The sequence below is a fragment of the Diadema antillarum genome, unplaced genomic scaffold (genome assembly GCF_040938485.1).
Source record: "Diadema antillarum isolate AM-2024a unplaced genomic scaffold, OU_Dant_1.0 scf00000151, whole genome shotgun sequence".
NCBI classification, from domain to species: domain Eukaryota; kingdom Metazoa; phylum Echinodermata; class Echinoidea; order Diadematoida; family Diadematidae; genus Diadema; species Diadema antillarum.
This window is the reverse complement of record NW_027271040.1, coordinates 1,526,237-1,598,325: the sequence shown is the minus strand read 5'-3', so window position 1 is coordinate 1,598,325 and position 72,089 is coordinate 1,526,237. Positions and strand designations below refer to the sequence as shown.

The following is a 72,089-nucleotide window of genomic DNA, read 5'->3' as shown; positions in this document are numbered from 1 at the left end:
ATGCTGCAAGCAATGATGTTTATGAGAGTCCATCCCCATGGAACGCTGCTTCACAATGCTAACTGGTAGTGCGAAACTATCAGATTTCGGCTCAGTAAAATTGAAGAACATTGTATGTGGAAGTCATTTAATGAAACGAGCATCACATGTATGCTCAGCAAAATACAGAAAGAACGACAAGATTGGAATGTTTTGGATCGGGGGACTTTTACGATGCCAAAATCTTCATCACCTGACTAAAAGTAATAAAATCCATTGCTGTCATAACTCTTAAGAGTGAGTAATTCAACTCCAGTGTTACATGTAAAATAGTGATTTACTCTGAGGAAAATCTTTTAGCTCAGATTTACTTCCACGGTTGCCCATGTCACTCAAAGGCCGAAGTGAAAGCACAGTACATCCATAATGCAGACAGATCAAGTCATGGGGAACGTAAAAATGTATACCCCTCGAAGAGAATTTTTGGACATACTTTCACGCTTAACCAAACAAGAATTTGAAAGTGGTGTACGTGACAATGCCCCTAGTAAGACGATTTTGCAGAAAATTGAATCTGAATATTGAGAGTCATTATGCCCTGCAAACTCTGAAGTACAAGGTCTAATTGAGATAACAAAAAATGAAGCATTTTCTGAAGGGAAAGAAGAAGCTGTAATCAGGTATTGCTCAATTCAGCCATCATATTTGATGTTATGGACTGACTGGCCTGTAAAGATCTTTCAAGATTTATGCCAATTTGACATCATTTACCTAGATGCCGACAGGATCTGTGACTAATAGAGATTCAGACATTTAAGAATGAGGCCAAGAAATGGGTAACTGAATATGCTAATGTCTATTTGGTAAAGGATGTCACTTTATCCATGCACATTTTTGCCAAGCATGTTAGTGAAGCTATTGCAATTCATGGAAACATTTCTTCCTTTTTGCAGCATAGTTTTGAGAAACTCAATGATAGAATAACAACCTGGTACTTCAAAGGCTCTAATCATTGTCCGATAGCTGCCTTGGAACAAATTGTGCAGAAGCAAAACAGAATTTAGTACCTAGAACCAACTTGTCAGACAAAGGCAAAGTATAGAATCGGGGAAAAGACATTCATATGACACAGCACTTGAATATATGCCTGTAGAGTAGTAAGATGACAGTGCCTCTATCATGCTCTATTTAGCTTATATCTAGCATAGAAAGAGCTAACAATCACTACCCCCTCTATTTCCACTAGGTAATGACCGGATATATCTCTTTCCCTCAGACCAGTCAATGACCCCTACCAATACTCTCCACCTCATCCAGTGAGTCATCGACCTTCATCATCCCTTGAGTACTTCTAGCCTTATCTAATTTCAAAGGCTCTAATCATCATCCGATAGCTGCCTTGGAACAAATTTTGCAGAAGCAAAACAGAATTGAGTGTGATCTTTCAAGAGTATGATCTTTCAAGATTTATGCCAATTTGACATCATGTATCTAGATGGTACAGGATCAGTAATTTATAAAAGAAGTCATTTTTTATTCAGGGACAATATCTCCCTCACAATATTGATGTAAGGCATCCTGTGTAAGGGAAAACCCCACTTGCTTTGGCGACATTAGTTAGTAGTCGCCAAACCGCTCCAATAATCTTGTTCTTTTTATTGTCATTTCATCATGACAAAGCCAAAATGTATGGCTACAACAACACAAAAATACTGTCTCAAATTATTATAGACGGGAGCAGAGCGTTATGTCTTGCTGTATTACAGGCGTTTAATGTGGAAACACCAAAAATATACACAACATGGTGTAATATAGCTGTATGTGTGTAGCTACATAAAAATGCTTACTGGAATAAATGAGTCTAACAATTTGTCATCGTGCAACAACTGTGGCATGCAGCACTCATCGAGGGACTCGTGCCCGGCCCGTGGCTACCACTGCAAGCATTGCCAAAAACTTAATCATTTCGCAATCATGTGCCGCTCACGCCTCGCAGGCAAGCCACCGGTAACAACTCACAAGAATGGCGCAAGTAGCCGTCATAGCCATCGTAGCCGTCATCGAGATGGATCTCGCAACCATCATAATCGCGATGGTGACAAGCCCCATTACGAACGGTCTTCCCAGTCTTCTCGAAGGGATCATCGCTCCTCCCAGGCCTCACGAAGCATCTTTATGTAGCTATACACATACAGCTACATTACACATGGAACTCTGCTTTAGGATACTAACTGGAAGTGCGAAGCCATAAGATTTTGGCCTAGCAACAATTCATGTATGTGCAAGTCATCAAAATGAACCAAACATCACATGTATCCTCAGCAAAATACAGAAAGAATGACAAGATTGGAATTTTTGGATCAGGGGACTTTTACGAAGCCAAAATCTTCATCAGCTGACTAAAGTAATAAAATCAATTGCTGTCATTACTCTCAGTAAGAATGAGTCATATAACATAATATATCACTATAGCAGCTTGCAGACATTCTTGAGTAAACCTGTGGATAATGAACCATCAACTGCTCATGAAGATGTAAATGCACATGAAACCTCTAAGAAAGATCAACGTGAAGTTGGAGGGGAATCATTGTTTTCACATAATGTAGATGATCTGCAATCTCCCTTCATGTCATTGTTTGAAAAACGCTTCATAGAAGTCGATCATTGACATTTGCATTGACAGTGAGCAGACCCAGACCGTTACTACAGTCAACCATTTTTCGAGTCGTTGAAAAAACAGTTTCATGTAATACAATTCACTTATGGTCACCTATCAGGAAAGGCCTGCCACAAAATCCTTGGTAGAGGGGGAACGTGAAGATGTGTCCCGATACAATCTTTGCAGTGTTGTCCAAGGCCTTTGGGGGACATAAGCTCAGAAGAAAATGGGTCAATATGTTTTCTCAGGGAATTAGATCTATCGATCCTCTGTGTTGTATACAGTTTAATTCCCTCAAAAAGAGATATAAATCAGGAATTTTTCAGTTAGAGGAAGTTATTTCATTGCAAAGGATACTGTAACTTCACAGACTGCAGTGTTACATGTAAAAGTAGGGTTTAACTCTGAGGAAAGTCTTTTAGCTCAGATACACTTCCAAGGTTGCCCATTTCACTCAAAGGCCAAAGTGAAAGCACAATACATCCATACTGCAGAAAGACCAAGTCAAAAGGAACGCAACAACATAAACCCACTCGAAGAGAATTTTTGGACAGACTTTCACGCTTAAACTAAACATGAATTTGAAAGTGGCGTACGTGACAATGCCCCATGTAAGACAATTTTGCAGAAAAATGAATCTGAATATTGTGAGTCATTACGCGCTGCAAACTCTGTAGTACAAGGTTTAACCGAGATAATATTAAAAAGAAGGAAGCATTTTCCGAAGGGAAAGAAGAAGCTGTAATCAGGTATACTGACTGGTCTGTCAAGGTCATTCACGATATATGCCAATTTGACATCATTTACATAGGTGCTACAGGATAGTAATTTCTAAAAGAAGTAATTTTTTTTACTTGAGGGACAATATCTCCTTCACAATATTGTTGTAAGGCATCTTGTGAAAGGGAAAACCCAACTTGCTTTAGCGACGTTAGTTAATAGTCACCAGACTGCTCCAATAATCTTGTTCTTTCTATCGTCATTTTGCCACGACAAAGCCAAAATGGATGGCTACATATACATTGTTTTCGTAATTCCGTAATTCTTCACCGATGGCTGGACCGACGCCATATAACTTCAAACCGCAGTATTCTGCAGCAGAGATGGAAGCCCGGATTCAGCATAGATCTACAAAGAGTATAACGTTAGTAGTAGCAGTACGTCAAGCGTTGACAGGGATGATGACCCGCCTGCGCCGCCAGCGTCTGTCCCTCCTCCAAATCGCATGAACGGAAACTGGTGGTGCCACTGTGAACATTGCATTCCGCTGGATTTCCAATTGCAGTGCCGTTGCTGCCATGAAGAGGAGAGTTGTCGTCCGCCAATGAATGAAGAAAAGTGTGAATGTATAACACTTCACAAGGACTTCCCAAAGGTCTGTCTTGTTCCTGCAATTCTCAGAGCTACACTTATAGCGCATGGAGACATCAGAGGACACAACAGAAGAGGCGTGTAATGTGGAAACACCTAAAAACATACAAGGAACGCTGCCCCAGAATACTAACTGGTAGTGTGAAGCCATCAGATTTCGGCTTAGCACCAATTCACATACACTGTATGTGCAAGTCATCTAATGAAACAAACATCACATGTATGCTTTGCAAAATACAGAAAGAACTACAAAATTGGAGTGTTTTGGATTGGAGGACTTATACGATGCCAAAATCTTCATCAGCTGATGAAAGTAATAAAATCCATTGCTGTCATAACTCTCACTAAGAATGAGTCACAATCGCGGCGGCGGAGTAAGCTCGTGTGCGGAGGAGCCAGTGGCAATTTCTGAAAATGAGACCTCATTTTTAGGGTTTTTTAACATGTGAAAGGGAAAGGAGCCAAGCCCAAGAGAAAACTTAATCCAAACAGCTGTACAGGTGACTCTCCTGCCAGAAAGAATGAGTCAGACAACGGAATATATCACTATTGCAAATTTCAGACATTCTTGGTAAACCTGTGGATAACGAACGATCTATTGCTCATGAAGATTTTATATGCACATGATACCTCTGGGAAAGATCAATGTCAAGTTGGAGGAGAAAAATCTGTCGACCCAGCGCCAATGCCGACGGGCCCAGCCTTCACCCAGGTTAGGGGGTCTCTATCTTCAGCAGAAGAGAGTCGAAAATAGGCATCGATGACTGGATAAGGGACCTGGAGTACTTCTTCTCCACCAGCCTTACCCCGCCCTCTCCACAATTCTCAACAATCGTAAGGAATCTCAGTGGAGAGGCCTGCCGTCTGGTGTTGAACCTGGCCTACCAGACTCCAAAAGCGGCCTTCAACGAGCTGAAGGCGGAATATGGAGACGCCGCTACAGATGATCCGTTCGCCGCTTTCTACGAGCAGATGCAGAGGACGGGAGAAAGTGCCCAGTCCTACGCGATCGCTCTCCAGTCCCTCTTCACGCGCATAGCCGATGACTATCTGCAGGCCATCCTTGATGGGCAAGGGGACTGCATCCTCGTGAACCAGTTTATGAGTGGATTGAGGGACGAGGAGCTCCGACTTCGGCTTGCCCCCATGAGACCCCGCACCATGTTATTCCGGGGCCTCTACAAGGAAGTTACGAGGTTCATCCGAGAGCAACAAGGAAAGACACGTCGGCCCGCTGCAAGCTACGCCCACACTTCCACCACTCCTGATCACACTGAGGACACCAAGGCCAGACTACTCTAGATCAGTAAGACATCAGAAGACACGTTGACCTTGCTGAAAGACGTGATGGCTACAGAAAGGAGGACCACAGAGAGGGTGGCTGCAATTGAGGGGAGACTTGAGGCGCTGGAACTGGCGTCGAGCAGCCCTGAGGGGTCTGTTGGCCAATGCCAGGAGTGCTGGGAGTGCGGCCAACCAGGACACTGAAAGTCGAACTGTCCCAACAAACCGCCTCCCAACTCCCACAATGTCACCAGCGGACAGTTGGATGCTATCCAGCAGGCTCAGAATTTCAACTGGACAACAACAAAACCACTCCCAACATGATTTTCCCGTTATTGGCCCCGGTAACTTGGAAACTGCAATGATTAATGAAATATTATGAGAATTTTTGGACAGACTTTCACACTTAACCAAACAAGAATTTGAAAGTGGTGTACATGACAATGCCTCTAGCAAGACGCATTTTTTTTCAGAAAATTGAATCTGAATATTGTGAGTCATTACACCCTGCAAACTCTGAAGTACAAGGATCAATTGAGATAATGATAAAAAAGAAGCTTCTTCCCAAGGGAACAGACAGCTGTGATCAGGTATTGAAACCTCTGAGAAAGATAAATGTGAAGTTGGAGGGAAATCATGTTTTCACATAATGTAGATGATCTGCAATTTCCCTTCATATCATTGTTTGAAAAATGCTTTATCAACATAATGACATTTGCATTTGCAAAGGTCATTATTTTGGAAGAGAATGGGTCAATGTGTTTTCTCAGGAAATTAGATCTATCGATCCTCTGTGTTGTATACAGTTTGAATCCCGCAAAGTGAGAAAAAATGGGAATTTCTCAGTTAGAGCAAAGTTATTTTATTGCAAAGGATATTGTAACTTCACAGACTGTAGCATTACATGTTAAGTAGTGTTTAACTCTGAGAAAAATCTTTCAGCTCAGATATACTTCCAAGGTTGCCCATGTAAAGGCGGGAGTAAAAACACAGTACATCTGTACTGCAGAAAGATCAAGTCAGGAGAACGCTACAACATAAACCCACCCAAAGAGAATTTTTGGACAGACTTTCACGCTTAAACTAAACATGAATTTGAAAGTGGTGTACATGACAATGCCCCTAGTAAGACAATTTTGCAGAAAATTGAATCTGAATATTGAGAGTCATCACGCCCTGCAAACTCTGAAGTCCAAGGTCTAATTGAGATAATGAAAAAGAAGAAGCTGTAATCAGGTATTGCTCAATTCAGCCATCATATTTGATGTTATGGACTGACTGGCCTGTAAAGGTCTTTCAAGATTTATGCCAATTTGACATCATTTACCTAGATGCCTACAGGATCAGTAATTTCTAAAAGAAGTTATTTTTTACTTCAGGGACAATATCTCCATCACAATATTGTTGTAAGGCATCTTGCAAAAGGAAAAACCCCACTTGCTATAACGAAATTAGTTAGTAGTCGCCAGACTGCTCCAATAATTTCATTCCTTTTTATCGTCATTTCATCAAGACGAAGCCAAAATGTATGGCTACAATAATAGAAAATTACAGTCTCAAATTATGATAGACAGGAGCAGAGGATTACGCCTTTCTGTATTACAGGTGTTTAATGTGGAAAAACCGAAAGTATACATGGAACGCTGCTTCAGAATACTAACTGGCAGTGTGACGCCATCAGATTTCGGCTTAGCAACAATTCATGTATGTGTGAGTCATTTATTGAACCGCGCATCACATGTATCCTTCAATAGCAAAATACAGAAGAACGACAAGATTGGAATTTTTGGATCAGGGGGACTTTTAAGACGCCAAAATCTTCATCAGCTGACTAAAGTAATTAAATCCATTGCTGTCATAACTCTCAGTAAGAATGAGTCATTCAACTGCAGTGTTAAATGTAAAGTAGTGATTTACTCTGAGGAAAATCTTTTAGCTCAGATATACTTCCAAGGTTGCCCATGTCACTCAAAGGCGGAAGTAAAAGCACAGTACATCCATAATGCAGACAGATCAAGTCATGGGGAACGCAAAAATGTACACCCCTCCAGGAGAATTTTTGGACAGACTGTCACGCTTAACCAAACAAGAATTTGAAAGTGGTGTACGTGACAATTTTGCAGAAAATTGGATCTGAATTTCGTAAGTCATTACGCCCTGCAAACTCTGAAAAACAAGGTTTAATTGAGATAATAAAAAAAGAAGCTTCTTCTGAAGGGAAAGAAGAAGCTGTAATCAGGTATTGCTCAATTCAGCCATCATATGTAATGCTATGGACTGACTGGTCTGTCAAGGTCTTTCAAGATTTATGCCAATTTGACATCATTTACCAAGATGCCTACAGGATCTGTAATTTAAGATTTATGATGGTTTCCTCCGCAAGAATTGGCTTGATGAGACTGTGAGACACAATCCCCATAGAGTTAAACTGCCTCCACTAAGATTTGGGAAGGATGACGAGTAGATGACCAACCAGATCATATTTGTTTTGTTTCTACCCACCTGACTGCTTCACAGATGAAGTGCCGTTTCTGTTCATCATACTACAACACGTGGGAGGTGTATCGCCAACATCTCAATAATCACCATGAGACCACAATAACAGGCAGATGTAGGATCTGTGGGAGGGAGGTCGAGAATCAGCGGGCACTCGATCTCCACCATGGAACGCATCATCCCCATCGACGCCTGCCCACCATCCAGTATGGTATTGCAAGCGAGACCTATCGTAAAAACTGGCTCAAGAATAGGTCACGGATCGAGTTGAGAGGGGAGCGGATATCAAAGAAGAAGAAGAGAGAGAGAGAACAAGGACAGGAGTGGGAAGTATCCACAAAATAAGGAGACATCATTTTACCTAGATCCCTACTGGATCTGTAATTTAAGATCTATGATGGTTTCCCCCGCAAGAATTGGCTTGATGAGACTGTGAGACGCAATCCCCATAGAGTTAGACTGCCTCCACTAAGATTTAGGAAGGATGATGAGTAGATGATTAACCAGATCGTATTTGTTTTGTTTCTACCCACCTGACTGCTTCACAGATGAAGTGCCGTTTCTGCCCATCCTACTATAACACGTGGGAAGTATACCGCCAACATCTCAATAATCACCATGAGACCACCATAACAGGCAGATGTAGGATCTGTGGGAGGGAGGTCGAGAATCAGCGAGCGCTCGATCTCCACCACGGAACGCATCATCCCCGTCGACGCCTGCCCACCGTCCAGTATGGAATCGCAAGTGAAACCTATCGTCAAAATTGGCTAAAGAATAGGTCACGGATCGAGGTGAGGGGCGAACGGGAATCAAAGAAGAAGAGAGAGAACAAGAACAGGAGTGGGAAGTATCCACAGAATAAGGAGACATCATTTACCTAGATGCCTACAGGATCTGTAATTTAAGATTTATGATGGTTTCCCCGCAAGAATTGGCTTGATGAGACTGTGAGACGCAATCCCCATACAGTTAGACTGCCTCCACTAAGATTTAGGAAGGATGATGAGTAGATGACTAACCAGATCATATTTGTCTTGTTTCTACCCACCTGATTGCTTCACAGATGAAGTACCGTTTCTGTTCATCATACTACAACATGTGGGAGGTGTATCGCCAACATCTCAATAATCACCATGAGACCACCATAACAGGCAGATGTAGGATCTGTGGGAGGGAGGTCGAAAATCAGCGGGCACTCGATCTCCACTATGGAACGCATCATCCCCATCGACGCCTGCCCACCATCCAGTATGGTATTGCAAGCGAGACCTATCGTAAAAACTGGCTCAAGAATAGGTCACAGATCGAGGTGAGGGGCGAACAGAAATCAAAGAAGAAGAAGAGAGAGAGAGAACAAGGACAGGAGTGGGAAGTATCGACAGAATAAGGAGACATCATTTACCTAGATGCCTACAGGATCTCTAATTTCTATCAAAAAGAAGTCATATTTTACTTGAGACAATATCTTCTTTACAATACTGTTGTATAAAGCCATCCTGTGTAAGGGAAAACCCAACTTGCTTTAGCGACATTAGTTAGTAGTGGCTAAACCACTCCAATAATCTTGGTTTTTTTTATTGTCATTTTGTCACAACAAAGCCAAATGTATGGCTTCAATAATAGAAAAACACAGAAAAATACCATCCCAAATTACAATAGAGGGGAGCAGAACTTTACTTCTCGCTGTATTACACGCGTATAATGTGGAAACACCAAAAACATACATGGAATGCTGCTTCAGAATACTAACTGGTAGTGGAAAGACATCCTTGCAGACTGAAAACTTTGAAGATTGAAGCACAAAGATGAAATGAACGTCATTATGGGAATTGGCCATACCACTTCAATAATCTTGTTCATTTTATTGTCAATTTGTCACGAAGAAGCCAATATGTATGGCTACAATAACAGAAAAATACCATCTCAAATTGCTATAGGCGGGAGCAGAGCGTTACTACAGAGCGTTATTACAGGTGCTGGTGGAAACATTGAAAACATACGTGGAACGCAGCTTCAGAATATGAACTGGTAGTGCGAAGCCATCAGATTTTGGCCAAGCAGTAATTCATGTATGTGTGAGTCATTTGATGAAACGAGCATCATATGTATGCTCAGCAAAATACAAGAAAGAACGACAAGATTGGAATGTTTTGGATCGGGGGACTTTTACGATGCCAAAATCTTCATCACCTGACTAAAGTAATTAAATCCATTGCTGTCATAACTCTCAGTAAGAATGAGTCATTCAACTGCAGTGTTAAATGTAAAGTAGTGATTTACTCTGAGGAAAATCTTTAAGCTCAGATATACTTCCAAGGTTGCCCAGGTCACTCAAAGGCGGAAGAAAAAGCACAGTACATACGCAATGCAGAGAGATGCAAGTCAGGAGGAAGGCTACAATATCAACCCCCCATCGAAGAGAATTTTTGGACAATGGCCCTCATAAGACAATTTTGCAGAAAATTGGATCTGAATTTCGTAAGTCATTACACCCTGCAAACTCTGAAGTACAAGGTTTAATTGAGATAATAAAAAATGAAGCATTTTTTTAAGAGAAAGAAGAAGCTGTAATCAGGTATTGCTCAATTTAGCCATCATATTTGATTTTATGGACTGACTGGTCTGTCAAGGTCTTTCAAGATTTATGCCAATTTGACATCATTTACCTAGATCCCTACAGGATCTGTAATTTAAGATTTATGATGGTTTCCCCCGCAAGAATTGGCTTGATGAGACTGTGAGATGCAATCCCCATAGAGTTAGACTGCCTCCACTAAGATTTAGGAAGGATGATGAGTAGATGATTAACCAGATCATATTTGTTTTGTTTCTACCCACCTGATTGCTTCACAGATGAAGTGCCGTTTCTGTTCATCATACTACAACACGTGGGAGGTGTATCGCCAACATCTCAATAATCACCACGAGACCACAATAACAGGCAGATGTAGGATCTGTGGGAGGGAGGTCGAGAATCGGCGAGTGCTCGATCTCCACCATTGAACACATCATCCCCATCGACGCCTGCCCACCATCCAGTATGGTATCGCAAGCGAGACCTATCGTAAAAACTGGCTTAAGAATAGGTCACGGATCGAGTTGAGGGGGGAGCGGATATCAAAGAAGAAGAGAGAGAGAGAACACGGACAGGAGTGGGAAGAATCGACAGAATAAGGGGACATCATTTACCTAGACGCCTACAGGATCTGTAATTTCTAAAAGAATTCATTTTTTACTCAAGGGACAATATCTTCTTTACAATACTGTTGTATAAAGCCATCCTGTGTAAGGGAAAACCCAACTTGCTTTAGCGACATAAGTTAGTAGTGGCCAAACCACTCCACTAATCTTGTTTTTTTTATTGTCATTTTGTCGCAACAAAACCAAATGTATGGCTACAATAATAGAAAAACACAGAAAGATACCGTCTCAAATTACAATAGAGGGGAGCAGAACTTTACTTCTCGCTGTATTACACGCGTATAATGTGAAAACACCGAGAACATACATGGAACGCTGCTTCAGAATACTAACTGGTAGTGGAAAGACATCCTTGCAGACTGAAAACTTTGAAGATTGAAGCACAAAGATGAAATGAACGTCATTATGGGAATTGGCCATACCACTCCAATAATCTTGCTCTTTTTATTGTCAATTTGTCACGAAGAAGCCAAAATGTATCGCTACAATAACAGAAAAATACCATCTCAAATTGCTATAGACGGGAGCAGAGCGTTACTACAGAGTGTTCTTACAGGTGCTGGTGGAAACATTGAAAACATACGTGGAACGCAGCTTCAGAATATGAACTGGTAGTGCGAAGCCATCAGATTTTGGCCAAGCAGTAAGTCATGTATGCGCAAGTCATTTGATGAAACAAGCATCACATGTATGCTCAGCAAAATACAGAAAGAACGACAATATTGGAATGTTTTGGATCAGGGGAATTTTACGACGCCAAAATCTTCATCAGCTGACTAAAGTAATTAAATCCATTGCTGTCATAACTCTCAGTAAGAATGAGTCATTCAACTGCAGTGTTAAATGTAAAGTAGTGATTTACTCTGAGGAAAATCTTTTAGTTCAGATATACTTCCAAGGTTGCCCATGTCACTCAAAGGCGGAAGTAAAAGCACAGTACATATGTAATGCAGAGAGATGCAAGTCAGGAGGAATGCTACAATATCAAGTTTCTTCCGAAGGGAAGGAAGAAGCTGTAATCAGGTATTGCTCAATTCAGTCATCATATTTGATGTTATGGACTGACTGGCCTGTCAAGATCTTTCAAGATTTATGCCAATTTGACATCATTTACCTAGATGCCTACAGGATCAGTAATTTCTAAAAGAAGTCATTTTTTACTTCAGGGACAATATCTCCTTCACAATATTGTTGTAAGGCATCCTGTAAAAGGAAAAACCCCACTTGCTTTAACGAAATTAGTTAGTAGTCACCAGACTGCTCCGATAATCTCATTCTTTTTATCGTCATTTCACCACGACGAAGCCAAAATGTATAGCTACAATAATAGAAAATTACAGTCTCAAATTATGATAGACAGGAGCAGAGGATTACGCCTTTCTGTATTACAGGTGTTTAATGTGGAAAAACCAAAAGTATACATGGAACGCTGTTTCAGAATACTAACTGGTAGTGTGACGCCATCAGATTTCGGCTTTAATAGCAACAATTCATGTATGTGTGAGTCATTTAATGAAACGCGCATCACATGTATCCTTTAATAGCACATTAATATTTAATACATTTAATACTACAACACGTGGGAGGTGTATCGCCAACATCTCAATAATCACCATGAGACCACCATAACAGGCAGATGTAGGATCTGTGGGAGGGAGGTCGAGAATCAGCGGGCGCTCGATCTGCACCATGGAACACATCATCCCCATCGACGCCTGCCCACCATCCAGTATGGTATTGCAAGCGAGACCTATCGTAAAAACTGGCTTAAGAATAGGTCACGGATCGAGGTGAGGGGCGAACAGGAATCAAAGAAGAGAGAGAGGGAACAAGGACAGGAGTGGGAAGTATCGACAGAATAAGGAGACATCATTTACCTAGATGCCTACAGGATTTGTAATTTCTAAAAGAATTCATTTTTTACGCAAGGGACAATATCTTCTTTACAATACAGTTGTATAAAGCCATCCTGTGTAAGGGAAAACCCAACTTGCTTTAGCGACATTAGTTAGTAGTAGCCAAACCACTCCAATAATCTTGTTCTTTTTATTGTCATTTTGTCACAACAAAGCCAAATATATGGCTACAATGATAGAAAAACACAGAAAAATACCATCTCAAATTACAATAGAGGGGAGCAGAACTTTACTTCTCACTGTATTACACGCGTATAATGTGGAAACACCAAAAACATACATGGAATGCTGCTTCAGAATACTAACTGGTAGTGGAAAGACATCCTTGCAGACTGAAAACTTTGAAGATTGAAGCACAAAGATGAAATGAACGTCATTATGGGAATTCTTACGATCCCATTCTTCTTGCGATGGACCAAGTGACTGGCAATCATAAACGCATAATCAAATCAGGAAGACACTTTGATACCAAAGCTGTGCTGGTAGAGACTGCAACTATTCCACCTGGACATGGGCCCATTGCTCATGCCTAAATTGCAGAAAGAGAGAACCACGCGCAAGGCCCATCCCTATAGTGCAAGCTGTAGATGGAGAGGGTGAATTAAGAGAAAGAAATCTGGCACCTGGCACGGTTTTTGTTTGTAGAAGCTGTAAATCTTTGATATCACAAATTAAGCCTGAGAGAAGACACAACAGTGGGAATGATGACTCCAGGCAGAATGGCCAAGAATGAAAGACGAACGCAAGATCAACAAAGAAATGAGCTACCAGAACATCCGACGAACTCACATCACCAAGGCATACTAAAAATAGATCCTGAATTCCATGATGACTTAGGGAATGTCTGGTGAAATACCAAGAAATATTCTCCAGGGACAGCACAGACATAGAGAAAACATACGGGCCGTGACGCGAGAAAAGGGCCCTTAGCCCCGCTGCGCGCAAACGCCAGAAAATGGCGCGGAAGTTTAACAAAGCAATACGCGCAAAAAAAGATCAACTAGCTAACTACGCGCACATGCATAGACGCATCAAAAAGTGACAGGATTTGTACAAAACATGCTGTTTTAAATGTCGTAATTGGGGCATTTAAGAGTGGAATTTCAGAAAAAGGTCTGCATATTCAAATACGTCAGAGTTCCTTCTACAATATGGAGGTGAAAACTCATTTAATGCCCTAAGGGCCCTTTTCTCGCGTCACGGCCCATACATTTTAAAGCACAGTAGCGGTACAAAGGATGCTCTGACATCAACAAACCACAGAGACAACCCGTATGTGATCACGCAGACATAAACCGACAAGACAAAGAGCCAGAAGAACGTGGGGTTAAGTAACAAGCTTTCAGGTAGCCCATGGGCTGCTATCATAGTCTTGGCAAAAATGGAAGAATGGCTCTATGTGACAATACATTCATTACTGTGGAATAAATGTGGTGACAGTAAAAGACACATGCCAAATACCGGTATTGTGTTTGCACATGTATATCGATGTATTATGCCAAGAAGCTGAATTGTACCATCACATGTTCTCATTCCACCATCAATGCTTCGGTCAACGTAATCTATCCTGTCTTTCTCACGGTCAACCTGACACTCCTTTCTCCAGCCACCACCATGCCTCACTACCTTACATAAACACCACCACCTGTTCATCTCATTTCCTCTGCCACCCACCCTCTTTATCCCATGACTGTAAATATGCTATACTCCACATGTTACATAATCAGCCATGCTGGCCGAGAATAAACAGATTGGCATCTCAGACCGGAATGGAACAAGATGTGTACTGAGTCTCTGTCTCGAGTTAGTCTCCACCTGAATAGATGTATACATAAAAACCGGTACCTGGCATAATATGATACGCTAGATGCAATTGGCAGTGTAAAATGGTTTTCTGCCCTTGAACTCTCATCAGGTTTATTGGCAGTTTGCCACTCGGAAACTGATGAAACTTCAAGCATGTGGCGCATAGAGAGACTGATGTCTGATTAGATCACAAGACTGGCATAGGTTTTTTCCATCTTATTCAGGAACGGGCAATTTGTTGGCAAGCACCAATATTTGCAAGACAGGATGCACTAATGATATAGGACACCCAATTACATTTTCAAACACAGATGTTATTCTGAGTATCGCTAAAGACTCTATAGAAGACTCATGTGAAGGCATATCTCTTGAGTCCAGTACCTCTGTCATTTTCACACATTATCTGTAGCATAGCACATCATGTAACATAATTTCTTTCACTATAATTTTGAATTCTTAGTGAACTTCAGCTTCAGAAAAAGTGATTGACATTTTACCAATCCTGACGAGCAAACGTTATGTAGTATTGGCAGTATATTGTTCATGCCAAGCTAAGTAACAACAAACATCAATCCCTGGGCTCAGACATTGAGGTAGATAGGGGTTAAGATCGTGCAGTGATTATTTCAATTTCACAAAATTAGTTATATCTGTAACATAGTATACCACCTAATAACACTCTTTTCACCTTTATGAACTCTACCTGGTATAAAATCAAACTTCAGCTTCAGCCAAAGAGAATGACATTTTAACCTTGCAAACAATGCAGTTCGGTATTTGGTAGTATATGCTCATGTCAAACCTACATTGCAGTATCAACATGAGCCCTGATTATGAGGTAGAAAAGGACAAAAATAGTGCCATTTAATTCTAATTTCACAACATTAGATTCATCTACAAAATAGCATATCATCTAATAACATTTCTTTTACTAATCTGAACTCTAAATGAGATTCAGTTTCAGCCAAAATGATTGATGTTTCACCCACTGACCCTAGCAAACAATGCTATCCAGTATTTGGTAGTATTTGTCCATGTCAAACTTACATTGTAGTAACAACATGAGCCCTGAAAGTGAGGTAGATAGGGATTTAAACATAGGGCAGTTTTATCTTTAACAACATTACTTTCATCTATAAAAAGACATATCACCCAATAACATTTCTTTCACTTATTTGAAGTCTGAATGAGATTCAGTTTCAGCCAAATGATTGATGTTTCACCCACCGTCCCTAGCTAACAATACTATCCAGTATTTGGTAGTATTTGTCCATGTCAAACTTTGTGACAATATCAATCTGTGGGCCCTCAAAGTGAAAGAGAAATGGGCGAACGATTGAAGGGGCTTGCATCTGTCCCTTCGTCAGTCCTTCACACGTCTCCACCTTGCAGGGAACATGGAAGACCTCCTGAATGGATGCCCTACAGGAGGCGACTACCACAGCACAACCGTCCGGAATGGCGCATGCTGGCCTTCCCAGCTTCTTGCTCCGTCGTAGAGGACCGTCGTACATTGCGGACACGAATTTGGCCCTGGCGGACCTCTTCTGGTGGAGATTATCAAACCAATCCTGGAACATGACAGGAAAAGAGCGATTGCTGAGGTTATTTCTGCAAAAAAAAAAAAAAAAAAAAATGCCTTCTCTGGGACAGTACAAGAAGCCAGATTTATCGCTTAATGTCAAACCACAAAATGCATTTGGAATGGAATCATAGAAAGACACTTATCCTTTGTGCAGCCTTTTTCTTCCATAAATGAGCAAGCATACACCATCATATTGATTTTTTAATCCAAGAAGAATCTACTACAATATCATTAGATTCTATTTCTTCTGAACACTTCATTTCATATACATTTGTTTTTTAATCACAAGTCATGATGCAGAGTTTAATTCTGAATATAAGTCTCAACTTTCGAGCATACACATTAAGGGCAATTGCATTAAAATAACAAACATAAAATTTTGCAACTGATCACAAGCTTTTCTTAATCCAAAATGGCCCCTTAGATTCTATAATCGTTGCTTTGTAACCATGTACTGATAATCATTCCAAATGATGCCCCATCTATGACTGTATATGCACAAGTGTGCGTGTGTGTGTGTGTGTGTGTGTGTGTGTGTTTGAAAGTGCTGATGACCATTCATTATACAATTCATGATGGGTTCATAGGCAATATAATGTGGCAGGCAAACTTTGTGACTGGTCACATATGTACATGTATCTCAACCAATCATATAATTACCAGCAGGATCTGCTTCATCATTTTTATTGCAATTACAGTTGAACCTCTCGTTTCCGGACAAGTCGGGACCGGGGCTCATCCGGATATGGGATTTGGCCGGATACGGGAGACTCAATGCTTTATACATGTACATATACATACACATGTACTGATGTAGCCCATTGTAGTACCACATGTAGTAATGTGCATACTGCAACCTTTTCATTGTTACACTCAGTAACAGACAGCTACATTACCTAATACTGTACCGGGCCCAAGGTAAAAAGTGATAGCGCATTGCGATTGGGTTGCTCTCTTCCCCACACTCTCTCTCCCTCTCTCTCTATGTGTGTGTACTGTGCGTGAACAATTTTTGAGTGTTCAATATCATTCGTTGCTCAGCCAATGACTCCAAACAATGCATGTCTATCTAGTCATATCGACGCCTGTGTATGGACCTATATGTGGCAATGCGATATGAGAGGACTCGAGCGCATAATCTGTCCATGATCTTGTGATGATTTGGGGATGTTTGGGGATGTTAAAATGTCTGAAGGTAAGCACTTTGGAAGGAAATTTGATGTAATGTATGTTAATCATGTTGGAAGTAATATGTAATTCATGTGTGTTTGTGTAGGAGTTCTCAAGGAGTTGGGAATCCCCCTTTCCTCTAGTAATTATTTTTAAAAAAAAAATCACGGCGAGATTGCGTCCGTATAATAGAGAGATCCGGATAAAGGGAGGCCGGAAAGAGAGGTTCAACTGTAATGAAAAAGCCACACCTAAGTTTGGCACATGATTGACCAACTGATGTTAACCCCATTTCTTTTATTTGAGTTAATCCCGAGCATACAATATAGTTTGGCTTTAGTTCTGATCAAAGATATTTTAGAGTTAACAAGATTCGAAGGCACATGATAAAAATGGAAACAAAATGGCAACCCTACATGATGATACAAAAGAGAGAGAGCTAAGTACAAACTCAGTACACCTAGGAACATCATTCATTTCCAAAGGTAGTGGTATTTTTATCATTTTTAAAAGATTTAAAAATTGTAGTCGTAGCTTTTTTTTTTGATTAAGGGGATTATTTTGAAGAACGAGATTTAAAAGTAATAAGGATTATTTCATGGGGGTAAAAATTTGGCAACATCATGATCTAAAAATAGAGTTCAGGCTACACTCCGTCAAAGACGCTTGAAAAACAACAACAACTTCAAAGACAGCGCATCTCAGGTGATGTGCATAATACGCATGAGGACCGCGCGCTGTCCATTTGTTTTGTACAGGATTAGCGCGCACTTTCCTGTCTTTTCAGTTAAGCGTCTTTGGTTCTGACCAATGTTGGCATATACAAAATGGGTATGGGTATGGATCTACCAAATAGCATCCACACTTACGTAAGAAATGGCGTGAGACAGACAGATTTCAAGCGGCACAACGATAGTTGGACACCTTACTCCTGTTAAAACCATTTCTGCCGCAGTTGGGTCTGTAGTGAAGTTGAACTCAGAGGTTGGAAAACGTGTCCCAGTTCCTGTGAAAGAAGCAAATATCTCTTTAATATAATTCATTTCCATACAACATTAGAAGTATCACTAATGGTGATTGATACCCCCACTCCCGCAGCCCAGATTCATATGAAAAAGAATTGAACCTGAGTTTGATAAAAGGTTGTGTGTCTGTCTGTCTGTTTGTCTGTATATGTGTATACATGTGTGTACCTGGTGAGTTTGACTGCTTCACAATTGTGGAAGTAGTTCACCCCACAAGATTTGAAGAAAATATGCAGTTACCATGGCAAAACATTGTCAGGTACAAACACAAAGAGTGTCTTGCATAACTATACCTATATATCATCATTTGCCCTACATACTGAATTTGAAATAAATTGCATAAACACTGCAGAAGTAGTTCGCTCCACAAGATTTGGGGGAAATTGTGGTTACCATGGCAATGATTTCTCCAACAAACACAGAGAAAAAAAAAAAATGTCCTGCACATCTACACCTCAATGTCATCATGTACACCAAATTTGAGTTCAATTGCTTCAAAATTGTGGAAGGAGTTTATTCCACGAGATTTTCAAGAAAATATGCCTTTACCATGGCAGCAACTTGTCAGGTACAATAATATTGCTCTTTAATTGTAGGTACCATAACAACAACTTGATTGGAAACAACAGCATACTGGTTAGCTGCAAAGAATAGCTGCAGGTACAACAATTTATAATTGATATCAGACAAAACTTGTTATTGTGAGATGAGGTACCAGTAAAACGAGGAACTGCCTAAAACAAGATTTCAGTTGAGTTTCAAATAAAACATGCATATAATTTTATGATAGCAAGGTCACCTCTAAAGAGAATTTGACTTCAGCGAGCTTTGCTTGCACAAATCCCTTTTTGGAATAGGCCACTGGAGGGGTAATCTTCTCCAAAGGCAGGAGGTAATGTACCTCTGATGTTGCCTCCCATGATGACCAGCTCCTTAAGTTTGCTTGAGAAGTCTGCGTCAAGTCTCATGGCCAGGGCCACATTGGTAAGCGGACCGATGGCCACCAGCATGATCTGCCCGGGTCGCTCGTTGACCATGCGAATCAGGGCCAGCACGGCATGCTCGGATTGAATCAGATCTTTGCTGGGTGGTTGCTCCTGATTTGGGATGTCCCCCAGACCGTTGACTCCATGAACGGCGCTCTTTTCGATTGCTGTACCAAGGATGTCTTTAGATGCTCCCGAATAAACAGGTATCTAATAGGAGGGGGGAAAAATTGAATAATCATGATGATGAGTGTGATGAAAAAGCGTTTATGCAGCACCACTTATCTGTTGAAACATTCAATGGTGCCTGGCTCCAAAAATTAATAAATAAAAAAGAAAAAGAAACATAAAGTTGAACAAACAAAGCAGTAGAGTACATATGGTCTGAGTTATATGAAGAGAAGGGTCAAATTTGACAGTCAAACAAGTGATGTCAATTATCATTAAATGAAAGTGTTCAAAGAGAGAGAGAGAGAGAGAGAGAGATGGGGATTTGCGAAACTATGAGGCAACTATGCATCACACTTAGGAGCCAGTGTGATAATGTGGTCTCCAAAACTTATGCTCTCTGGACAAGTCATTCTTTTATTTGATTGTACTAGAAATTACAAAAAAGCCAATGAATATCATCATAAAAAAACCAAATAATGATATAAAATCTGTTATATATCACACAACAGGAGGGAACATGAATAACATATATCTTATTCTTTGAGAAAATTCAATGGATTGAACTTTTTTGTATTTATGGACAAGATAACAACATACATTGTTTAGTGCAACCAGTATCATATCCACTTAATCACAAAAGCTGATAACCCACTGTAAATGCAACCAATCAATATTCACTAAGATTCAGATGTATAACATTGATGATCAGAATTTCGTCCTATCACTGATTTAATACAATGTTTACAATTCATTGCAATAATTCTAAATAAATATCCTCTTGTGCACTTATTCTTTTCATAACACAGAGTGTACAAGCACAGCTGACCCTGAGCAAAAAAGGGAAGTAATTCACTCATTCATGGCTGGTCTTAAATTTACACATTTCACGTAATTCACTCTACTGCTCTTGTTGTGTTTGCTAATGGTATATATTGTTGTTTGTGTACTTGTCTCTTGCCAAATGTTCTGCAGTGCATGACTTACATTCAAATGGTCACACTTTTGAAGAACTCTCAGGACGTTGAGGGTCACTTTGTCCAGGGAGACATTTCCATCTACACAGGTGACCGCAATGAGCTGGACATTAGGCTGACCCAAGGCCATCATGATGGCCACTGCATCGTCCACTCCAGCATCACAATCTATCACCATGGTAACCTGGTCAGCCATAGTTGGTGCCAGCTGGTTTGCTGGATGATGTGTGCCTCCTGACTCAGATTGGATTTTCAACTGTGTAGGCATGGAAAAATAGGACATTAATATTACTAGGACACAATGTATTCAGAAATTACTTGTCATTGTTTTCCCAAATGCAACTCCTAAATAACTACAGTTGTGTCATGTGCCAATGAAGGTACGGTGGTCAGGCATGGATTGCCCTTACTCTTTTTCTTCTTTTTTTTTTCTTTGTTATCACTCCCAACATCTAACTTTGGGAATGACAAAGAAATCAATAATTTCTTTGTCAAAGCTCTCCGCTAGGGCAGGCTGCTTACTCCTAAAAAATGTGGAAAATTTTGCAGTTTCCAGATAAATTGGTGAGAAGAACCAAGGCAATGGGGTAGTGTATATTTCATTTTTTATTGTCACTGTGTTTATGATAGAAATTTGGCCATGGTTTATTTGTGAAGTGCACAATTGCCTGTGAAGTTGCCGAATATGTGGCAATAGGGAGTTGTTCGTGATTCTCACTTTAACGAAACTGCGAGGTAGCCGCCAGGACCCCGCCGCAGAGCGGCAGGTCTCCGGGGCTAGGATCACGGGAGCAGCTAGAAAGCTGAACACTGAGTACATGTGGTATAATTTATAAGTAGCAGCCTAGCAGGCAGGTCTAACGTTACGTATACATACTTGTAAATATCCATCATTATAATGCCCATGGATCCCAGTAATGGCAGTATGATCCATCCACGTCCGACGTCCGTCCCACCGCGCCGCACACACGCACACACACACACGCACACGCACACGCACACACACACGAAATGAAGGCACCGGGACTGAGGATGTGAAATATATTTGTGAAACGAAGAGATGTCCAACTTACCTCGCCTCGCTCGCTACTTCATAAGTTGAAAGAGCTTGAGGCTAGAACTTTCTCCACTTGAAACATGACTTGTAGTGTACCACCCAGTATTTTTGTTTTTCAGCGTAATACTAGGGGAACATACAACGGTTCTAATTTGTTAGAGCCTAGTGTAGAGGTGTTACACCAGCTGTCCTTGGTTGAAGCCCTGCGATCCAATTCAACGTAGCTGGCGCCCGGCACAGAACTCTATCACGTGGCATGCATGCACTGTATCCCGACAGTACACGTTACATAACGTACATTTTGTACCTACTGTATATACATGTCCACGTGAGTCGAGAGCGAGCGGCCCCGGGGCGGCGCGGCGCGGCGATCGAGCGAGCTGCGGTAGCTAGTCTACTAGCGGATTTGGCCGGAGATCACGAACCGTGGACATCCTCCTCGAACGTCGTTTCATTTCTTCACTTCCTGGCTGAATTTCTCATAGACTAGAGACCCTAGTCGAGATTTGTTTGTCCTGAAGTCTGTCATAATGGTGAGTTAATTTGTGTTGCTATTATGCTGCCGGTAACTGTCAGATGTAGAGGAATAAAGCAATTGTACAATATTCATTTTTAAAGGCACAGTCGTACAGTCATCTCAGTCCGGGAAACCCGCTCCGTCTCATCGATCTCACAAGGCACTCTCCCCCCTCATGAGCACCTTGCTACAGCTCTGGGGTACCGTACTCAATCAAGGATGCTCCCTGGGCTGGCCTCTACCAGCACTCAGCAGTGCTCATGAGGATGAGGCCTCCTCTTCACTTCTCGTGCATCCATCTCACATCTGATATACAAATGATCACAAGTTCGCACTGTGATTTTTTGTTCTCTCTCCATGACGAGAAGAGGAAATTATGTATTATAATTCTACCCTTCTAGACACGTGTGGTAAATGGGCGCTCTGCATTGGTTGATAAAAACTCGGATTTTTGAAAAAAAAAAAAAAAACAGATAGGATTTTTTCTTCTTTTCATCATGGATAGTGGACATGTGTGTGTAACAAAAAATCACCGTGCAAAATTGCAACAATTTATACGTCAGATGTGAGATGAATAGAAGTGAATAGGGGGCCTCATGAGGCGTTCCCCCCGGGCCTCATGAGGCGTGGGGGCGGTCCTCATGAGGCGGGGCAGTCCTCGTACGCGGGAGCGGTCCTCATGAGCGGGTTTCCCGGACTGAACTTACAACTGTGGGGCATGGTGGTCGGTTGACCGAAAGATCGGTCTGTATCTGGTGGTCAGGGATATGTTCCGCTGAGACTGCATCTGGCTTCACGGAATCCCCTCCTATGGAGGAGAGCGACAATTGTCAAGAAAATAAAAGATTCCTCTGGACAGACGGATATTTCTGTCTAGGCACATGGATCATTGTACAATGATGTGTTTTGTGATAGATAGATGAGATCGATTAACAATCTAATTATGGTTTCTATGCTGTTGGTTTATTTTTCAGTTTTATCTTAGATATTACACAGCCAAACCTTTCAGAATCCACTTCAAATTTTTAATTGTTATCAAAATCTACCGGAAAACAAAAAATCCTACAGTTTCTTTTCGCACCTCTATCTTTTTATCACGTACGAAATCTTGTACCATCACACTTCTGACCGTAGCACTATTTGCATAATACGTATACTTCAGCCCGGCACTTTGATTTACATTGTGTATAGAACACTGGTGACTTACCAGGTATTTTTTTAATTTTATTTTAGTGGAGGTAAATAACATAATTATATAGCTATGCTAAAGTTAGAAGCCTAAGTTAGCCACCTAAAACCCAGGATTGCCTCCAGTTTTATTAAAATTCAATGTAGGCCAAGCTTGTAAAGCAATGTGAAAACCCTTTTCCATCTCTCTCTGTCCTTGTTGTCTCTTTAAATTCTAAAAAAATTATTTTTCACATCAAAATTACCGGTTATGGTGCACGTTCTAATGGGTGGACAGCGCGTAGTACAGTCATTGGTTTGATCTGAATGCATTGATCTTTAAAAAGACAGGCTTTTCCCTGTCCCTCATCAGCTTGCCCCAAGTCTTGCATTATTGGCTGTTTAAGCAGTTTGAGGTTTGTTCAATTGTTGTTCCGTGTTGCATATGTGTGTGTGTATGTTTGTATGAAATAATGGAAAAACATTTTAGTTTTGCATACATGTAAATGTAGACAAAAATACTGAGAGCACAGAAGAGAGCCAGACAAACAGAAAGAAAGTAACGCCAAAAAGAAAGAGGAAAGGAATAGCCCGACTTGACGTCATGCAATTTAAAGCACAGTGTTCCCGTGTACACTTGTGTACAGCAACAGGGCCATGTATAATTAATACTATCTAGGCAGGGGCAGATCCAAGAATTCTGTAAGGGGGGGGGGGGGGGGGGGGGCGCAACTAATATTTCTGGTACCATTTCCAGGTTCCATTTTTTTTTTCTTTTTATCTTGTTTTTGATGAAACATAAAGGGATCCACCACTGATAGGAAGGCTGAATAGAAAGGATGAGACTAAACCACAATCATAGCAAGTCTCAACTTAAGACCAAAAAATCAGTCTGTATCTGATTATTGGGGATATGTTCTGCAGAGACTGCATGAAGAGTGATAACGTCAAAAATGAATAAATAAACACAAGACTCCAGTCCTCCGTACAGACAGATCTTTCTGTCTAGTCTCAACAGGACCTCCTGTACATGTGTTTTCAGTGTACTGCAGTATCATACTGATGATGATGAGAAGTGTGGTATTAAATGTACCAGTAGCTCTATCAATCATGAATCTCTCCTGAGCAGCACGTGGCTCAGATTCTTATTAGTCCATTGATAGTGGGAGGGAAAAAAATAGATCAGAGCATGATATTTTTAGAAGGCATGAAATCAGTACAGTGGTATACATGTGACTAGCTATCCATAATACTCAGTTGTACGTATAAATAGACCCACAACACTGACTTCATCAGTGGATGATTTCACTTTTGCTTCGCCGCTGACTCTCCCCAGTCACATGGCTCGATGGACTGGTACACACCTGCATCTTTCATCGTCAGCAGTTGAAGTTATTGACATAATTTTCCATTCAAAGAAATCCCCATTTCGACAAAACTATTGTACAATTCACTTGACTTAACCATGAGCACTATACATTGCACCTTTGACCTCCAGATACATGTTCCACCAAGCTCCAGAATCTGTGAATAGTTTCGCTGTACACTATGAATTCTTTTTTGAATGTGAGCATTATCAATGTAATGACTCACCCCACTACCCCCGGACATGGGTACGTCATTTCCTCGTTTGGTCCGTCAAATTTGTGACCCAGGTGTTCGTCATTTTACCAGCTTTGTCCGTCAAATTTTTGACCGAGGGGTGCGTCAAAATCCCATCATTGTCGGTCAAAATTTTGACCGAGGGGTGCGTCATGGTACGTCACTTGGCTATAGAAAATAACACGCATTATTTTGAACCAAGGGGTGCGTCATGGTATGTCACTTGGCTATGGAAAACTGCACGCATTTTTGCACGCTACCAGTACCGGATACACGTACCGCAAGTGAAATTACAGTGAGCGCTTTCCCGCGGCAAGTGAAAATCAAAGTCGGGAAGCGTTTTGGAATAAGAAGGAAAAATGCTCGCCAGAATCTGGCAAGCAAATGATTTAAAAGCTACCCTTTCTCCTTACATTTTCACTCGAAATCATGCATACTCAATCTCAAACCAGCGATGTAACAACTTAGTTCAACCTTCACTGTCGAACACTTAGTGCCTATTACATATTGCCATGCAACACCAACACACATTGCTATCGAAGAAATTTCGTTTACATTCCAATACAATGTGCGTCTAAATTATGTTCTGTGGTGACAAAGGCGAATTTTTGACAGTAAAAGAAGCGGCAGCAGAAGAAACTGCCTGCCGCATGCCATTTTCTGCTCGCGGGATAGCCCGACCAGACGCGCGACGCTGAACTCCTGTGCGAATTTCTATGTGATACAGCAACGAGGCTGAGTTATACTCGCGGGAATGCCGTGGCGTGGTGTGTACCTGCACTGCGCTGCAGCAGTATGCATCCACCGCACTAGCAATGGCCGCGCACACACAGCGCATCTGCACACATGTGATTGTCATGTATGGATTGCATGCACAGAATACATACTACTGTACGGAATATCGTAGCAGCAGCGTGATGTACGGTGAATGACAGTACGGTGCTTACAGGGCCATGGTAAGGGAAACTTGCCGAAACTTTTACAAATTATGTTTACGAACCAAAAGAAAATGAAATTGCTTGAATAAAACGTATGCAAAAATCGTTTCAGTATTTACGGGGATGCGTCAAATGTACCGAGGATGTCCATCAAAAAAGTGACCGAGGTGTGCGTCACTTTCAACGTGTTGTCCGTCAAAAAAGTTACTGTGGTGTTCGTCACTTGCAGCGTTTTGTCCGTCAAAAAAGTGACTGTGGTGTCTGTCAAAAACCCCGTGTGGTCAGTCAAAAAATGACCATGACGCACCTATGTCCGGGGGTAGTGGGGTGCGTCATTACATTGACAAGTGCATTACCCTGAAAAGGAACCTCATCAATCTTGATATTTTGGTGAGCATTGTATTCTTACTGTGTCAATGCTCCAAAATATTAACCTATGATGTACTTCTGCTACCAAATACCAGTTTGTGCTATTGAGATATTTTCCTGTTGACATTTTTATTTTTGTAAACATGACTGTTGCTGTTTCGATAAATTAATCGTACCCCCTCCCCTCATTTTAAGGGGTTTTATGTAGATAAACACAAATTCAGCAGTTTAAAGTAAACTACACTAGTACGTACACATAGGGCCTACAGTGTATTTCTGATTGGGGAAGTATTGATGTGTGTGTGTGTGTCCAGCTTATCCACTTCCAGGTTCAGATCTGATGGTTGCAATGGTGTACTTAAAAAGTGTATCGTGCATTTCAGTTACCCTCTTCAGCTTGCACTTTGCTGATTGACTTAAATTTTATAGAATCTATCAAACTTTGATATGATAGAATTACATTTTGTAATTATACCGGCATGAAATCTCACAAAAAGATAATCAACAGTGCAACTAAACCAAATACACAAAATCAACACATTAATAAACTGGAAAAGTGCTTGGAGAGGTAAACCGTGTGAAACGGCTCATTTCCTCCGTACTCGTACGCACATGCTGACAATCACCTTTATTTCCCAATGATAAAGAAGCCTGTCTCAGTGTCTACCTTATCAGCAGCTTTATACTGCATGCTGCACCTCAGTGTGCACGCAGTACGTATCATACGTATGCACACCTCACACATGTATACGCACAGCTTGAACTCCCTCGTTTGTTGGCCCTATAGATGTATTTGTCAATGATAATCCTTTACCTGTTGAGGATGAGTCCCAAGTACACTTGGGCAGGTGTCTGTGGGAAATGCATAGTTGTTGCAAAATCAAACCATCCTCAACAGTTTAAATAGACTAGGCCTATCCTGAATCCAGATGATTGTTAGGATCACTACCAAAATACTTGTAACCCAAGCATCAATGCTGTTGTTTTGGAAGGCAAAGTCCTGGCCAATGCAGGACTTCAAAAACCACAATGCAGGACCTAACACTGACGTTTGGGCAAGAGGTACAAGGAGATGTGAGTAAAAGCTCCAGATGTGTTGATAGAAGTGTGCGCAGGCGCAGGAGTCGGACGTCTTTTTCGTTGCTCTGATTTTTCTGCAAGAAAATTTTCTCAAATACCCTTTTCTGCTCAATAATACGGAAATGGTTACTTGCATATGACCTTTTGATCATTTCTGAGCAATTCAGTCGACTTTTGGCAAATCATTTTTGCTTCAAAAAGCTCAATTTTAGGTGCCAATTTTTGGGGTGCCTACAGCAAAGTTCAAGGCCAGGCCAGTGCCCAGGTCAGGGTACTCCCGGCCATTCAACCAGGCACGCGTACTTCATAGCCTACAGGCAAGTTGCACGCGACTGACAAGGTTACACAGAGGTCATGCAACCCAAAGGAATCAGGAATAGTGGAGAAGCCTGAATAATGGATACACTTCAGAAAACTCTTTCTAGGTTATCACCTTTCAGCAAAGATAAAAATCCTAGCATTCAGGATGGGAATGTAAATGATTCTGAATTTGATGATGACACCTCATCAGAAGTTGTATTGAAAGAGCCTACTACAACAAGCCATCACCCGGATGTTGATAAAGGGCCTGAACGTACGTATGTATCTAAACGTACCGGAACCAAGAAACAAGCCAGTTCTAAAGCAAAACGAACTGTAACCTTTGCCGACTCAAGCAACTATGGCCGCGATCAGGAGAAAAGAAAGGACTTAGGTCGTGCACGTGGTAAGAAGGAATCAAGCAAAAAGGACATATATATCTGTGAGTACTGTAACGAAGAGGGCATGACCCATATGATTGAGTGTGAAGCATGCGAGAGGTGGTCGTGCCTGGATTGTCACCATGTGACACTAGACATGTATCATTTCTTCACTGACGATAAGAACAGAGCCCACTGGTTCTGCAGAGATTGTGAATCAATTGCAATTGAAGCAGCAAAAATCAGAATAAGTAGCAAAAATGTAACAAAAAACCTATGTAACAATGTAGAAAGTGAAATGAAGGAAACCGTAGAGAAGATACTGAAAAATGCACAGGAAACAATGAAAGAGATGGTGAATGATGGAGTTAAAAAGCTCAGAAAATCTTATGCTGATGTGTGTAGAGATCAGGCTGAAGTGGATGCTAAGGTCAAAGGAGGATTACCAAACCCTGCAATTACTGTACTACAAAGACCTAAGCCCAAGGGAAAAGCAAACAGCACAACTGATACTGATAGAGACAGTTCTGATGAAGGTAACTTTGACTCGAAATATGACGTCGGGAATGTTGTGACTATGACTACAATGGAGGAGATCATGGACAGAGAAAAGAGAAAGAATAATGTTGTTTTCTACAACATACCTGAGTCCCAACAAGAACAATTGCACGACAGGGTTGCGGAAGACAAGAAAGCAGTCTTAGACATCACCAAAAATGGCCTTAAAGTACACAACATTCAAATAGTTAAAGCCATTCGCCTTGGAAGTAAACGGCAGAGTAAGACGTCAAAACCCAGAGCCCTTCTGATCCATTTGGAGAGCCCACACATGAAAAGTGAAGTACTGTCTGCATCTAGGAGGCTGCGACAAACAGACAAATGGAAGGACACATACATATCCCCAGATATGACAAGACAACAAAGGGAGGAAAGCTGGAAATTAAGACAAGAACTCAAGCAGAGGAGAGAAAACGGGGAACAGGACCTAATGATACGTCAGGGAAAAATTGTGACAAGATGGAGGAAGAATCAGCCAAAAAAGGTGAAGGGCAACAGAGACAAAGGAAAGCCAAGTGAAGCGAATCTTGAAGCGTATCCACCGGAAAGCACTCAGGATTCAGCTCTACATAAGCCACACTACATAGATGATGATAATGACATTCAAGTAGATGGAGTATTTGGAGCAGTAGGCGGGTCTCCAAAGACCCAATGACTCGGCCATAATAATGGAGGACCCATGGGAGGACTAGAGCTTACATGTGTCGAGCACAATCATCAGAACAAATTCAAGGTATTATATACAAATGCAGACTCTCTTATAAACAAAATGGATGAACTGCAAGTACTTGTTGGAGAACATAACCCAGAAGTAATTATGATATGTGAAGTTATCCCGAAATCGGGCACCCTTAATGTATCGCATGAACTGATTAAAGTTGAAGGATATGATGTATTTACAAATATAGACAAGGAAGATAAGCACCGAGGCCTAGCGATTTACGTCAGTACAAATCTCAAAGCTCGAGAAATTTTGTTTGACTTGAACTACACAGAAAACATTTGGTGTACTATCCAACTCACAGGAAGTGACAAGCTTCTGGTGGGATGCATCTACAGGAGCCCATCTAGCAAGATGGAAAACAACAAATTATTATGCGAACTCATGGAACTGGTTAGTGAGAGTGGAGAGAAGTACAAACTTATCATGGGGGATTTTAATTATCCTGATATTAATTGGAAGAGAGCACATGTGGACTCTACTCTCAATAACTCATCAAACATGTTCCTCACTGCTACACAGGAATCGTTTCTTCACCAGCATGTATACGAGGCTACACGTTTTAGAAATGGACAAAGTGCCAATGTGCTTGATCTAGCATTTACCAATACTGCTGATATGATTACTTCAATTGATCATCTGCCTCCACTAGGACTGAGCGATCATGTGTGTTTATTAGCAGTGTTAGACATTCTGCAGAAAACAGAGGAGACAACAAAGGGGAAAAAACGTGTAATCTATCAGAAAGGAGACTACATAACTATGAATGAAACACTGGAGACAATGGACTGGGAAAAAGATCTTACAGAAACGAGCTGTGAACAGGCATGGAATATATTTCTACAGATAACAAAGGAGTGTGTTGATAATCATGTGCCTGTACGGAAGCACAGTAAAGACAAAAGACGAAATATCTACATAACAAGACCCATCTTGAAATTATCTAAGAAAAAGACACGTTGCTGGAAACGCTATAGAGATGATAATAGAACAAGAGAGGAAAGGGAACAAGATTTAAAGGATTATAAACAAGCAAGAAATCAACTGAGGAAAGCTACAAGAGCAGCTAGCAGAAACTTTGAAGCAGACCTCGTAGAGAACATTGACAAAAATCCCAAAGCCTTTTGGCGTTACGCCAACAGTAAGGTGAAGAGTAAGAGTCGTATTGTGAATCTCGTGAATGAGGATGGTCAACTTGCTCAAACCGACAGTGAAATTGCAAACATTCTGAATGAATACTTCTCTAGCGTATTCACTCAAGAAGACCTGCAAAGTATATCTGATATACAAATACCTGTACAAATGGACTCACCTATTCTCAGTGAAGTAAAAATATTAGTGGATGATGTCGTAAGCAAACTAAAAACGCTCAATGCTAACAAGTCAGCAGGTCCAGATGGGATGCATCCTAAGGTGATGAAAGAACTGGCAGAGACTATTGCTGAACCTTTGACATTGATCTACAGTAAATCTATGCAAGAAAGTAAACTCCCACTGGACTGGAAAAAGGGCACCGTAATACCTCTTCACAAGAAAGGTAGCAGAACACAAGCCTCTAACTATAGACCAGTAAGCCTCACCTCTGTTGCAGGAAAAGTAATGGAGAAAGTTCTTCGAGATGCGATAGTTACTCACTTACTTAGTAATGACTTACTCTCACATAGTCAACATGGATTTACCCCTGGAAGAACGTGTGCAACTCAATTACTATATGTACTAGAAGAATGGACACGGTTGCTGGATGAAGGACAGGTGATTGATGTTCTCTATCTCGACTTCAAAAAAGCATTTGACAGTGTCCCACATGAAAGACTGTTACTCAAATTAGAGGCATATGGAATCAGAGGTAAACTCCTATACTGGATTAGAGCATTTCTGACAGGAAGAGTACAGAGAGTCTTCGTAAATGGAGAATTTTCCAACTGGTCACCAGTAACAAGCGGGATACCGCAAGGCAGTGTACTCGGACCAGTCCTCTTCCTGATCTACATTAATGACCTACCACTTGACGTGAGGAAGAGTAAAGTAGCCCTATTTGCTGACGACACAAAACTGTATAGTACAGTGAACACACCAGCACAGATCAATGACCTCCAAGACGACCTAAACAATCTACATAGATGGTCTGAGAGATGGCAATTGCCTTTTAATGAGGACAAATGTAAAGTACTCCACATCGGTAAGAGAAGCCCTGAGGGAAATTACCACATGCAAGGGAAAAATCTGCAACCAGTAAAAGCCGAAAAGGATTTTGGAGTGATAATTGACTGCCAGCTGAATTTCCATCAACATGTGTCATCAGCAGTTAGTAAGGGATATCAACTACTGGGAGTTATAAAGAGAACTTTCTCACAACTAGATAAGACAACTCTACCAATTTTGTTCAAGACCCTAATTCGACCACACCTAGAGTATGGGAGTGTTCTATGGCACAACAGGTACAAAGAAGATGCAATGAAAATTGAAAGAGTCCAGCGGAAGGCAACCAAATTGGTTCGCGAAATCAAGGACCTCCCATACCAAGACAGACTTAAGCATCTGAATATGTACTCTCTGTTCTACAGAAGAAGAAGAGGAGACATGATTGCTGTCCATCAAATCATGCACGGACTTCTCAACATCTCACAGGACCACTTCTTCTCCCAACCTACAAGTAGAACCACAAGAGGGCACTGTTTCAAGATCCAGAGAGAACATTGCAGATTGGATGTTCGAAGCAAGTCTTTCAGCAAACGTATAATACAGGACTGGAACAGCTTGCCGGAACATATAGTGGTCTTGCCAACAACTGAAAAATTTAAAAGATATATAGACAAATATTGGTGGGAGCATCATTTTGATCTCCCATGACTCCACTCCTGCGCATGTCGTACTCTGTCGTACTTAGTTAAGTACAGGCCAAACAAGAAGTAGTGATCGGGAATTACAGGCCAACGCCTTCTTCCTGTACCAGATGATGATGATGATGATGATGATGTGGATTTGCTATTGAAGGTCACAGATTGACTAAAAATACTGTGTGGCCTGTATTATCAATAACCACCCTGTTCTTGAACTCATCGCAAAGAGAGGTACAGGTACTGTACCTGCACAGAATTCAAGACTACTGCTGAACTATTGCCACAAGGACTTTGACCAACCTTCAGTGAACCTTCCCGCACATGATCGCACACATGGGTGACTTGCTCTCTAGAATCGGCGGCGGGTCCCCTTGTGTTTACTAAAAATCTTGCCCATGATCTTGTCAGTGTTTAATTCACGAGGATCCATGCAACATCAGATCTGTCTGTTGCTCTCTGTGGCTTGTCTTGTCCTCTGAGTTAGAGTTTTACTTGCATTTATCTTGACTTCACATTGTAGCAGGTGAGATCTTGCTGAATGTCTCTCCCCCAGCCATCCCTTCTGGTTGGTTGCTTCCACCATGTGCTCTGTGTGGTGATTTTTATCACCCATTTGATTGTTGGTGCATACTGTAAAACAAGAAATGTTCGCGTGCATTTTTAGTTTCGCAAATTTCGCGAGCGCCGAGATTCACGAAATTAAAATGCAAGCGAAATTTCTTATCTACACTATATGCATTGAACGCAAGAGGAAATTCGCGAAAATTTCTTGCCACGAAAAAGGCCGTAGGCTCCAATTTGCGAAAATTTCGTGCCGTGAATATATCATGTTTTACAGTATATGATTTACTAGTGTACATATCTTACTTCAATAAGGGCACTAGACTTTATTGCATTGTAGGTGGCATGCAGGTGATACAAATGTTTGATATTAAATCAGCATGCGTGTGATACTAGTACATGAATAGCTAATTCAGTGATAATAGATGATATTTTCCTTATCTTATCACAGATTTCCAGGTGTTTAAAAATCTAAGACATTTTAAACCAACAAACTTCATCAGGACTACCAAACATCATTGATACAAAATATTTGGTTGCAATGATATAAAGTCTAATCTAACGACAGGTGTCTATGGTCATACACTTATTTGTCTTTCATATTTTTTTTGAACTTTTATGATCTTGAGTTTGTACGGTATGTAATATCTTTCGTTTCAAGATTATGAGTAAGAGTAAGGGGATAAAGTAAATTGTAGAGCTATGTTCTAAAACTTGTTTTATTTATGATACTTTTTTTTTTTAATTTCTCTAAAGAATGATTATGAATTTTTCAATAATTTATGAATCTCACCTATTTCATGTGCTGGACGTTCATATAACTCAAAGAGGTGCTGGTGGAGTTTCCCACCTGACATAGCCACCAATAGCAGTTTCAGAAGTACCTTGTCCAAACATGTAGAGACTGGACGTATTGTTTTATAGTGGAAGAGGAGGGTTCCCGCATTCTTCTTTGCATCTTTTTGACTTTAATACAGTCGTCTCCTTTTCTCTGTCTTCCTGCCAGATCGCCATACATCAGGCACTATGAGCGATCAGTCAGCTCCCTTTCATATTGCGCTGGTGTCCGGTGCTATCGCAGGGATGTCGGTCGATGCCTCTCTCTTTCCGATAGACACCATCAAAACTCGGCTGCAGAGCTCGCAGGGCTTTTTGAAGGCTGGTGGCTTCCGGGGGATTTACTCAGGCATCTTGCCAGCATTTGTGGGCTCTGCGCCCACCGCAGCGATATTCTTCTCCACGTATGAGGGAGCAAAGTCTGCCGGTAGTAAGCTCTTTCCAAGATGCCATGATTCTTTCATTCACATGGGTGCAGCCTCAGCGGGCGAGGTCATGGCTTGCCTGGTTCGCGTACCCGTTGAAGTTGTCAAGCAGAGGGCGCAGGCTACAAGGCAGTGGAGTGTAGGCATCCTGCGGCGGACGGTTGCCGAAGAAGGGATCAAAGGCCTATACCGGGGCTATTCCGTGACAGTGATGCGTGAGATTCCGTTCTCACTTGTGCAGTTTCCACTCTGGGAAATGGCCAAGAAATCCTGGGGTGCCTACCAGGGCCGGCCCACGGACGCTTGGCAGGGGGCTGTGTGTGGATCCCTCGCAGGGGGTGTGGCCGCAGCGGTCACCACACCCCTGGACGTCGTGAAGACCAGGATCATGCTTGCATCAAAGGGCAGCAATGTTGCGGTAGGAAATGTGCTGCTCGTTGCCAGGGAGGTTCTACGAGAGAAAGGCTTAAAGGGGCTGTTTGCTGGAGTGACCCCCCGAGTGACTTTCATAGCCATTGGAGGGTTTATATTCCTCGGAATGTATGAGAAGTCAAAAGTTCTCATGCTACAAACACTATAGTAGTAACCCTTAAATCAAGTCAGTATAACTGAATACAAATCGTCCCACTCAAGGGTATAATACCAATACTGAGTCTGTACCGATACTGAGTATTACTTTATTATATACCTCACCATTGGCCTTTGTGAATGTCCTGTTGGCTCTGGTGCCAACCTTATCTGATTTTTATTTTTGATCTTTCTGTGATGTGTATGCATGCTCATTGTCTTGAGAATTGAGGAATGAACGTGAGCAATGATGCTCAGAGGTCTCCACCGTTTGTGTTATCTATTCTTGTGATGAATCTTCAGCAGTGTCTATGAAACCAAGTTCATACAATGTACCTCATAATTGAGTAATCTCTATTGTGCAATGAATATGACTCCTCCCCCCCCCCCCCATGCCAATTAATTGGTTTGGTGTTCTGTGTTGCTTGTGTTGTATCATGTTTGTTTGGGGTTTTAATAAAGTTTACCTAAAGGCAGTCTTTTGAATATTTAAATAAATAATAGTTTAATAATAAAATATTTAAATCAGTAATACTTTTGGTTACATTGCAGAATTATCAGAAACCTCTACAAATATTATTCTGGATTTTTGACATCCTTGAAATGATAACACATTAGATAGAAAAAAAAATAGATTTTTATTCCTATTTTAAATTTGCTCCTTTATTTCAGTATGGTATTTTGCACAGATTTAGTGAATGAAACCACTTTTACATCTAATGTCTCTTCAATAATATTATGAGATATTCTGTGAAATTTAGTGTGCCATTTTACCCGTTGAAGACTAGTCCCAAGCATACATACATGTATGCCGGCATGTGTCTGTGGGAAATGCGTATAATCTGTTGTATGAAATCAGCTTATCCCCAGTGGGTTGATTAATGACAAGATGATAGTTTCTACACTAAATTTCCCCTTGGATATTGGTAGAAACAAAAACATGCATCCATTCAGCTTTGCTATCCTGTCAATATCCTACAATCCTACACAATTGTACATGTACAATTGAGAATTTTATTTGTAGTGATCTTGTCTGGAAAGTATACAGTAAATGTACATGTCACATAATCAGACATGAATTGATGTCCAGTGATTTTTGTCTCATTGTCCAAAGTCCAAGTGTTAGCCATAATATAGGTAGAGTTAAGTAGAACTTTGTCTATGTCATAAATGTTACACTTGCTAATTCTTTAGCTTGTACAATCATTTTTTTTTTTTTTGGGGGGGGGGGGAGGTGAAGTATGGTAAAGGTAGAAAAAAATTATTTCACCAGGAGGGCTAGTATTGGCCTATTAACTCTTAACGTGCCATGGTCGCCGAACGGCGACCTTAGTGCTGACGTGCCATGGTCGCCGATCGGCGACAAAGAAGAGCGCGGAAAACATTGATTATTTAAGTTCTTATGGTACCATAATGTGTTACACCAAGAAACTGACAATGATATGTACTGGTAGCTGACTAGCATAGCCATCGTTTTCACCAAAAATATGAGTATGCTTACATTGGAAAATTTTGAGTAAATACGTGATTTTTCGGCTAGATGTATTTTTTTCGCGTCGGGAAAATCCGCAGCGAGCGCACCCTCTGCGAGATGTGTATAGATCAAAAGTCTCATTGGTAAACCACGCGTGTGTATGCTATTTAATCTGCGTGTATTGCCTATGCGGTTCCAGTTGTATTGTTCCGCTTGGATGCTGTCCGGTGGGAAGCTGCTTTGATTTTGTCCCTCAAAGACGGTAAGCTTGCGTTCGTCGGTCAAGTCTTTCATCCTTTTATTTTGGTGAACTTCACTAATCGTCCCCACGCTAGCATACAAAAGAAGAAGACGCTTTTGTTCTTGTCTTATGCACGTGTGCAGTGAACGGAAAGTAGACCTGTAAACTATGCCGCTTGGTACCACACGTAGTTCGTAGTTTGTTTTGGCGTGATTACCTTCTCCTAGTTCGAAGCGAAATGAAATTCAAAGTAGAAATCTAGTGTTTCGGAATTTCAGACAAAATATAGATCGCAAAAGATGAACATTATTTTGCTTAGTTCAGTTTAAAAATTGTAGGCAGCGTTCGCAAAGAGCGAATAGAGCTGTTGTTTTGAGCGACGACATGCAAATAGTACAACTAATCAACACTGGTTTTGACCCAAAACCGATGTTTTTTTCTCAAACTTACGAAAGTGACTGGAACTGTAATTTTAGCGCAAACTGGCTGTATTGGTTTTACTCCACCGATATGAAAGTACATTATAGAGCCTGATTTTCTATATGTATGTGACGATGTGCACGTGAAAATCAGTCAAACTATGTTGTTTTCCATGTACTGGTTTTTGTTTTTGTGCTTGCGTCCACGGTTGCATTTTTTTTTTCTTTGAGGGTTTCTCTTCAATTGGTCTTCATACTGTACCTCTTTCGGCATGCCTTCTCTCTTATTATGTTGCTTCTTCTTTTCTCTATACATTTTGAAGAAAACTGGTTTTCACGCATTGAGCGTATCTCCGTATCCGTAAAATTTGTCATTGTCCTGCCGTATTTTGGAGGATGTTTTGGTTCTTGTAGCTTTCCGGCTATAAATAGCGTGTAAATAACCTTGGCTATGGGAACAGTAAATGTCTCTAACTACGTACTCTCGAATTAGCGACCAGAATCGTTGCGAACGTCAAGAATATTTATCTTATTTCTTTTGGCCAAAAACAAAAACAAAATCAAAACAAACAAAAAAGAACCATCGACAGTCGATTGGTGTATTATAGAAATTGTTTACTCAACCACGCAAAATGATCAATAATTATTTATCATTTCATGATAACAAAAATCGAAGCTGTATCGTTTATCGCCAAGCAATGATGCAGACACAATCCCTACAGCACAGTCTCGATAAAGTAGAACAGAATTCGATCAGTAATTCGTAGACAGCCAATATCAAATTCGCAAACGGGTTTTCTTGTTTGATTTTGATTTCAACTGTTTAGGAAGCTCGAAACCTATAATTTGATAGGTTTCCAAACATTCATCGCTCAGTGAGACACAGAATTAAAGTATATTTACGCATTTATGTTATTTGTTGAGCTTTGCTTATCGTTTATCCTACCTCTTATAGAAACGTGTTATTTTCCCCGAGTCGCAGGTGAAGAGGAAAATGTTCAAACTCAAGCAAATCCTTCAAAGTTATTATTACGTAGGACTTTAGATAAGAGAGAGAGGGAGAGAGAGAGAGAGAGGATGCAAAGTAACATCAAACTATTTGTTAGCATGCAGATTTTGAAAACTTCAAACTCAGATTCTGCTGTTCAGTCCTTGGAGTAAAACAGTGTTGGAGATCACACAAAAAAAGAAAGAAAGAAATGTCGGATGATGCTGCTTCATGAAAACTGTGTCACAACGCAATGAAGGTACGAATTCAAGTACGGAACTAACATCCATCGGCTATTATAAACCAATGAAGGAACTTCAACAGTAGAGTGATCGATGTTATGATTTCCATGAACGTTCAAAATAATTCTGATGGTTACAAATCGCTCGGTATGAAACCTATATTGGCAGGCGCTATAGAGATTTCTGACGCCATGTGAAAGTATGGAATGTGCCGTTGAATAATGTCATATTCAGATAATCAAATGTTTCACGGCGAATGAGACTAAAGACAATCAAAGACAGCAAACATTGAAAAAGCATACCAGCAATGTAAAACGTGATTTTATACTTGTCGGCACCAATACAGTTTTGTCTTCTTGTCACCAATTTTGCTATGCAGATCAGGCCTACTGTCAGGGGGCTTTTGATTCTTTTTAAGTGTTATTTGTACCGTAATGATTTTGTTGAATGTAATTGCATTGTTCGCTCCTTCATCATGATATGTGCAAAGCTGCCTTTCCTTTCACTGTTTATCTGTGTCATGTTTTAGTGTCTTGTCTCAATTCGTTGTTATTTTCGCTGTTCTGATCGGGCTTTTGGAAATTTCAAATCTGACTGAATTCATTCGTTTGCAAGATTCAATTACTTCACAACTCTGGCCGCATAGTTCACAAGTACAGCGCTATTGAACTTTACTATTTCAAAGTGAGATGATCGTTTCGAGAATGAGAGGGCTCCTCCCAACGTAGCGCTATTTTACCGAATCATGAAATGAATGGTGAGCTTTTCAGTTGCACGCACATGGCTTCAAACACCAGCGCTGGGCTTACAAGCACGTGGTGTGCTGCTCCGAGCGACTGACCTCGTGGTGCTGAGATTGAACTGGTTTTCTAGCCAAACCCACTTTACTTTGATTTCTCTGGATTGGCAATAAACACAAAAGTGGTATACTACCGTGAATTAACTTTGTTATAATATTTTGGTAATGTTGTGATCGGATGGACAGTGGCTGGCAATAGGTTGATCGGATCAACATTCTTGATTGATACAGCGTTAGACAAATAAAAACCGGAAGGCGTGTGCACTTTTATCGGTCAGATAACGGCAGCATCTTCGCTTTCGATCAGGAGTCATGTTCATCCTTCAAGCTGCCCCTAGCAACCGCTAGTGTGTATTGTACTCAATCAGTACTCGGATGATCTCCGCCGTTACCAAGGAATTGCGCGCGCACAAATCCTCGCTGACAAAGGCCTGCCGATTTCAATAGAGTGCGCCCGCCCGTAGTCCGCATAGACAAAAGAAGGATTAGAGGGTGCTTCCTTCTCAAGTGGACAAAAGACACTTTCCAGGGCCCGGGACAATTACTTTAGTTTCAAATACAGGATCTGGGACTAAAGGACTCAGATTTGGGAATGAATTACTGAGGCAGAAAGAGAAATTGCTAAGACAAAATAAACCGCTTGTATCTTTGGAATCATACAATTCTAGAAGACAATTTTGCTATCATTTGAAACGGGAGATGTAGCTCTAAAACTTTCTCACAGAGTCAAGGGAGCGTTCTATTGAAGAAAAACCACGACTGACTCTTTCTTTTCATACTACACAAAAAATTCCAATAATTTTTTGATGATATTATTCATTTCTGCAATATTTCAAGTTCAGATAGATATTACGGAAAACTGACTACATGGCACGAAAGAACAATCATTTCTTGATATTTGTTGTGTAGAACTCAATTCAAAACAGTCGATAGTTTGAAAGATATGGCAGTTTTAAATTACATTGTCAGTCCAGTTTCGATACATTCTGGCCTTAAGTAAAAACCTCTGGCACGTTAGGGGTTTTGGGCCTGGCACATTAAGAGTTAAAAAGTGCCTCCTGCTGGTTCATCGACTGCTTTTGTCTAATTTCGTATTATTCTTTTTTATTATTATCATTATAAATGTCATTATTGTACAACTGTCATTTTTATACATTTTCTTTGTACCCTTGGTAATAATGATTAATTATTAATGATCAATGTCATTACAAAAGATGTAATTTTCTTTTCTCCATACTACAATGTACAAATCACCTATGGAGAGCAATTATATTCCAGTAAGTTACAGTATGGGGAGAATTACTGTCCATTCAGATTTGGGCAAAGTGAATAACTTCCTGTAATGCCATATATGGTATTAAATATTTTATGTAAACAAAGAAAGAAAAAGAACTAAAGCTGTGTAACTTTGCAACCATGTACTTCGAAAACATAAATTCAAATTGTGATGAATGTTTGCAAAGGCAAAGTAACAGATATGATGCCATGAATGATGACTTTGCAACAACAACAACAAAATGTACTTCTATCTTTGCAACCATGTAAGATATAACTTCAGACTGTGGTAAAGAGTGATTCTGGTAGAAGGCCTGATGTCCTGGCATTATGTATAAAAATTGAAACACTGTCACCATGGCCACCACATCAAAAGCGATCACATGCTTTTATATGTGACCATGCATCATAAAACCAACAAAAAGTTGCACACACTGCTTTTGAGTCAGGATTCAAAATAGATGAAATGGGTCAAGTTCATCAATCTTGAGTTTTTCATATTTTCTGAAAGAGCAAGCCTTCATCTGCATCATGGTAAAGTTTTGGATCATGATACGAATAGGAAACTGTGTTTTAAGCAGTTTTCCAGAACATTTTTTTTTTTTTAATAGAATAGTGTGATTAATAGTCTTAAGCCCGCCACAACGATCCGACTGGTCATACGACCTTGAGACCGGAAGTATGATGTCACCAGTTTTGCCAGTTTCCAGTCGTACGACTGGGTCTTAGCGCCAGTCATAGAGATTTGATTATATGTTGAATTTCCACGGCCGGTCGTGGGCTTTCAGCCAATCGAGATACAGTAAAATTCAAGCGCGCATGCGCTTTAATACTCATCTAAGGTAAAATGTACTGAAGACAGAACAGTCGTAAGCCTACTCGTAAGGTCAGGTCATATAGTGTGCGTTGGCCGGTCATGAGACTGGGTCGTATGGTCTTTTGATAAAGGTCGTATACTTGCGGTTTGTATAGTGTGTGGCAGGCTTTAGAGTTCCCTTTTCATTTCTTTAAAAAGTCCTCCAAACACTCTTCCTTTTCAATTGTTATTTGTAATAACTTTTGAAAGGATAATGCTACTGCTTTGAAAGCTGGTATCAGCCATGGATAGAATGCATTGATAAAGCATGATCAATTTTAGCTGAATCTGATAATCTCTTCATTGTTAATGCTATGGAGTGAAAATTCCTCTTTTTTGTCCCATTCATTACACAGCTAGCACGGCATGGTAAGATTGAGCACTTGAATAGACCCTATTCCTTAAAAGAAACTCTTTTTTCAGTAAACTCTTTTCCACAGTATTTGCTTTCTTTCCAATATTTAGATGGGTTTAATAGAATAGTCCATTTGAATGGAGCAACTGATTTGAATGGAGCTATACATCATTTTAAAGCTTAGAGTCTGCTCTTTCAGAATAGAGCTACCACTGTCCTTCACTGGAAATCCACATCTGGTGACTTTTTGTTGGTTTTTTGTTGCAGGGTCACATATTGAGACATGTATATTTGAAGAGTCTTGTCAGGAGAGAGAGAGCCTTTCTACTGTTGAAAGCTTCGAACTTCTCTTAAAGATTGGGGTGAATATTCTGTTCGTGCACAATTGTGGTGTTGATTAAACTCATTGGCGGCAGTACAGTATTGTATAATATCACTTGCTTATTTGTAGTCCTTCCTGTTACATTTTAAAAGCTTTTCTTGTGCCATATTTAAGCTTTTCTTGTGTCATATACATGTATTGGGAGCATTGGTGAAGAGTTTGCTTATTCGCTGTACAGTGAGCCAATGTATTTAAAGTTGTTTGCTGCCTACACTACAGACGAGCTAATGAAAACACACAAACTGTGTGATCCAGGCCTTTTATGGCTTCATTCATGCGTGTGTGTGTGTGTGTGTGTGTGTGTGTGTGTGTGTGTGTGTGTGTGTGTGTGTTTGTTGCAGGAGCCGTGTTTACACTCCAGTCACATCCAAGCCGTTAGGCATTGTCCCTCCGCAGCCCACTTGTCTCCATGATTGATTCCACAAGATGCTCACTAAAAAGTTTAAGATCTCTTTTATGTCCTGATAAGAATATCTCACGATTTGAGAATTCTATTTGCCCATTGCATTCCGTGCTGTACACAATTATCTTCCTGGTGGTTCTTTGGACTCTCCTTGATATTACTATGCAGTTTTAGTAGATGGAGTTTGGGAGAAAATTTGTGATGATAATGAGGTAAGGTTCATGAGCATCATATTCACTCAGACTCTTGAAATGAGATCAGGCTGACTACTGTCCATCATCTCCCCTTTTTCCTAGATATGTTGAGCAATGAGTGATCAGATCCCATCCCTTCCCCAGGCCGTGCTGGCTGGGGGTGCAGCAGGAGCCGTAGTGGATGCCTCCCTCCACCCAATCGACACCATCAAGACTCGTCTGCAGAGCCCTCAGGGTCTCTGGAAGTCGGGAGGATTCCGCGGCTCCCTCTCGGGCATCCTTCCAGTCCTCCTGGTAACGGTGCCCAACTCTGCCATCTTCTTTGGTGTCTACGAGACGTCCAAAGCCTTTGGGGCTTCCCGTCTTCCGGCGGAGTTTGAACCCGCTGTGCTGATGTTGGGCGCAACCTCAGGGGAGCTCACGTCGCTCCTTGTGCGCGTGCCTGCTGAGGTGGTTAAGCAGCGTGCTCAAGCCTCTCGGAGGCCCAGTCAGGTTATTCTCCGTGAAGCCATCAGAAGAGACGGACTCCATGGACTCTATCGAGGATTTTCCAGCACAGTCCTCCGCGACGCTCCCTACGCCTTCGTCCAGTATCCCCTGTGGGACCTCAGCAAGAAAGTGTGGTCTTCGTACCAGGGGCAACCTGTGGATGCTTGGCAGTCGGGGATTTGTGGGGCGATTGCTGGAGGAGTAGCGGCAATCTTGACCTGTCCCTGTGACGTTGTTAAAACCCGTATCATGCTAGGGGGGCAGGGGACTAGCAGCAAGGTGGATCGCATCCCAGATGTCTTCAGAGCTGTGTGGCAGGAGCGCGGCATTAGGGGCCTGTTTGCTGGTGTTGTTCCTCGCGTCATCTGGATTGCATTTGGTGGCGCGTACTACCTCGGGCTCTATGAGAAACTGAAGATAGAAATCATGCAATATCGATGAACCTCACTGAACCTGTGTCACTTGGTTTGATGCTAAGCACCATTTTTTTTTAAAATATATATTCCATACTAGAGAAGTGTGCTTCTGATAATCATTCAATCCAGTCATGACTTTGTGTTATCGTACTTCATGAATAAGCATTAAATCAAATCAGTCAACTCAAAGCAATGAATCATGCTTAATTTTCGTGTTACATTTGGAAGTGCTGAGCTGTATTCGACAAGGCCGCCAAATGTTATTGGTAACAGATTTTGCAGATTACTCTAAACAGAAGTGTAATCAAGACAAATGTGCTTCTTAGAAATTAGATATTAACCGACATTGTGTGACCTGAATGTATAAATTCCAATAGTATGAGCCAAAAGCTGGAATTTAAATGCACTTATTGGTTCATTTGCTTGAAGCCAGTCAGCATATAATTTCTTTGTCTCAGGGTTAAATTATCCTTAAATCTGGCATTGAGTGAGGAGGAAGAAGCAAAAATTTTAACCATTCAATTTCTGTTTCCTGATTTTGAACCTCTCTGTGTGTGAAGATCTAAAGCTAATACTCCATGACAGTTGTCTCTTAAAAAAAGAATGCCTGAGGTAGGAGACGGATCTTTGTACACTGGTAGCAGCCACACTGAATTCTGAGGAGATGATATTCATGCAGACTGGGTTTTTGTTGGTGACCCCAAGGAGGTTTGAGAAATGGAGTTCCAACTGGCTGTAAACATTCAAACAGCTGTCAGTTTTCTTTTGACGTACAAAAGAATTCCACAGGTGCATTTGTGACTTCGATGATCAGGGTTCGATGCCGCCGTCTTTCCAAGCAAAGAGATGATTCATTTGGAACACTAACATAATGTCGGCTATATTTTGTTTGTTTGTGTATAAAAGGAGATTGAATTTCAGCTAATGATAAGGCATAGCAAAGTAACTCCTGTCCAGGATTACGTCAAAAAGTATAAATCTGAGCCGTACGTTGTAAAAATATTTGAACTGCACCCTTACTGGAAAATCGATTTTATCATCTTTCCGATCACTTCCGACAAATGAAACTAATATGGTATAATCTTCAAGTGTAGTTCTTTATTCATTTATATGTTAGATTAGTGTAAAAACATGTAAAGTTGGGTAATTTTTATTTCTTATTTCATCAATTTTTGTTGATTTTTTATTTGCACATCCCTGTGTCTGTACCTTTATGTACCGCTCATGTTTCATAAGAAGGGACAGCGAGTGAAAAGTAATCACCATCATAAAGACATATCTTCCATTGAAAGTGACGAGTCATGATGCAATGCCACATGAATCAATTGTCTTCCTATCTGTGAGGTAGCGCCAGTTTAGCACATACATGTACTTCAATTATTTCTTGGTGGTGGCATCAAACATGGGATCAAAGGGAATAACACTGTTGTTACTCCATCTCTTGAACCTCCTTGGTGACCCTCAGGTTGCCTTGAATTAGTGGTGTCAATTGGTCTGAACTCTCTGGTTGGGAAAATTGGGCAAGTGTGAACTCAGCCAGAAAGTGCTCTTGGCTATACGATACAGTGCCATTGAAAATCAAATGACAGTCACATGTATGGGAAGTTGGACCATATGGAGGTCAGCTTTGGCACTGTTTAGATGCCTTTGTGCCACTGTGGCATAGCTATGTAGATCTCTAACTCTTTCATACACCAATGCCTATTGTACAATGTAGTTTATCGAGGGCTATTCATGCTGGCAGTGATATTACTGTGAGAATTGCTGGGCATCTGCGCCAAAGACCACCCAAGACAGCATCAAGCTCCCATGTCAGGAAAGATGTTAAGAAAGCAACTCTGACTAGAACTCTGACTCGGAAAACCACAATGTACATTGGGACTCTTCCTTTCTTCATCGACATTGCCTATTATTTGACACATAAGCCGTCAACTGTACTGTATGCAGAGTTGACTGTATTGGCGATATAACTGTTTATCAGAATCTTCATGGTCAGGTGATATTCTGCCATAATTTAATCCTTATTTTCTGCTTTTTGTTTTTTGTTTTTTCACTAAGTGGACACCGTATAATCCATAGTGTTTTAATAATTATGCAACACCATATACTGTAAAATGAGGCATGTTCGCATGCATTTTAATTTTGCGAGCGCCAAGATTCTCGAAATTAAAATGCACGCAAAATTTCTTGTCGACACTATATGCATTGAACTCCAAGTCGCAAAATTTTCATGCCACGTAAAAGGCCGTCGGCTCCAATTCGCAAAAATTTCATGCCACGAATATGTCATGTTTTACAGTATATGAATCGTAGAGCTCGGTATGAATGTATATTATGTATGTGCCCATGAATGGACATCAACCCTTACTGTGTTTTCTTTGCCAATTGGCACAGATATTTGTGTGGAACTACCTGTCAATGAATAGATATTATTGTATCCCTCACAACTTATTTCTTGTCCTCTGATTGGTTGAGGGTATTGAAAGTGGCAAAACATATTTCCACCATGAAAATCCTAGTCCAACTATTTCCCTAGGAAAGTAGTAAAAAAAATATATATATCATACTGCCATAGTGATATTTGCTAAGCGCACGCGCTTCACTCTTGTCACAAGCGCATATTTTGTTGCATGAGACAGTACGTCACAGTCCGGTTTTCCACCAAACGCACTGCTTCTACGCTTCATGAGATTAAGGGCATCGCGCAGTCGATGCAAAAAAAAAATGACTTTAAATCAGTCAACCACCTACATGTACTTTACTTTGCTGTTACCGTTAACCCGTTGAAGACGAGTCGCAAGAATACTCGGGTAAATATGTATGGAAAATGTGTGTGATATAGCAAAATCAGTCCGTCCTCAAGGAGTTACATATACCATTCATTGGGAGGGATATAAAAGAAATATACCCGGTACCACGCTATTGTTTAAAGTTCTGGTAACATGTGCCTGCGGTGACTTCAGTAGCAGTATTTTCTTTGGGGCTGCGCCCCTCAGAAAATGGTACTACTGAAGTCACTTCAATATATAATCATGCACATAGTTTCAAGTAGAGCCTCTCAGGCCTGGTATATTTAATCCCAGTAATTCCTATCGTGGACCTACTACACAATGGACATTCATCGCTCGTTAATTAATTCATGCACCTGGTTCTGTCAAAAGCGTCACAAAAGCATTTTAAGCATGTTTTACTGCTTTGATCTTATCATCACCGCTGACAACCAGCCTGGATAAAAACAAGACGACGCTTTGAGAAATCTAAAAACTACATGCGCAGAAGATAGTAATTATCTTAAATCAAGAAAAATGCATGTGCAGTTGTAGTGTACATTGAGAAATTATCGCTCAGGTAATTTCATTTGCGAAATGCACGTACTTTACGAGAGAAAGCAATTATTTTGACAGATTAGTTGTGATTTGTAATCTAATTTTCCCCATTTTTCGCTCATTGTTCCAGAGTAAACATGGGCAGTAACCGTAGATGGCAAGTATGTCCTATCATTAAGCCATGTTACATGCTTGTCCACAAGTGTCCACTTCATTAATTTTCAATGTTGTGACAGGAAAACTGGCATGTTTTCGGGTTTGCTGCTCCCTTTCATCGGTGTTTATTCAAAGGCAGTTGAGTGTGAAAAGACACATCAGCAAAATAAGACCGCAATGAGGGAAATGGTTCTTTTGTCAGTGACGATGCATGATTGCATAATCGTCATTATCCAAGCACCTGAATGTACTCATAAAGATGCGCATAATCAGGTGGCGGCAGTGATGATGGGATCAAAGAAAAACCTTCGTTTCTAGTCCATGTGTAGTAGGTCCATGTTCCTATTGTGTCACCCTCCCTTCATGTTAGACTGAGGCATATTGCTATGCTTGAGTGGGCTTTGCTATTCTATACAACTACATAATATGTGACCGTGCACCTCAAAACGAACATAAAGTCGCACACACTGATTTTGCGTGAGGACTGAAAATAAGTGAAATGGGTCAACCTAGCCGAACTTGACTTTTTCATATTTTCTGAAAGAGTGGGTCTTCTTTTACATTATGCTAAAATTTGGTATCATAAAACCTGCAGGAAAGTGTGTTTTTTTTAGCAGTTTATGTCAAACATTTTTGGTAGAATAGTGTGATTAAGTGTGTCTTTAGAATCCCTTTTTCATTTCTGAAAAACCTTGTCCACACTCTTCACTTTCAACTCTAATAACTTTTGAAAGGATAGTGCTACTGCTTTGAAAGTTGGCATTAATTATGGACAGAATGTGTTAATGAGGCATGCTTAATTTCAATTTAATCTATTAATCCCTTCAGGCTTCATTGTTGTTACTCTGGTGGTTTACTTCCTGTTTTTTGTCCCTTTCATCGCACAGCCAGCACGGTTTGGTAAAGATTAAGCGCTTGAATAGACACTATACTTCAGAGCCTGTTTTCTCAGTTCACACTTTTCCTGAGTTTGTGCTTTCTTTCCAATATTTAGATAGGTTAGGAGAGTCCATTTGATTTGAGTTATACATCATTTTAAAGCTTAAAGTCTGCTCTTTCAGAATATGGTCTTAAGTAAAAATTCATGTCTGGCTTTTGTTTGTTTTGAGGTGCAGGGTCACATATGTAGATCAACTCTGGACAGATTACTGAATACCAATGAAAAGGCTTGTCAAGCTATGTGTAGTGCCTAGACCCAGAAAGGGTTAGTGTTTGCAGTCTGCCAACTCTGATGAAAAATCTAGTAGAAGATTTTCAATCTAGGTTTCAGATTTGATGGAGATTTCTTCTCCTTTGATAAATATTATCAGACAGTAGTTTATTTCTGTATATTTTGGTGGCATTATTAAATAACCTATGTATTTCTACATTCTACTAATCACATGTAAGAATGAAAATATTCTAATTGACTTAAGTACAGTATGTATTATGAGGTGGATATTTAAATATATACCTCCGCCATGGAAGAAGGTTATGTTTTATCAATGTTTGTATGTCTGTCTGTCTGTCTGTCCGTCTGTTTGTTTGTCTGTGATGTATGGAACAGATGATTAAATTTGGGTAGTGATCAGGGAATATTGTATGTATGGATTTTTGAAGAATTTTTTTTTCTTTTTGCAAATAGGGTCATTGAACGTAGGGAGTTCAAGCTGTGTGTATTTGAGGTTCCCATATTTATGCGCTCTAAAGTGCGTGCTCTGCTCGGGCGAAGCACCATGCGCTGAGCAGCTGGAAGCCGATGACGTAAATTAAAGGCTTCTACATTGGGAAACTGGACGATTTTTAGCTTGTATGTATGGGATGCAATTAGCTGCTTGGGGGACGTCTGCACTCTCAGAGTGTTTTTCTAGTTTTAATTAGTTTCTTTTTTTTCCCCTTTTTTCCCCTTTTTTTTTTTAGGTGCTGGGTCTGATATTCTGATACAGCTCGTAAAATTATTCGCACTGCCGGAGTAAAGATTAAAATTGTCGCTGGGGCGACAAGACCTCGTATCTACAAAATGTCAAAAGTTCAGGAGTGCCAAAAAAATATGGCGGCCAAAGCACCATATCGAATGGGATAGCCTTTCCTTTGACGTGCCATGGTGGCTTCATTTTGGGGATAAGACAGTCAGGATTTGGACAGTACATGTACATCTGACCATTAAACTAAAAAAGTCATTTTCTCCAAAATTTGAGATGAGGTCTTGTCACCCCAGCGACGAAATGAAATGAAGATGTGACCTACGGATCTACTCTACCTCATAATGAAGGGGAACTCACTGCATTCACCTTCGTGATTGTAAACCCCTTTCAGAGCTAAGTATTATAATGGCACTGCAATGTAAAACTTATCATTCTGCTGCAATATGCTTGAAGTGTGGATCTGATTAGTCAAGTTGGAATGATAGTTGATTCATGTGACATATTGGTAGGTGCAGTCTTTTAATACCGTCCCGTACCCTTTCTATTTTATGATGTGGTTGTGACCTGTTGTATGTCATTTATGATTGTGGTACTGGTTTATGCAAGATCTAATCATGTGATATTTCATTATAGGTAGGTACAATGTGTATGGTGGAAACTTATATTGTTGGGATTTTAACTGATAGCTCAAAGCTGTTGTGAAATAAAAGGATAAATATCAACTCGTAATTTTGGTTTTGTCTAATGATTCTGTATTTCCTTTTCTCTTACTGTCAGAATATCTCCATAAATGATCTTTCCCGCATATTCTAGTGTATTCTAGAATAGACAGAGAAAAATACAGATTACATATATATATATATATGTATATATATGTGTATATATATATATGTAAGTATACAGTATATGTGTGTGTGTGTGTGTGTGTGTGTGTGTGTGTGTGTGTGATATGCAAATCTACTGAAGTACATTAAAAAACTGGCTACAGTATATGGTGTGAGTAAACTTGTAGGATCATGCTCTTAAATGGTAATGCCAATATAGCCAACACAAAATTACAATTTGTTCGACCTGGCAGCAAGTACATGCAAACCAGAGAAACAAACATTCACCAGAAATATATGACAAGTATCCACCCAATGACACTGCTGATTTGGCTATTTTAGTAGATAGTGTAGAATGTATATAATGGGTCTTTCCTGCTGCCATAATTCATAATGTGCATTTTTTTCAGTCATTTTTTTTTCTCTTTCTCTTTTTGCTTTTGGCCATTTCTGTTTCAACTGTGTGTCTGCATGATTTAATAATGAGAAATTCACTTCTCATTTTAGTATCCGTCAACTGAATGATAATCTGTGGTCACTTACAAGTGTATGTAGCTCTACTGTATATCCACAGAATTGCTCAAAGTGCTTAAAAGAAGTGAATATGAACACTGGAACAGCACATACCAAATACAATATAGAACAGATCGAAGTACTTGCATGTGAATTGAAAAATCATTTTACATGTAATTTCATTTTGAATTTGTTGTGAGTTTCCCAATATATCCAGTGGCAATTTCAATAGATATTGATGAAAGTTTCAATAAAATTTGAATATAAGATACACATGTGAGGGTTATGGAATTTTGAAGCATAGCATGATTTCTGAAGCCGGTGATCTCTGTCACAATTATATCTAGAAAAAAAGTTATTTCTCTCTTCACAGCTCTGTTTGATCAGTGCAGAACAAAAATAGTGAAAAAAAATGAACTTAAATATATGTTTTTTTCCAAATCAATGATTCTTTACATCAGGTTGTCATTGTTGCAGCTGGTAAACAAATTGCCCCTCATGGACGCAACCGATGCTGAATAACATTGAATAAATGGTCGTTATTAAAGGTATAATTTACCATTTGCAGATGAAACAAAAACCCAGCATTAGTGCTTTAAAATACTTTTAAAATGTGACTTAGGGATAGAAACAACCACTGTAAAAATTTGAATCCGTATAATTGATGTTAAGTATTGTTTGATACACAAAATGTGAAAAATAGTTATAATAAAAATGTTTCCAGACTAAACCATCTACAGTTATGTTTCATTGAGAAAAACAATGGTATCTCTTGATGTTTCAGGCTTTATTGCGACATTTTTGTATGGTAGGATGTTTTGTGATACAACTGACCTACACATATGCATCAAAAGTGATATCTTGAAAATTGTAAAAATCATTGCTCCCAAAGGTAAACAGGACCTTTAATGTCATTGAGGGGCAGTATGTTGGACAGCTTGTCAACCAGTTGTAGTTTGATTAAAAAAAACTACCTCAATACAAGAATCATTAATTTGCATTATCTGCTACAATCTGTCGATCAGAATAATCACTGTCTATTGGGCAGGAGCTCAGTAGTCTAGTGGCTATGACAACTGTCTAATAATCAGGAGATTGTGAGTTTGAATCCTACCAGAGTATGACTGCCCATTATTTTATCATGGCTGTTACTAAAATACTAAATGATTAGTGGTTATTTACGTCAAAGAAGGCCAAGTTGTCAACCAGTTGCTAATTTTATTCTGAAAGAAATAGCCCTGTCCACCTTAAAAGTGCAATTGCTTCATCAGTAAATGCTGTAACAATTTTGATTGTTCACTTCAAGAAATTAAATGAAATAAAACGAGAGTTTTTCATGCAATCAAATTGGAGGTCATCATCTGTTAATAAAGCCATTGCAGCTTAGGTCAAATTTCACACTACTCTCCTTTGCGACTTACCTCAGGGCATTGCATGAATGCGCAGAGTGCTGATGCCACATGCTTTCCTACCCACACCATGCCCCAGCACTATCCAGTGTCACAAGGTTTGACATGAGACTAGCAAGGTGACAACATGGTCACTTCATTAATTGCATTTTGATGTGACTGGTACCAATAATACTGTTCTAGAAAGACGTGAAACTTTCATGTCCTTCAACCCTTGATGCTGTATGATTTTGTTCCATTTGAACCAAAAATTGGTGTGTTGTTGTTTTTATTTTTTTTTTTGGGGGGGGGGGGGGATGTTTCACTTTATTCTATATCCTAAAGGCGATACGAACATGGAATGAATGTTCACTTAAATCTCTTTGTGAATCTAGGCAACTGACTTTGCAGTCATTCACTCACTTCAGCACACACATATCTCTTTACTGAAGCTTACTACTTTGTAAGGCAAAAAATACCCCCAAAAAACAAAAAACAAAAACAAAAGCAAAAATGAATATATGCCCCCAAACAAACAAAAATATTCATCTAAAAGTAGCTTGCATTACTAACAAAACAGAACAAATCTGGCAGGTATGAGATGGTGCTTGACAATCTTGTAATCAGCTCAGACCGTATTGTAGGACTAGTGTCAGAGGGTTCCTTTTAGAATGCTCAGGGATTATTCTTGGCAGGCTAAAATGCTAAAGCATCAAATATTTTGTTTGTATTTTGTCTATCCATGCCTTTCTGCCATCTTCCATGCATCTCATCCCAAATTTTTGTCTGTCTGTGTGTTTCAATTGTGTCCCTGCAGTCTGTCACGCTGCATACTGACGTCGGCGACATCAAGCTGGAGCTGTTCTGCGACCAGGTGCCGAGAGCCTGTGAGAACTTCCTAGCCCTGTGTGCCAGCGAGTACTACAACAACTGTCTTTTTCACAGGTGAGCTCCATCAGACCTTGAGAGTGACATTAAAAGCAACATTCAAAAAAAAATGCAGGAAGTCATATTTCTGACACAGGGACAGATCCAGGAAATCCGTAAGGGGGGGGGGGGGGAGGGTACTTTTACAAAATTGTCATATAAAGGCTCGACAATGGCAGTTGCCCGGTGGCCCAGGGCTTCCAGAAATGTAAGTCAGGCCACCAATTCTTATGACTCTGCCATGTAGTGTTGATGGATGCATTGTGGTTTTTGGTTGTCAGTCTGTCTGTCTGTCTGTCTGTCTGTCTGTCTGTTCTTCATTCCCTCCTTAATTTTGTCCATCTGTCTGTCCTTCAATCCATCTGTAATCAATTTAATTGACAGCTTAACTTTAGAACTTTTGAGGTATCCTAATGAAACTGATCGGCATATGCATGTGTGAGTGAACAAAGTTGTGCCTACCAACCGTGTTCAATGTCAAAGGTGCACGTGTTCAATGTCAAAGGTCAAGGCCAAATTCCTAAAATTTCACTATTTCCCCCATATCTATGCAATGCATGAAGGTGAATTCTGATTGCAGAAGAACTGTGTTTTGACTGAAAGTAAGCATCCCATCAACAATATGAATGTTTTTTACAGTTTCTGTGCAATACAATTTTAAAGCATATTTGCAGAACATTCACATTGTGAACTTACTTAAATTTCAAGTACCATCAGGAAACCCTCATGTAAGAACCACTGACAGAGGTCTTGGATCATGTACCATGATATCTAATAGATATAATCATTATATGTCACTGTCAACCATGGCTGATCCTTTATGATTTCTGTTTAACAGCTAGAAATAATTTTGGCGTCTTGACGACAAGTGTGTGTATGATATCTAATACCAACTTATGTCTCATTATAAAGCATGGCACAACTTTGATATCCAAGCCTTCATTGACTATGTAGTTTTCAAGAAAGCATTGCACTTTTCAGGTGTGAAAAGGTTCTGGTACCTGCAGAAACACTTTGTGAAAAAGTGTCTGGGAGTTTATGCTCATATAAAAATTATCATGTTGGCACTGAGAAGATTATAAATTCATACAGTGTAGTGTATAAGCAGTCAGAAGCATATTGTTTGTGTCAAGGATCGATGATGAATGGTTTTTGCCAGGGTCATATACCAGGTATCTATTGTGAAAGCTGTCGAAGGTTAGGGAAATGAAAGCTTCTGTTCACCATTATGGATCATATAAATTAGTGAGAGATAAGCATACTGTATAATGCAATGTCATTGGGCTTATTCTAGGGTAAAACAATCCTGCTGTGATGAATATGATGTGCATTTATTGTGTTTTTATGTATGTGTGTGTGTGTGTGTGTGTGTGTGTGTGTGTTTGTTTCTTTGTGTGAGTATGTATGCACATCAGTGTATTTCTTTATTGTAAGTTTTGTTTTGGAGTTTGCATATATCAACAGTGAAAGGTGTAATTTCCCATGGTTTTTGAACTTCATAATTGATTGTTTTTAGGCAGGAACAGATACATGTTTGACTGCAGGCTGTCAGTGTACATGATGATTGATGGGGGGTGCTATGGCATAGTGGATAAGACTTCCAGCTTCCAATCGTAGGACCCGAGTTCAATTCCTGCCTAGTGCTTACGTTCTTGGACAATACATTTTTACTCACGATGTCCCTCTTGGCCCAAGTGTATGTATTGGTACCTGGCAATGCTAGGGTAATAGTGATGGCAGGGCCCTCTGTTAGAGCAGTGGCAACGCTGAAAAGGCTACCCTGCACAAAGAAGACCTTATTTTTATGATGATGATGATGATGATGATGATGATATTGTTATGATGATGATGAGGACGATGATGATGATGATGGTGATAATGATGATGATGATGATGATGATATTGTTATGATGATGATGATGATGATGATGATGATATTGTTATGATGATGATGATGATGATGATGATGATGATGATTAACTCTTTACGTGCCATAGTGAAAACCCCCTGTGTGCCACGTTATTCCCAGACACGAAGGTAGTCATGCTTTGAGAATTCTGTTTTTCTAATTTGTATAACCTCTACAAATTTCTGTTAAGATGGGCATAATAGTAGGCAAAGTTAAAGAGGAATGCCAAACTTTGTTTCGATATACATTTTACGACGAATCTATCTTCAATTTCTCTTTCGAGTGGCCAGTTGATACATTACTGTAAAGGCATGACTTTTGCACATAAAACGGCCGTGACAGAAACTTGGAATGTACGAGCAAATCTAGTTGGGAACACCGCTTGATAGTCAATCACCACATAGAATGCAAGCCGTATATGAGAGGAACAAAAGAACGAAAAAACGGTTTCATTGTGCCGCGGGATTAGCAGTGATTAGCGATTTATCGATCGGTTTTGGCGGCTTTGTTTGTTGAGCAGAATATGCGAAGTTGGCACGCCGTCGACTGAGCCGGATGTGCGAACGTGGCACATAAAGAGTTAAAGCAGTGGAACTGAACCACCGCCATGAGTTGAAATTCAAAGCTTATTTTCTATTCACAGGCCTTGTTACTTGTTTTTGTTTTTTTTCTTGTCTCATAGGAACATCCAAGGTTTCATGGTACAGACTGGAGATCCGACGGGCACCGGGAAAGGAGGCACCAGCATCTGGGGGAAGAAGTTTGAAGATGAATTAGTTGATTCCCTGAAGGTCTGTATGAGTCATTTTTGTTTTTATAATCTTAGAAGGAGGATCAAGAATTTCAATTACTTAATCTGTACATAGATTTGAATGTCAGTATTAATATTATGGTCTGTCAATTGCAGAGACATTTATAGATGAAGTGAATCATACGCTTGGAGCATTGTTTTTGAATTCGTTAAATTGGCACCACTTGACATGCATTATTTTCATTATATTGCACAGTCATGCACTATAATTATTATGAATTTGTACATGGGTCATTCAGTATTGTTAATGCACACTATGAAGTACAACAACAATTTTAATACTCTGTCATGCAACAGTCCGGGCAGCATGCGATGTGAAGCACATACTTAGCCCTCGTGTTTTGCTTTACCCTGGCCTATAGCCTCAGTAAAAACACTTCCATCAAAGAAGATGAACAAAAAGGAAAAGAAAATGCACTATGCTTGGCTAATGATGCATTTGTCATGACTATCCGCTAGTACTGTTGACTTTGTTCATTAGGGGGCCTCTTTAATATGAGTAATATTCTTATGCAGCATACTTTGGAATATTATATTGTGTAGGTAACTTATAGTTTACATTTTGATTCTTCAAAGATAGAGTCCACCAACCCATCGCTGATGAAATAAGCAGTATGAAATACCGCACCTGATCTACAAATGACCCTGTGTGCATTCTCCCATGGGATGATCCAACAATCGCTCTTCTGGGAATTCCATTTCACTCTTTATTTGACTGAAGCAGTTATGTGAATCTTTTGTGTATATTACGCTCTGTCATTGTGTTTGTGTATTTGCAGCACAATGTGCGAGGGGTGGTTTCCATGGCCAATAATGGTGCCAACAGCAATGGTTCTCAGTTCTTCATCACCTATGCCAAGCAGCCTCACCTTGACATGAAGTACACCATCATTGGAAAGTAAGATTCCCCCCCCCCCCCCCCCCCCCCCCACGCACACACATTTTTCCAGGGTTGCAGTTTGTTATTCAGAAGGTTGATATTCCGAAGTTGAGTTAATCAGAAATGAAATAGGCTTCTTTATTTGAAGAATACTGAGCGAAGAAAATACTATTAAAAAGAATAGAAACAAACTGGAACCACATTTAATACACAATTATTAGTCTGATAGTTCTTTGGAACCTCCCTCATTTTGATGTCCTAGTATTTAAAGCAGTCCTGTATTCAGGATTATACTGAGGTATATTACCTCTCCCCCTTTCAGATATTTGTGAGACTCTTTTGTTTGACCAGTGCTTTTCTACTAATGTGTCCATTTAGTATAAACCCATTCCAAGGTGAAGACAAGAGTGCCTGCTTTCGTGGCCTAAATTCATGTTTGTGTTATAATGCCCAGAAAAGTGGGTTTGTTAGATTTATTCTATCAGCATTCGTTCTCCTTCTGCTTGAAAAATGCGTATATCACAGTATTATTTACCTTGCCCTTGTTCTGCAGTAAAACTCATATGAACATGAAGATTTCTGTGATCGCTGACCCCAGTCACCCCATTCAGGTGCCTGGTTTTGTGTAGAGCAAAGTATTCTGTGAGCCCATCAATGTACGCTCTATTCATACCTCACACCCGATCGATATTCCCATTGTTCACTGGCACATGTAGTTGACCGTGGAAAGGGGGATACAATGTACCACTTGACTGCCTTCACACAGGTGGATTACCAACCTGTCTGCCTCTCTGTCGACGGGCAAAAAGAATCACGTTTTGGGCCATTAAAGGCACTCAGAGAATTGCGGAAGGAACAGGTTAAATGAAATTATGAGATTATAGGAATTGCTATAAGAAGTTGTCATAATTTGTCACCCTTTGTATTCTTCCTCCCTCTGCATCGATGTCTTGTCCACCTTGGATTATTTGATAATAATATCAGAGCTTTGGTGTTTGATCCAAATTCACTGTGCCACTGCTGGCAATCAGGGATAGCCTGCCTGGTGGTAGTGTCACTGTTGTAAGCCAGGTTAATGATGACGCTGACAGTCTCCAGTTGACGTTGCATAGATTTTATTGGACAAATCAAACAGTCTCAGTCTGCCAATACATATTTAAACTCCGTATCATCCGCATTATCCTCAGCTAGATGCGTCTAGACTCTATACAGAATGACAAATGTAGTCGACACCAAAGAGCTCGCAGAGACTATGTCCACGTCCATTTTTCTCACAAGTCAAAGTCAAAGTCAAAGTCAAGAATCAATTAAATCTGCATCATCTTATCCCATGAAAATAAAAGTTGCGTTGTGCCCATGCCAACCACACGCACACTGCGCCATTGGCATGGACACAAAGCGCCTCAACGCATTGACGCAACAATAACAGACCGCATTTCCATTTACCACATCACTACCCAGAAAGCAGTAGCTGTCAGGTCGAGTCCCACTGGTTCCTTTTTCTGACATGTTTGTTAGAATTGTAGATCAGCTGTTGCGATCTTAAAAACACAGACAGGGTGACAAATAGTAGCAACTTCTTACAGCACATCTTCCTCCTGCATCAATATTATCTTTCTACCATTGTAGAAAGCATTTAAACTCTTGTAAGGATTTTCACTTTGTACCGAGCATGTACACATACCTGGCAGAATTGTAACTGAGAAAAAAAAAGCTGATATATTGGCTGCTGTGTCAAAATATGAAATGTAGTTTACCATGATATTTTGCCGGCATCTTTACAATAGCTTAAACAAATTCTGTAATCCAACACAAAAAGTTACTTTCTGCTGCAGTGTTCATTGTACTAATTGACATGATGTGGAAAGAAATAGAATCAAAATCTGATAAAGATTACATAGATTCTCAATATGTTTCTCACCATAGCTGTGTAAAAATTACATTTTTAACATCCATTGTGCGGGCCAGATTGCATATTGTGTGCATGTGTGATATTTTTGCCAAGATTCTGCTAGGATCAAAAGCTCTGACCTCTGTAGACTCCATTTTACTCTACTGGCTGGCCACTATTTGATAAGAAATTTTCAGCTGCTCCTTTTTGCTACATCTTTCCCAACTAGAAGAGTAAGGAAAGATAATTCCCAGTATTTCTTGTTCTTCTCAATTTTTGTCCACCAGAGTGATTGATGGGCTCGAAGCCCTAGATGAGCTGGAGAGGCTGCCGGTCAATGAGAAGAATTTCAGACCACTGACCGACTGCAGGATAGTGGACGTCACCATCCACGCCAATCCGATCGCAGATGAGGCTTCGTAGCGGCGCCCTCAGGGCTCTGGATGGAACTCTCAAAGATGTCTCCAATGCAAAGAAGACAAAGTCTGTGTCAAATCAGTCCTGTACAGTATGTCCAAAAAAAAAAAATTACAATTGGATTTTTGCATTGATAACACTCAATGTGATTAAACTGTCCAGATCCTACTTCAGGGTCTTAAGATATAACATCTTAGCTCTATTTTGCAGAAAACCCCATTCAATTTGGTTAAGCGGTCACAGAGAAATGTGTTGTAAAGCATGTCATGAGTCTGACTCTTCCAAGTTTAGCACTTGAATGCTCTTGGAACTGCACATTAATGTGTAACACAATAGACAGAGCTTGGAGGGAAGAGATTCCTGACAGGCTGTACAAAATTCCTCATTTCTCTTTGACCACTGAAGCAAAGTGAATGGGGTTTTCTGTAAGATGTGGGCAGTGAGTTATAGTTTCATACCCTGAAATTGTATTTGGATCGATTCACTATTTTTAAAGTTATCATTGCAGAGGGTCCCGTTTTAATTTTTTAGGGGACATACGTTACAAGAGGAACAAGGATGACAATATTGGTAGCCACAGAATGCTGAGACACCAGGCCCAGTTACACAAGGAAAAGATCATTGAACTGTACAAAAACTGCTGTAGGAAGCCATTTGCCAATGAGGCTGCAAATATTTGTGTCATTTCTCCTCATATTGTTTTCCTTCATCAAATGAAAATATCGTTTCGTGAATTCTTAGTATTTGTAACACCATAAGGCAAAGTATAGTTGTCCTAAATGCTGGTGCCGTTTTTTAATACCGAAAAGACTATAGACCCGGGTTTCTACTGAATGTTAGCAGACACCAAAATGTTGTCAGCAGACTTTTGAACTTTCCAACCATTAAGTTCAAACTTATGATTCTTTCAATTGCTCCATTGCTGTCATATTTACACTTTTGAATTGTCAGTTCGTGCCATCATAAGATATGTTTAGATGGTGATTCTCAACCTCAAGGATAAGCTATCTTCAAGGACAAGCTCTGGACCCTTAAAGGGGATGGCTAGTAACCGATCAGTGGGAATCAGTGGGAATGCTGAGGGATGATTGTTCCAATCCTTGTGGGATTCATTTAAGAGTACATTATATATCTACTGTTGTGTGAAAATTATTTGCTTCAGAACGGTCTCATATTCAAGTAATGTGCAGATTAATGCCCCGTCACTGACCTGGGACGCTTACCTGGAAACATTAAACTGCACATTACTTGAATATGAGACCATTCTGAAGCAAATAATTCTCACACAACAATAGATATATAATGTACTCTTAAATGAATCCCACAAGGATTGGAACAATCACCCCTCAGCATTCCCACTGATTCCCACTGATCAGTTACTAGCCTTCCCCTTTAACTACAGAGTAGGCGCGGTCAGACTGGCAAAAGATCGAGAAGTTTACGATCACGAAGTTTGGGCCATTGGTGCGCGCGCAAGCAAGAGTACGCCGTCCGATGGCTAGTGATTGTTACATAACAATGCACACCTGTACACGACAATGGCCTCACACTTCAGAAACGGCGCCCATAAACAGATCGAGAAGTTTCGCAGGAAGTTTGCGGTCACACTGGTAAAACTTCGAGATCTTAAAGATCGCAATCTTAAACTTCTCGATCTTTTGCCGGTCTGACCGCACCTAATGTGCGTTCACATGACGAGGCCTATCCTCGAAGTGGGCTGAGTTCATGGAGAGGTCACGCTTATCTACAAGTTCATTGATTATTTTGTCCACACAATGCTCAACTACGAGTGGGGCTTATCCTCAAGGTTAAGGATCACCATCTGAACATAACCATTGTGTTGTATGAATTTTAAAAGTTCTTGTCTACATGTTGCTTTGAATGCCAGTGGCAAAATGTTTCAGTGCCATAGGGGTATGTGGCTGTACAGTAACTCTCAACCCAATTTTGCAGTTGCAATGTGACTGATATGTCGCCCTCTCTTGACCAAAGTGTACTTGTCCCGATTTCAGTTCACAGCGTTTGGAATGGTTTAAAGGCAGCCGATCGCCATCCCTAATGGTACGTAAACTCCGAACGACCGAAGTTTGTGTAATGCTACCACTGAGACAAGTTTTAGTGTATGTGTGTGCGTGTGTGTGTACGCATCATACACAAACATTGTCACCGCGAGCTGCGGTGATTGGAGGAGAGAGGCCAGAAGACGCTGCGGCGTGTGTGTGTGTGTGTGTGTGTGTGTACGCATCATACACAAATATTGTCACCGCGAGCTGCGGTGATTGGAGGAGAGAGGCCAGAAGACGTGTGGCTCTTTTGGCCTCTCTTCATGCGCATGCGCACTGAGAGTGTGCGTCCATTCGGAAGCTCTCGGGACAGCCATTTTGGGTTAGGAGATAAGCACAGGGAGCTCTCTTGTAGCCTACCGTATTTTCGCTGACCCATTGAGCCAGCGCTATTCTCATTCGGGGGTCACTACATTTGATACAGAATGGGGGAGGCAGCGTGTTGCGTTCGTCTCCGTGCCGCACAAACCACTCGCCACGACCGAGTGTCTTTAATGTAGCCACAGCTATAGGAGAAAAAGTCACGGTTGCCGCTACAGACATGAGGCCAAATGAGTCTTAAAGGGCTTGTATAATTTTGGTTGAAACTTAACTTCAAGTTTCTAACATTTTTTTTGGTATGACAATGAGTCACTTCTTCTGAAATGAGATGTGAAAGAGGATGTAATTCCAAGAGGAAATCGACATTTATTAGATTGATGAAAATCAGTTTTGAAATGGCTGAGCTATTCAAAATAGAGTGATTCTACTAAAAGGTGGGGCCCACCTTTTATTACAATTGCTTTGTTTTACTTTGTTTTGGGGTGTTTCAGCCATTCAAAAACCGATTTTCATCAAACAAACTTTGAATTCCTCATAGAATGGTATGCTATGCACTATTTTATAGGTGGTTCCTTGATATCTCACAAAAAGTTAAAAGCCTAATCCTCATCTCCACCTATAGGCCTACTATACTATCTTTTTAAAACACGAGATCTGGCATGAAGTTTACAGCATGTCTTCTGAACACATGAACATTAAAAGTGGAGAAAACTTTACTTACCTATTAAATTGCAGAGTGTAGAACAAATATTTGCATAGCCTGCATTTACTTTCTTTATCCTTCTCATTATTTATAAGATATGTAATAATCTTGCCCCATCTTATCTCAAAGACTTGATTTCCTTCCGCTCCTCCACTTCAACCCGTTCTCTTCGTTCTTCCTCCACTCTCCAATTATCACATGGTACCCGCACCTGTACCCATTATGGTGATAGCAGTAGGGCTTTTTCTGTCGTTGCTCCATTTCTTTCGAACAAACTCTCTCTATTTAAATGCTCGGAGTGTAGATAAGTTTGAATCATTGTTTAAAACTTACCTGTTTACTCAATTCTAATTTTTTTTTCTGTATATGTGTGCATAATGCTGCATTTGATTTAATATTTATCCTCATTAATGCGCTTAGAAACATCAGTATTAAGCACTATAGAAGTGTTATTATTATTAATCCAGTCCAAATATAAGCTAGTCTGATAAGAAAGAGTAAAATATTACGAGTTCAACATAAAATTTTGATCGAAATCAGATGAAAAATAAGGAAGTTATGACATTTTGAAGTTTCACTTATTTTTGAGGAAAAAGTTCTTGAACAGTCAATATGAATATGCAAATGGCAAAGTGAGCATGTCATCCCCTCACAACTTGCCATATAGTTTGTATATAAAATTTTGAAATTTCCATTTTTTCATTCCCGAGGCTCAAATCCTGATATATAGTATGCAACTGATCACTATTCTGAAGTTATTCAACTAGGAATAACATCATGTTTCAGACTTCAATGACAGAAACATTGAATTTTCATCATTTTTTTGTACACGATCAATGGAAAATTGTGAGGGTATGACATGGTCAGATCACTCATTTGCATATTCATATCCACTGTACAAGAACTGTTTTGCAGAAATTAGCAAAACTTCAAAATTTCATAACTTCCTTATTTTTCATCCGATTTCAGTCAAATTTTTTACCGTTGAACTCGTAAGATTTTACTCTTTTTTATTAGACTAACTTATTTTTGGACTGGATTTCCCCTTTAAGCAGCTGTCCCCTATTATGCAAAATCTTAGCACATGTCCTATCTCAAGAGGGAGTTTAAGGTATGTACCTGCATGAATGGATAGACCACTGTAGACAGGTGGCCTTTAGGCCAGGTTTGATTGTCTTTTAACCCTCTGTGTGTTCAGGAACTCAGCTAATGACTTGCGTTTTTATTTATTTTTAATCAGTATGCAGTAATCCCTCAAAACATGACCTATTTGTAAAGTGAATAGCAAGCCCACTCTGGTTTAGCAATGTGCATCAGTCAAACAGATGTGATATGAATATGCAAACCCAATACGCACTCTGCATCAGATCGCTTGTGCGTGATGTAAGTGATCGCAGGACAGCAACACGGAGGCAATAAATCAGTGACTACGTGACTTAAGTAGGCCTAAGCATCTAGATGTGGAGTAATTTATCATCAGTGTGGCTTAGTATTGTAGGCTGAGACAAGGCAAGAGGGACCCTAATGACACAATAGAAATTTGGATAACTATGAACGGGTACTGTATACGCCAAATATTTTGCGAGGTTTTTGTTTTCGCGTATTTCGTGAGTCAGGTGCTATTCGCGAAATTAAAGACATGCAAAAACATTGACTCTGATCCTGATGTGAATTTGACATACGCGTGTACACTTCTCTATTTTGTACAAGACTCCACAATCGCGAATTTAACCACTCGCGAAATCGTTGGGAATTCCTGATTCACGAAAATTGAGACTCGCGAAGTATATGGCGTATACAGTAATCTCTATTCATCCACACTTAGCTTCCACTTATCTGTGCCCAATCCATGCAGACAACACTCTAGTGTGGGTGCCAATTTGTAAACGAAGTGCAGTCAGTAATGTTTAAAAATGTGTTGGGTGTGGGGCATCAAGAGAGTGATCTATCACTTGGTCTACTCCCACTTCGTCTAATAGCCATTTAGTCTCAACCCACATGTTGTCATCCCGTTTCGTCTACAACCAGTTCTTCTAATGACCATTTAGTCCAATTGCCACTTAGCCTCATTACCATTGGTCTACTTCCAGATGGGCTATGCCCATTTTGTCTCATACCCACACTTTATTAGACAAAATGGAAAAAAAAAATCCAAGGAGTCAAAATTGCAATTAGCCCATTTGGTCATTAGACGAAATGATAAATAGCCAAACTGGGCATTAGACCAAGTGAGGATGAGACCAAACGGGCCATAGACAAAATTGATAGTAGACCAAATGAGTTTAGCCGTAGTGGTGTTAGACAAACTGGGAAGTAGGCCATCTGATAGTAGACCAAGTGGCAATAAACCGTACTACAAATACACTGATATTTGCCTGCTCGGTACCATCAACTCAAACAAATGAACCCATTGACAATGAATGACAATGAATTTTATGACAATGAATGTTATGACAATGAATTTTATTTCTTTTGACGGCCCCTCATGGGGGCATGGAAGAAATACAAACCAACGCCCATACAGAAATGAAAAAGGATAGAGATATTTGCAGTACCATCATTTGTTGCAAATGCTTTAAAGGAATGTTCAGATGAAAGAGAATAATTGAGTGGAAAGTTGAAAAAAATGGGGTATTCTCTTGCTGTACATTATGTAACACCATGCAGAAACATTCACCACATGAAATTTTCATGAATCGGGGCGAATGACCTCTTTCGCGGCGTACAACTTTTACATATTGGTCACTGGCATTCAAAGCAAAGTATGAACAAAACTTTTTGTGGGTATTTCACTTTTGCGAATCCTGGTGCCATGCTAAATGAACAATTTTTCTTTTTCTTGTTTGCAGTATGTTCAAGGTTACTGCTATATACGGACCATAGAAAGATTCCCAAGTCATATTAACAGTATTGAAAAACGAGAGTACCATCAATTTTTTTCTGCTTGGGTGTGGTTTGTCTGAGAGTCAAGGATTTTTTTTTTTTTCATAGAGGGCCCCTGAAATCCAGATGCATGTTGATTTATGCTGATTTATGATACCCTCAACATCACTTTTGCGGTGAAACGAATATCTAGAAACTTTCCGTATACACTCAGCAAAAAAAGAAAGTAAACTCATTTTCGAGGGCATATCTTTCATGGAAGATTTTTATGAAAATCAGTGTATTATATACGATGTTAGAGGTAATTTAATTTGCTATTAAGCTAAAAGGTTAATTAAAAAGAAAACTTTACGCAGGAGTGAGCACATTTATTTTTGTCCTCCAAGGCACAAAATCAAAAATTGACATGTTCTCTTTCATTTGCAAATGCCCTTCATGATAACATTGACAATAGAAGACCAGTTTAACACAATGAGAGATATGAATGAAATAGGAAAAATAAGTTTTTGTTCTCTTTATCTCTTTATAACCTCTAAGAAAAACAAAGTGGGACCTAAAGGGGTAAAATAAGAATTTTCTGTCAAGTGAAACTTCAAATGACATAGGGAATAATAAGCATAAAGATGATTAAATGAGCAGAATCTCTTTATTCATTTATTTCAATCTAGTGATTTAAGAGTTTATGTGATAATTTCAAGAACCAAACATTATTTACAATTTCCTAATTTGAATAAAAAAAGCTCAAATGTCTACCATTTATGTTAATTTTTACTTCTCTTATTTCATTTGAATTTAGATTTGACACAAGATGCTTTATTTTCCTCCATTATTTTAGCCTTCCTTGATCTTTTGGGCGTCCAAGATATCATAGAGATCAAAGGTTTATTTTTGCAACTTAATTCATGTTTCTTTCTGTGTAAAATTTGTTGTTTGTTCTTATTGTTCTATGGAAGAGCACATACGCATGAACGACAACTTGTTCAGTTTTGCAATTTTGCTTTTGTGCCTTGGAAGAGAAAGCAGTGGTGTTCACTCATGCGTTTAGGTTCCCTTTTTGTTGACCTACAAATTGTACCAGGTTGATAGCCAATTAAATTACCTTCAATATGGTAAATGATACATTAGCTTTCAACCAAATATTCTATAAGAAATCTAAACTTGAAAAAGCGTTTACTTTCTTTTTTTGCTGAGTGTATTTCTAATGATTTTTTTCTTCTATTTTTCTTCAGATTACTTGGCATCGCCCACAAAAAATCTTTGCAAACCAATATTTCTCTTGTGACCTCATCTGTCAGTCATTGCTAAAGTACTGAAATGTTTAAAGGGATAGTACAGTATTGGTGGAGATGAGAATTGGGCTTTTAACTTTTTGCGAGATAGCAAGAAAACACTTATGATATAATATAGAGCATACCATTTTAAGAGGAATTCAAAGTTTATTTGATGAAAATCGGGTTTGGAATGACTGAAACATCCAAAAACAAAGTAAAACAAAGCGATTGTGATAAAGTGTGGGTCCCACACTTTATTAGAATCGCTCTTTTTTGGATATCTCAGCCATTTCAAAACCAATTTTCATCAAATGAATGTTGAATTCCTCATAGAATTACATTTTTTTCATATTTCATAAAAGGTTTCTCAATATCTCACCAAAAAATGTTAGAAACCTGAAATTAGGTCTCAACCAAAACTATACGATCCCTTTAACGAAAGACATTGGAATGCACCTTCCCCTCGACTCGGCATAACTTGCATGTTTCTGTGATATTAATGTGACTGACAAAAGACATGGCAAGGGAACATGCAAGGCTGCATGACTCGTGGATGTCTGTCTTTTGGGATGAACCGGACTTGAAGTTCAGATGCTGTCAATTGTATAAGAAATATAAACACATTTTAACACAGAGCGTCAATGCAAAATGAGCAAATCACTCCATTAATCCCCTCCCCCCCCCCAATAAAAAAAAAATATATACATATATATATATAAATATATATAATATATATATATATATATATAATATATATATATTATATATAAATATATATAATATATATATATATGTATATATATATATATATGTATATATATATATATATATATATATATAATGCAAAAATATTCTAGACCTTGAAAAACGTGGGCTGTACATACATCAGGCTTTAGCTCTCGAACATTTGAGTTTTGAGCAAAGTGGATTGCATATTTTTCAACCGAATCACTTCATTTTGTATAGTCTTCTTGGCTTGGACTTTATCAGGGTAGGGTGGTTGCCAGGTCGTATGCGCAAGAACCGCAAGAGGATCCCTCCAGATTTGTTGTCCTTGTCAGTGATGGATCCAGAGACAAGGAATAAGGAAAAATGAGATGAAACCCCGGAAGTAGCACCAGAAATATTGTTTGCCCCTCCACCCCCCCCCCTCCCCCCCCCCCCTTTACGGAATTCCTGGATTCGCCCCTGCTTGTGCTCATAGTAATATCGGCCGATGAGCCGGGGTCATCCCATGAGACCGACACCCACAAGTCATACAGCCCACGAGTTGGATATTACTTGTACAACATACGGATCAGCTTCATGCGGTGTCTATTTCGTGGGCCTTGTTTTCTTAGTGTCAAACTCATGGGCTGTATGACTCGTGGACCAAGAACTAGTAAAGACAAACTGACTGAAAGAATGCTTACCAAACTTGAAAGAATGTGGTAGATCAGAGTATACTGGGAGCAAAATGTGTAGTTGGCCTGTAGAGCATTTTGTAAATTGTGTGTAAATATTTGTATAAATTGTGTCAATGTAAATAAACATTTTTGTCATTCAGATAAACTGATCTGAATTTAATCTGGTTATTTCACCGTTGCAGATTTATCTTGTCAGAAAAGACAGTAGGACCTTCACCCCTCAGACTGCATAAAGAGAAACATGTATCAACATTACGAGTTACACGGTTTGAATATGACAATGATAGTACTTGTGATTATATGCCGATAAAGTCAGGATAGTTTTTTTTTAATTGTTATTATTAATCCGAGGAACTCCACCTTGATATGGAAATACAGAATATTAATTCACGTAATACATTCATGGTGTAATTTACATTACGGAACTCTTTTTCTCAATCTCTCTTTCTCTCCCACAGAGTAAAACTATAGAAATTAAAAGTTGATAATAGAAACTGGGCATAGTATTTCATTGTTTAATTGATAACAGTTGAAATACAAATACAATTGTATAGCAAAATAGAGTACAATAATACAGACCAAACAAGCCACTTTCTCTAGATCCGGTATACTGTACTGTAGCTCCCCCTGCTAACCCTTTATATGTCATAACGTTGGTTGGATGACAAGACCTTGTATCTGCAATTTTAGTGAAAATGACTTTTGGATTAATGGTCAGATAATTAGTTATTTAAAGTGTTGTCTTGTCCAAATCCTAGATGTCTTATCCCAAACATGAAGCCACCACAGCATGTCAAAGGAATGTCTCTCCCATCGGATACAGTGCTTTGGCTGCCATGGTTTTTTTTTTTTTTGCTCTCCTGAACATTTGACATTTTGTTAGATACAAGGTCTTGTCGCCCCTGTGATGATAACCGTACTTACGTCCTACCAAGGAGGTACTAGGCAAGTACCTCCTTGGTCCTACTATCCCCCTCACCCCCTCTTCTTGTACGCACACACATTTTCATTTAAGGAATATTCATTAGATTACTGTATACTATAAACACTTTAACATAGTTTGCTTGCATTCTTCAAGCAGTGTTTATTAGATTACATACTAAACAGTTTAACATACTCACACACACACACACACACACACACACACACACGGATACATACACACGGACACTTGGATTTTATGACAAATAGTATTGATTTACTACTTCTGCCTACACAATCAGCCTGCCTTAGGAATAAAGTTATAGAAAGCAGCCAGGCGAATTACAAGAGTGCTGTAGAAAGTGTAAAGAATGAGAGAGAGAGAGAGAGAGAGAGAGAGAGAGAGAGAGAGAGAGAGAGAATCATACACACACACACACACACACACAAACACACATACACATATAGATATATAAATATTCAAAATATATCCGAAAAATCCGATGTCAAACCAAAAGGATAAATTTGTTTAATCGGAATTATTACATTATTTGTGAAAGAGATCTAAAATAGGGCAGAGAACGCTACATTCTTCATTGTAAAGAGCTCTAAACTTTTTGAGAGAGGTGCTCGAAATTTGAGAGGTCATTAAACTAGTACCAGCAACTTCAGACGGCTAATTTTGTCTCTCTGTGTTCTAGTTTCAGCTATCCGGATTTCATTTTCGTTTCATATACACTGTATTTTATTTTCGACGAAAATGAAATTGCAAAATATGAATACAAATCATAGGTACACTAGGTACACAAACCCTAGGTACACAAACCCAATACAAAATTGTAAATAAGGAAAATACTTTGATTTGGAATGCTATGAATGCTATGACTTTAATGACAAAACATACCAAACCAAAATTGATTTTAGTTGGAGGGGACTGCTAAAAAGTAGAACGACTTAGTAGGCATATAGCCATTCTGTTTTCCGTCTCTTGGGTCGATCATGCTATATATTTTTGTATCGACTCTATTTCCAAAGAGCACTGAACATTGCGATACTCTTCGCAACCAGTCCGAAAGAGGAAATGAAGAGTTTTATCGCAAAACGAGCTAACTCCCGTCTTGGTAGTTTGAGATATTTGTGATTAATGCCGCCAAATGACCCAAAAAAAAAAAAAATAATAATAATAATCAGAAAATACGGGATGTTGTTTATCATAATTTCAAGAATATTTCTTGTATGTTACAAGTGAGTTATCACTGGTAAAATTTTATTTCGCTCAATGTGATGATGGGCACACTGACAAATGTTTTTAAAATGGCACTTGATACATTTTGCAATGAAACTCTTCAAATACAATAGAATGACGTCACAGAGAGGCGTCAGATGACGCGCATCTGCCTGACACAGGAGGTAGGACGTCGCAGAGGATGATACTGAAGTAGGTCTATTATACTTTATACGCCATGTATCTTCCGAGCATATTTCGGGTGATGTTCGTTATTCCGAAGGGTCGTTAAACCGAGGATGAAAAATGAGGTTCGTCACCCCCAGGGTTGTTAACCTGAAAATGAAAACAAGGTGACTACTAACCATCCTTTGGAATTATTAATCTGTAATTCGTTTCCGGATTATCGAACACTGGATTAACGAACCTTATTTCATTTTCGGATTAACGAGCCGTCGGAATAACGAACTGGAACCAACATTTCATTACTCTGGACATGTAAGAAAATTCCATGGTTAAATTCGCGATCGATATAGAATCACTATGATGTGATAAAATATTAATCTTATCCTAATTCCAAAGAAAATGTTCGCTATCTCACACTTGTTAGATGTTTTACTTCTGTAAATGGAAGGATTTTTTTTTCGTTAGTTGTTAGTCGACTATTCTAGAGCTTAGCGAAAATCAAAACATCTCGAACACATAATTCTACTCTGTAACTAAATAGCTATCCGTATTGGTATGGGTAATTCGAACTATTATCCACCAGCTAATATTTACATGATACTGCACACGCAATCATGTGAACATATTCATATAGATATTAATTCGTGTGTCAAAACTGACACACCACGTGATTCCCGTATGTAGACAATTTATGTTCCTTCTAATGTCCTTAACCAATTTCAAGAATAACGGTTACTTTATACTGTAGATAGCACGTAGACTGCAGAAATTACTATTTAAAGAAGAAGAAGAAAAAAAAAACATGTGAGAAAGACCATAACAATTTGTCATTTCTGAAGGCCCCTGGCAAGTAATGGCTGAAGAAAATACGGGTCTACGACTACTCAAACTAGAAACGGCACTGGACGAAGCTGAAACACACACACACATTATTTCAACGTTCTACTATTTCAGTGGGGTTTAATATTACTCTTACTTCTGACCGAAAGTTTACACGCACCTCAGCTGTGTCAGCTACAGAATGTATCGAGCTCCCTGTAATCAATATAAAGAAATATTAAACTGCTAGACAGCAAAAAAATAATAACGTGAAGAACTTTTTTGACCATACAAGGTCCTCAAGTCTTATGATTCAAAGAGGACTCATTTGAACATAAACCATTAGGCAAATGGATTAGGTCTAATAAAATCATCATTGTAGGCCTACTTAAAAAAAAAATACGGTGACTATACCTGCCGTGGTAAATGATCACAACATTGAAATGAATTACTTAACAACGATGTCAGAAATAATTATATCTACAGGAATCTGCAATATCAACATATAAAATGGCTAGATTCTCGTATAAAAAAAGAAATTCATATAAAATACCTGTTCTTCAGAGAATATAGTATAAACTCTGGATCCAACTTTAGGGAGATATTGTGTAGACAAGTAATGGCAGCAGTAAAGTATGCGATGGAACGGGTTATTACATAACTGATTACGTCGAGTGTCTCCATAATGAAGTAAGTGTATTTGAAATATCTCCATGAAGCTGGATGCATAGTAATACATATGAATATTCCATATACACATATTTCTCTCTCTGTCTCTCTGTCTTCTCCATCTTTCGATATTTCTCGATGGGATAACATCATGATTAGGTTATTTATTATGACATGACAAATCTGTTTTTATCACGTGTTTGGTATCAATCTCTCTCTCTCTCTCTCTCTCTCTCTCTTTCTTGCTTTTTATCTATCTATCTAGGCCTATCTATCTATCTATCTATCTATCTACCTATACCTACCTATCCATCTATCTATATCTATCTATCTATCTACCTATTTATCTATTTAGCTAGCCAGCTAACTATCTACTGTACATATATATATATATATATATATATATATATATATATGATATATTGAAACAAAGAAAAGGAAACTGACCAGAAACAAATGATAAATAATGAAAACTTTGAGCAAAGAAATCCCGATGAAAAACCAATTTTCTTTTCTCAAAGTATGTAACTATATATATATATATATATATATATATATATACATATTTATATATATATATTTATTTATTTATTCATCTATCTATCTATCTATCTATCTATCTATCTATCTATCTATCTATCTGGATAGCTCTCTGTCTTCTCTCTTTCTCTCACTCTTTTCATCCGTGAGGGCATATGTAGGAGAGGAGATGGTTGCTGAGATTTTCGAGATGATATGCTCCAGGATGAATTGTGTGAGGGTGAAGATGGGCGTTGGTCATGTCCCAGGAGTCGAGGAGACCCACTTTGGGGTAACCCGCCAGCACCTCTCGCAAGACTTCGTTCAGATCCCGCGCGTAGTAGTCGCTGGCGTACACGATCGTGTCCAGCTTTTCGTGGTCTCGCGTGTTTGGAGTGTTGAAGATGACCTTAGTCAGAGGGCTCCTTTGGTGGAGCTTTTCCACCTCGCTTAGGATGGTCCGGATTCGTTCCTTGTACAAGGACGTTTTATGCGGCGTGAAGTGTCGCCATATGGATATCACGATCACGCTGTCCCTGTCCACGTTTAAGTCGTGGATGATGTTGGCGAGGTATTTGACGTCGTGGATGTCGTACACAACGTCGTCTCCGAGTGGATAGCCATGAGTGAAGTAGACCATGCTGATCTCACCCCACTTGTCTTCCGCCACCAGTGGACCGACGTCGGCTCGCATGAATAGTTCCCCATGAGTGATGGTGAGGTTGCCAAGTCGCGACATGAAGTAGTCGAAAAGCTTTTTCACCGTGGAGTCGCCGAGGAAAAATACCGTTTTCCCGCGCAGACATCGCCGTGTTGCCCCTAGAGACGACGAGAATCGCAGGATGTTGCAGTACGGAGAGACCCATACGTCGTTTGCGTAATAGCCCGAGACGATCGTGCCGTTGCTATGGAAGTTGGGTTTGCAGGGAGGCAATGGCTGCGTCGATCCGACGGATGCATTGTTTACTTCAAGTTTGGTTGGGGGGGGGGGGGGAGGGGAGAGAAAACATGACAAAAATCACAATAGAAATCATCAAATCGGGTAGAAGCGTTGTGATACATATGTAACTTTCTCTCTA

General features: G+C 39.8%; 4 protein-coding genes and 1 pseudogene across 4 annotated transcripts in view; 3 read left to right on the top strand and 2 right to left on the bottom strand.

Annotated features, from left to right (window-relative positions):
- Positions 1–15,947: 15,947 nt before the first annotated feature.
- Positions 15,948–21,835, bottom strand: LOC139721833 (pyrimidine-specific ribonucleoside hydrolase RihB-like). Its single transcript, XM_071633153.1, has 5 exons — positions 21,700–21,835; positions 20,637–20,882; positions 19,397–19,691; positions 18,340–18,476; positions 15,948–16,286 (listed from the first exon to the last, which is right to left on the bottom strand). Exons 2-5 carry the CDS (start codon positions 20,820–20,822, stop codon positions 15,948–15,950), a joined length of 957 nt encoding a protein of 318 aa, XP_071489254.1. The 5' UTR covers positions 20,823–20,882; positions 21,700–21,835.
- A 258-nt stretch (positions 21,836–22,093) lies between these two features.
- Positions 22,094–58,030, top strand: LOC139721832 (peptidyl-prolyl cis-trans isomerase-like 3). Its single transcript, XM_071633152.1, has 5 exons — positions 22,094–22,216; positions 52,007–52,134; positions 54,708–54,816; positions 55,616–55,734; positions 57,895–58,030. The coding sequence occupies exons 1-5, from the start codon at positions 22,214–22,216 to the stop codon at positions 58,028–58,030; spliced, it is 495 nt and encodes a 164-aa protein (XP_071489253.1). The 5' UTR covers positions 22,094–22,213.
- Positions 33,743–34,745, top strand: LOC139721870 (mitochondrial S-adenosylmethionine carrier protein-like). Its single transcript, XM_071633193.1, has one exon. The coding sequence runs from the start codon at positions 33,743–33,745 to the stop codon at positions 34,556–34,558; it is 816 nt and encodes a 271-aa protein (XP_071489294.1). The 3' UTR covers positions 34,559–34,745.
- Positions 42,288–43,103, top strand: LOC139721919 (mitochondrial S-adenosylmethionine carrier protein pseudogene; annotated as a pseudogene).
- Positions 58,031–71,138: 13,108 nt separating the features above from the next.
- Positions 71,139–72,089, bottom strand: part of LOC139721831 (NXPE family member 3-like) — a gene marked incomplete at its 5' end in the record, with an annotated part of 15,035 nt that continues 14,084 nt past the window's right edge. The window contains one exon of the mRNA XM_071633151.1: positions 71,139–71,976. Coding sequence (XP_071489252.1) covers positions 71,171–71,976 — 806 coding nt within the window. The remainder of the gene's footprint in view (positions 71,977–72,089) is intronic.

What these genes read in the sequence shown, in the direction of transcription:
- LOC139721833 (XM_071633153.1), bottom strand. Translation starts at nt 20,822, where the DNA reads ATGGCTGACCAGGTTACCATGGTGATAGATTGTGATGCTGGAGTGGAC. An exon ending in AAAAGTGTGACCATTTGAAT is followed by an intron (nt 19,692 to 20,636) that starts GTAAGTCATGCA and finishes CCCTCCTATTAG; the next exon opens with ATACCTGTTTATTCGGGAGC. An exon ending in CATGGGAGGCAACATCAGAG is followed by an intron (nt 18,477 to 19,396) that starts GTACATTACCTC and finishes CTTCTTTCACAG; the next exon opens with GAACTGGGACACGTTTTCCA.
- LOC139721832 (XM_071633152.1), top strand. An exon ending in AATTAGTTGATTCCCTGAAG is followed by an intron (nt 54,817 to 55,615) that starts GTCTGTATGAGT and finishes GTGTATTTGCAG; the next exon opens with CACAATGTGCGAGGGGTGGT. An exon ending in AAGTACACCATCATTGGAAA is followed by an intron (nt 55,735 to 57,894) that starts GTAAGATTCCCC and finishes TTTGTCCACCAG; the next exon opens with AGTGATTGATGGGCTCGAAG.
- LOC139721870 (XM_071633193.1), top strand. Translation starts at nt 33,743, where the DNA reads ATGAGCGATCAGTCAGCTCCCTTTCATATTGCGCTGGTGTCCGGTGCT.